At 42.5% G+C, this 72,089-nt stretch overlaps 1 protein-coding gene across 1 annotated transcript; it reads left to right on the top strand.

Moving 5' to 3' along the window:
* Nucleotides 1-49,502: 49,502 nt before the first annotated feature.
* CPLX2 (complexin 2) lies at nucleotides 49,503-66,757 on the top strand. The gene is made up of 4 exons (XM_027841696.1): nucleotides 49,503-49,584; nucleotides 53,991-54,108; nucleotides 60,140-60,315; nucleotides 61,084-66,757. The coding sequence occupies exons 2-4, from the start codon at nucleotides 54,078-54,080 to the stop codon at nucleotides 61,279-61,281; spliced, it is 405 nt and encodes a 134-aa protein (XP_027697497.1). The 5' UTR covers nucleotides 49,503-49,584; nucleotides 53,991-54,077; the 3' UTR covers nucleotides 61,282-66,757.
* The last annotated feature ends 5,332 nt before the right edge of the window (nucleotides 66,758-72,089 follow it).

The following is a 72,089-nucleotide window of genomic DNA, read 5'->3' as shown; positions in this document are numbered from 1 at the left end:
TATTTCTCCTTCTTCTTACCTTTTTATCTCTCATTATCTGCTCATTTTCTCCCCTCTGCTTAACTCTTCCCCTATCCTTCCTTCCTATACTCCTTTTCTTCTCCCCTTCTTCCTTCCTGTATTCTCTCCCTCCTCCTTCCATGCTTTTGTTCTTTCTCCTCTGCTCCTCCTACATTTTTCTCAACCCCTTCTCTTTTCTCTGCCTCCCTCTCCTTAGGAAAGGTCTTTCCCCCTACTTTTGTCCATCCTTTCTCACATTTTTCCTTCTTTCCTCCTTTCCTTATCTTATTTCCTCCCTTATTCCTCTTGTACTACTATTTCCTCCTTTCTTACTCTTCTTCTCTTTTCCCTCTTTTCCTCTCCTTTCCTCTCAGTTTCATCTAGCCTCTCTCCCATCTTTTGTGTCAGTGACCTCTAGGAGTGACTCCCAGAGAAGGTAAGAAAGGCAAGATGATAAGAAAAGGGATGAAGAAGGTTCTTTCAGCTTCCATAGCAGTATACTATCTAGTCCATACCACTATTCCACCAGAGCTCAGGGATTTCCCATAGTTTGGGGTATGGGAACAATCCTTCAGTAAAGGACTGAACAGAACATCACCATTCCTCCCAGCCCTTCCTAGGATTCTGGAGCAACAGAACCTACAAAAAGATGGAGTAAGACAATTTTCCAGCTTAAGATAACTCAGAAGGACTCCAGGAAAGGTATGTCTCTAACCTTCTCCAATACAACCACCCTGAAAGGGGATTAACCAATAGAACTGTGCTTTATGGGCTAGAGGAGGTGATCAGGTGTGGCAGAAAGAGCAATGGATTTGTGGTCAAACGACCTTGGTACTTACCTGCCACAAAACACTGCGTGACCTTTGACAAGTCCCTTCCCTCATCTGAACCTATTTTCTCCTCTGCAAAATGAGGAAATTGGACTAGATGTGGTCTAAGGTCCCTCCCAATTAAAATAGTCTATGTCTCTCCAAAGAGATTGTTGTCCATGTATTTAGGAGGAAGAAGAAAAATTTAACATTAGAGGGGAAATGGGAATGAAGGTAATAAGAAGTCTTAGGTTTTCCTCAAAGGGAAATAACCTCAGATGGCTCTCACTGAAGTCAAAGGAGGAATATGAACAGGAGAATAACAGAATAAGAAGCAAAGACCCAGCTGGTTATACGTCAGAGCCTGAGTCCTCATAAATGAATGAATGGCTTACTCCCTTCCCCCCTAGAATCTCAAAGCACTTCACATGTATTACATAAATGCAAAGTTGCTTCCTCTTCATAAAAAGAGAGAGAATACATGAAAATTGAACTGAGCAAATATTTATTTTCACCTGCTATGTGCCAGGCATTCTGCTTAGTGCTAAGGTTACAAAAATTAGAAATTATATAGGCCTTGCCCTCAAGGAGCTTACAGTCTAATGGGGAAGAGATACAGAAAACATATGTAAATATTTTACATTTTTTTCCATTCTTTTGATTTTGTTTGACTGATTCTTGATGTTTCATAGAGTCATTAGCTTCCACCTGCCCAATTCTAATTTTTAAGGACTTGTTTTCTTCAGTTAGCTTTTGTGCCTCCTTTTCTATTTGGCTAATTCTACTTTTTAAGGAGTTGTTTACTTCAGTGGATTTTTTTTTCCATTTGGCCAATTGTATTTTTTAAGGAATTGTTCTCTGCAGTCAATTTTTGCCATTCCTTTTCCAAGCTATTGACTCTCTTTTGCATACTTCTCATTTCTCTTCCCAATTCTTCTACCTCTCTTGCTTGACTTTTAAAATCCTTTTTGAGCTCTTCCTAAAAGGCTTTTGGGGCTTGAGAACAATTCATATTCCTCTTTGAGGTTTCAGATGTAGGTATATTGACAATGTTGTCCTCTTCTGAGTTTGTGTTTTGATCTTCCCTGTCACCATAGTAATTTTCTATGGTCAAGGTTCTTTTTTGCTTCTTGCTCATTTTTTTGCATATTTCATGGCTTTTAAAGTTGAGCTCTTTTCCTGGGGCACAGGGCACAGGGAGCACTGTCTCCAGCTTCTTGCACTGGCCAAGGGCCTAGTTATTGGCTTTCTGCAGGATCTCAGGTACTGCTGGCTTGCTCACTATGGTGGGGTGGCCTGGCCTAGTCACGTCTGCTGTTGCCTGGTTTCCAGAGCTGACAACTTGCCTTCTGTGCCTCACAGCTGGACTGCTGTGCCACTGGTCTGTGAAGCCAGGATGGAGGGGCCTTAGTTGCTGATATGTGCTATAGCTAAGAGCCTCCTGCTGGCTTGGCCAGACACCATTGGTGCTGGGCTGCACTCCCCTTTTACCCAAGTGAGATGGACCTTTCCTGGAGTCCTTCTAAGTTACTTGTCTTACTCCATCTTCTTGTAGGTTCTGTTGCTCCAGAATCCATCTAGAGGTTTGATTTAGCATTGCTTCTGAGGGAAACTGGGGAGAGATCAGGCAACTTCCTGACTTCTCTCCATCATCTTGGCTCTTGAGCCTCAGAACACATGTAAATAAATGATACAAAGGAAAATAAGGCAAAGTACTAGAAAAAAATTCAGCTAGATTGTGAACTCATTGAGGGTAAAGGCTGTCTTTTGCCTTTTTTTGTATCCCCAGTCCTTAGCATAGTGCCTGGCATATTCAGTGCCCAGTCATTTCAGTAGTGTACAATTCTTCATGACACCATTTGGGGTTTTCTTGGCAAAAATACTGGAATGATTTTCCATTTCCTTTTCCAGCCCATTTTACAAATGATGAAACTGAGACAAACAGGGTTAAGTGTCTTGTCCATGGTCATACAGCTAGTAAGTGTCTGAGGTCAGATTTGAACTCAGGTCCTTCTGACTCCAGGTCTGAAACTCTATCCACTGCACCACTTAGCTGTGTGGCACATAGTAGGCACTTAATAAATATTAATTGATTGATTGATTCAATCACTTTCATCTGGGGAGAGGGAGGGGAGGGAGGAATCAGGGAAGCCTTTGGGGGTGGGGAGGAGAGGAAGAAATCTAAGGAATCCATTCCAATCATTGATGGTATTGGGGCCTGAGCAAAGGCTCAGAAATGAGAGAGGAAAAGATGAGAGTGGGGAACAGAAAGCTGTCCAGTTTAGCTGGGTTGTAGAGTCCTGAAAGCGGAGTAAGTAGTATGAGATAAAGCTGTATGGGGAAGTTGGAGGCAGATCAAAGAGCACCTTGAATGACAGAGTCAGGATTTCCAGCTTCTTTATTAGGCCAGGAGGATCTGTTAAAAGATAGGAATGGATTTGCTAAGGAGCACCCGCCAGGGTGGTGGCCTGGCATGACTCTTACCCCGAGTGCTTGCTCTCCCTTCATTGACACAACCTCCTCCACATGGTGAGTTTTCCATTCCGCCCCCACCCTAAGGGAGCATAATCGAGGGGCACCGTTGTAAATTTGTTTCTTTAAATAAAAGGCCCTGAGTTTCCTACCAAATAGTCTTTTAGGAGATGAAACGAAGCCAGTCTTCTCCATGCCACCCAGTATTTAGCACACAGTGAGCCATGTATTTGTACAGAGAGAGCAGGCATGTATATAGAGATAGAGATAGATATAATCTCCTCTCCAGATGGGAGCTATTTCTGCAGGTGACTCACCAGCACCGAAATCCACTGAGGAATTCCATCCTGCATTCCAAGTACCCACGTTGTCATCTTTGCAGAGCTGCTTCTCCTTCGTGGTAGGGAATTTTATCTCTCCTCCTTGATGGAGTTTTGAAGGAGAAGTCCAGACCTCAGAAAATGCAGAACACCCCATAAGCCTATTCTACACCAAACTATCCCTCCCCCTCAGCATTACCACCACCTCCCTCTCCCCTGTCCTAGCACTGTAAATGGAAGGGCTGGGACGGGAAGCTTAGTTTGTAAAAGAGCTGAAAGAGATCTCGGAACACAGAACATTAAATGTCAGAGCTGGAAGGGTCCTCAGAGATTATCATCTAATCAAACCACTTCTACAGATGAGGAAACTGAGGCCCAGGAGATTTAGTGACTTACCCAGGGTGGCACAGCTAATGAGTGTCAAAGCTGGGACTGGCTCAGATTGTCTCTCTTCCCACTCTGCTACTATTCTTATTAAAAAGGATGATGTATTTATATAACACTTTGAAAGACAGCCTGGCTTAATGGACAGAGAGCTGGCCTCTGTGTCAGGAAGACTCAGGTTCAAGGCCCTTCTAGTGCCAATAAATGTTTAACAACCTGCTCTCTGAAAAGATGTACCCACACACTTTTAAATTTAATCTTCATTATTAAGATTTTCTCTATCACCTTCTTAAGTCTAGACAATCAACAAAACAATAATCAAGCCTTGATTTTTACAGCATTTGCCAATTCCTGAGGTACAAATGCCCACACTGAAAATTGAACATTCTGCACTTCTGAGCCAGTCTGAGCAGGGTCCAACATACCCTTCCCACTCCCCACACACCTCTACTGGATGCATCATCCTGGACAAGTCACTTAACCTCTCAGTGACTCGGTAATTCTCTAAGATCATGAGTGGTTTAGGAGATAGCAATCTGAATTGGCTGAAGGAAGAATCATAGATCCAGACCAAACACTTTATAATTAGAAAGTACTTTATATACATTCTCTAATTTGAGCCTCACAACCACCCCATATGTTAGGTAGGTCATAGGTTATCACCCCCATTATACTGATGAGGTCTATATCTAAGACCTAGAGTGAAGTGACTTTTCCAAGGTCACACAGAAAATAGTGGCAGAGCTCAGATTAATACCCAGACTTCTTAACTCATGCATACCATACTGCTTCTCTACTTAGTATTTGTTGTTGGGGAAGGGGAAGACAAGAATGTCCTGAAATCAGCTTATAAGAACTGTGGAGAACTGGTTGTTAAATTTTCAATGTGAGCATTTATACCTTGGAAATTGTTGAACATTACAAATCAGAGATTGATTTATTATTTTGTTTATTGTCTGGACTGAAGAAAGTGGTAGAGAAAATGTTAAAAATGCAGATTAAACTTAAAAGTGTGTTGTGAATACTTTTTTACACCTCCCACAAGAGCCAGTTGTTAAATATTTACCAGTACACCCCCATGGAGTTTCATTATGAAAACTCCCCTCACAGATGCAGATGGGTGATTCATCTGTAATTTATAGATTTAAAAAAAGAGATACCAAGGCACACTCAGAGGTTGCCACACATCCCCCACCACCACCAACCCAGTCAATCAATTAATCAACAAATGTTTATTAAACACCTACTATGAGCCAGGCACTATGCTAGGTGCTGGAGATACAGAAACAACAAATGAAACAAATCTTAATGTCAAGGAGCTTGCATCTAATGGGAGGGACAACAAGCACACATTTAAGTATATACAGAATAAATATAAAGAGAATAAATACAAAGATACTTGGGAGGGAGGGCACTAGCAGTTATATCAGAGGCAGGACTTGAACCCAAGGCTTCCTGACTCCAAGCCATCATCTATCCATTATATCAAGTCACCTTTTAGGTGGTGCTGGTGATGATAGTGGCCACAGCAGCAGCAGCAATGGCTATGTTGGTGGCAATGGTGGTGATCAATGGTAACTCACTTATATAGTGATTTCTGACTAGTATCACACAGGGACCTTAAAGATATCAAGTTTCCCTAGTCACCATGGGAAAAACATGGGTCATACAGCTAATAAGGGACAGAGCCAAGATTCAAACCCAGGTTCTCTGACTCCCAGTCCAGTGTTCTTTCTATTGTACCACAAAATGCTTTACATAAATTCTCTAATTTGATCCTCCTAATAATCCTGTGAGAAAGACAGGATAGAGATTATTGTTCCCATTTTACAGATCGGGAAAATAAAGCCAAGAAGAGAATTATGTTACCCAAATTCACATAGCTAGTAGGTGGTAAAACAGGATCTCCAAATCAGTTCTTCTGATTTTATTCTCTTTAACATCTTGCTAGGGCCTTTTACCCAGGGATTTCATTGCTGTCTTTTAGCTAATAATAGTTCTCTTTAAAATCAGGGTTCTTAACCTGGGGTTCATGGACCCTCATCATGGGTAGATTTCAGGGAATCCACCTGGATGGGGAAAAAACTACATCTTTATTTCCACTAACAGCTAACTGAAATTTAGCATTTCTTTCAATGGTGAATGTAGGCAACAAAGCATTATTCTGAGCAGGAATTCATAGGCTTCACTAGACTGCCAAAGGGGTTCATGACACAAGAATTCCTGCTCTAGACAGTTTGGGGTACAATGAGCCATTTAACAACCAGTGGAAGGTAGGCTCCTCGAAGGCAGAGAACTTCTTTTTCTTTTTTTGCTTTTGTGTCCCCAACAAGGTCTTAATAAACTCTGTTGAATTTAAATGAGCTTTATAGGTGAACAAAGGTAAGTTGAGATTTAAAGGTCAGTCTGCCCAGAGCCAAAACAGTCCTAAATTATTGTTCCTTCAGCCCTTTTCATTCCTGCTCTCTTTTCATGATTCAGAAGCTCGTTGATTCAGTTGTCCAGACTCTACACCTTCTGCCCCTATTTCCGCACCACTAAATCCCTTCCTTGACCTCCCATGTTCAGATTCCTTCCTTACTGTCACTGCGAGTTAATGTCTTATAGACTCAGAGTTCCAACAAAGAACTCTTCTTCAAGGATGGGCAAATTCAATTTGTGTGTGGTGGGGGAAAGGGCAAAAATTGCAAATTAAACATTTTCCAGGTCCATTCTCCATTAGAAAGATGTAAAGATATGGATCCAAAGAGTATGCTATTTAATTCCCTAACAAACCATTAGGAAAAGGAGCTAGTAGGGCCAGGTCAGCAAATCTAATCCTTGTAGTCCATAAAAAACCCTCAAATACTTGAAGACTCAACTCTCTTTCATCTTTTTTTCTCCAGACTAAATATCCCGACTTCTTTCAAAGTTGCTCTTTTTGCATGGTCCCCTCAACTTTGTGGTTACTCTCCCTCAGACATGTCACAGCTTGGGAATACATGGAATGCTAGATTAGGAATCAAGAAGATTTGGGTTTAAATCCTGCCTCTGACCCTAACTAGTTATGCGGCTATGGACAAATCATTTAACCTTTCTGACCCTCAGTTACCTCACCTGCAAAATGGAAATAATTCCACCTTCCCTGGATTGCCATGAGAATCAAATGAGACAATGTATGTAAAGTGCTTATCAAACTTCAAAGCACTATGTAAACAAATTGTTTTTAATGTCCTTCATAACATGTGGTATGCAAAACTGAAGAAAATGTTTTAAAATGGATTTGAGCAGTTCAGAGGGCAGTAGGCTTATCCCCTGCCTTATGCTGGACTCTATACTTCTGTCAGTGAGCTGAAGATGGCCACCAGCTTTTCCAGTAGCCACATCACATTGCTGACTCACATTGAATTTCTGGTCACTAAAGCCCCCAGATCTTTTTATGGAAACTATATCCCAGTTATTCCTCCCTGGTCCATAATAGCTATCTTCAAATATCTAAAGGCCAGCCCTTACACATCTTAGAAGGTGCTTGCTGGTTGGTTGATTGTGATGGGGAAGAGGAATTATATCTGTTCTTCTTGGCCCCAGAGGGAAGAATCAATAGTAAAGGAGCGTACATTAATTCACCTTAATATAAGTAAGGACATCTTAATAATAAGAGCTCTCCAAAAATGGAAAGGGACTTCTTCCAAAGGTACTGACTGAGTCTCCCATCACTGGAAGTGTCCAAATGACTAGATGACAGCTTGTCAGAGTTTCTTTAGAGAAGATTCTTGCACTGGAAAGGAGAATGGACCAGACAGTCTAATGTCACATCCAGTTTTAGGAATCTCAGATTCTAAATTGAGTTGGAGTTACCAACAAAATATCCAAATAGAAATGTTGAACCTCAGGCTTGAAAATACAGGAATGAAAGTCAGATAAGAAGCCATTTATGGAGATATGGATCTGGAAATCATCCCATAAGATATTAAAACCTTAGGACAGGATCATGGGGAGAGGACAGGTAGCGAAGAGGACAGGGCCAAAGGAAGAGCTTTGGAGAATCATCAATTAGGGAAAAGGAAACAAGAGCCAATAAAACAGACAAAGAGGAAGTTGTCAGAGAGGTAAGATGAAAATGAAGAGTATGGTCTCTCTAAAGTGGGGGCATAAGAAAGTATCCAATAGAAAGTGTTAGTCAACAGTGGCAGACACTACAGAGAGGTCAAGGAAGATGAAGACAGAGAAATGTCACTGGATCTCCCTATGGAGAAATTATTTGCTCTTCACCTCTACCCTTAAAGAGAACAGTTACTGACAGCCCCCACCTTCCAAACATTAGGATACATAACGACTGGGAGCAAGGGATCCCCATGCTGCCCTTTGACACCTACATGTTTCCAGGGAAGTTGCCATTCATTGTCATTCAACAAACATTGATTCATTCTTATTCAACAAACATTTCTTGAGCACCTACTATATATGCGAGGTAGCTGCAGAGGGTGGGCAAAGGCAAAAGTAAACACAATCCCTATCCTCACAAAGCTTAAGATCTAGTAGAGGGTATAACAACATGTGAACACAAACATCTATGGTACCAGTCAGAATGTGATGAGGGCCATAGGACATATGCAAAGTGCTTTAGGAGTTTGGAGAAGAGAGAAATCATTTTCTATAGGGAAGGCTTCACAGAAGAAGTAGCTGGGCCTACAAAGATAAGATTCTAACAGCTCTGACATTCTAAGTTCTACGTTCTAAGCTCCCAGTTCTGACATTCAGTGCTTTAAGATCTCTTCCAGCCCTGACATGTTGTGTTTTAAATTGCCTTTTAGCTATAACATTCTATATTCTAAGGTCCCTTCAAAGTGCTAATATCCTTTGTTTTATGTTGTAGGGTCTTTTCCAGCTCTGACATTCTACATTTTAAGTTCTGTTGCAGCTTAATCATTATATATTCTAAGGTCCCTTCCAATTCTGACATTCTGTATTCTAAGACTTGCCCCAATTCTGACATTTTGTGTTTTATGTTCCCTTCCAATTCTAACATTCTTAGTTCTGTATTCTAAGGTCCCCACCAGCCTTACTGTTCCGTGTTCTAAGGTTCCCACCATTCCTATGGTTCTGTGTCCTAAAGTCCCCACCAGCCCTACTGTTCTATGTTTCAAGGTCCCTACCAGCCCCACTATTCTTTGTTCTAAGGTTCCTTACAGCCCTACTATTCTGTGTTCTAAGATCCTGACAAGCTCTATTATACTAAAATCTGTTTCTGTAATTGGTCTTATTTAGTACTCAAGGTAGAGCCTCTAGTTCTCTCAAGGAAAGGTCAAGAAGCTTCCTGGCTGTGCCTCCACCCTCACAGCCTGTCCATTCTCATCCCATTCTGCTGAGCTCTTCAGATAATGAGTATCCCTCACCCCTGCCAGGAGCTGCCCTGGATGATATCCAGTAGGGACTTTATGGGTAAATTGAGCTCTGGAACAAAGCTGAAAGGAAGTTCAAATAGCATTGCTCTCCTTTGATTAGTATTTTATAATAAAAATATGAATAGCACACATTTCTATAGTGCCCTGTAGTTTACAAAGTACTTGACGTACTAATTATCTCATCAAAGTATCAAAATGTAATCCCACAATAGCCCTTTGAGGTAATAATGTATTATCTGCATTTTATAAATGAGGAAACTGAGGCTCAGAAAAGAGAAATAACTTGATCGAAGTCATACAGCTCACATCAAGCCTTCCTAGACCCATAATCCCTGAGGTTCTCTACCTCCACTCTCAGGCTTTAAAAGTAAAAGTTTAAAAAAAAAAAAAAAAAGCAAAAGTTAAATTTACAAGGTGAACTGTTTCGTCACTGCATTCAAGTTATGGTAACCCCAATCAGAGAGAGGATTCCTGCAGAAGCTGCTGTCACCACTGTAGGAGTTCAATGGGGGCAGAGAGGTAGTGGGATTAAGGAAGGACATTTTTGTCCTCCTGAGCCTGTATTGGCAGGAGGGGGGGGGGGGGGGGAAATACTGCCCTGTTCCTTAATTCTTTTCCTCCTCCTCTATAGTGAGTCATCTGACACTTCATACCGAGCCAGGCTTTGAGAGGACAAGGATCTATTTTACTGCAATGTGAGGAAGCCTCAGAACAGCTAGTGTCTTGGTCCTTTCCAGATCTGGTCTCACTCTACCTAGCTATCCCAGAACTCATTTTTCTTCTTAGTTCCAGTCTGTTTATCACAGACTCTTAGGATCTCGAAACCACAAACTCTTAGAATGTTGGAATCAAAGATTCTTAGAATCTTGTAGTTATGGCCTCTTAGAATTTGGGAATTTTAGAATCTTGGAATCATAGATTCACAAGTAATGGAGCTAGGACCCTGATCTAGGTCTCTGACCCAAGTCCAGGAAGTTTTCCAATAACAGAAATTCACATTTATAGAATGCTTTCAGGTTTGCAAAGCATTTTACATACGTCTCATCTGACCTACTCCATCTCCTTCTCTCCCTTACCCACAGTACCAGAAAAGGAGAAAGGACTCTCTGCACAGGAGACTGCTTCGCCATGAATTATCAGTGTCCCAGGAAAACGGGCCCCAGATAGAATAGGAATTTGACATACAAAAAAAGATGGGGGGTGGGGGGAGGAATCTAGCTTCCCCTGGGAACGGAAGGAAAGAGAAGGGAAGGAAAGGCAAAGCAAAGCAAGGCAAGGGGGAAAACAAGAATTTATTAAGCACCTACTATGTGCCAGACTATGCTAAGTGCTTTACAAATATTTCCTTCTATCTTCACAACAATCCTGTGAGGCAGATACTATTATTATTCCCATTTTAGTTGAGGAAACTGAGGCAAATAAAAGCTAAGTGACTTGCCCAGGGCCACACAGCTCATAAAATGTCTGAAGCTGGATTTGAACGCAGGTCTTCTTGACTTCAGATTCAGTACTCTACCACTGTTCTAGCTACATAGGGATAGGCTCATGGCAGAAGGGAGAGTTATGATTGATCCTTTAATCAGTCAATCAGTGGGGCCCCCAAGTTCCAGTTTACCTTGTGTCTAAAAATAGCCCTCATTTTCCCAGCATTTTACAGTTTATAAAACCCTCCCCTTATAACTACCCCAAGAGATGGGAAACGGGGGTATAATCCCCATTTTACAGATGAGTAAACTAAGATTCAAAGAAGGGATTTTGCTCAAGGTTGCTCATTTAGTAAGTGGCAGAGCCAAGACTCAGAGGCCTCCTGACTCTGTGGAACAGTGGGAAGAGCACTGGATTGGGAGTCAGAGGACCTGGGTAGGAATCTTGGCTCTGCTGCTGACTGGCTGTGTGAGCTTGAACTAGTCATTTACTTCTATGGGTCTCAGTTTGCTCATTTGTAAAATGGGAGTGTTGAACTAACTGACCTCTACGGTCTTCTCCAAGCCAAGGTCTGTCAAGGGTTACCTCCCTGTAATGTGCAAAGAACATTCAAATCCTTCCAAGAGCTCTCTCTCTCTGTCCCTCAGGAGGACTCACTTATCTACTGGGAGGGCAGCAAACTAGAAAGGGAAAGGCTCTAAGCTAGGAGTCAGAAGACCGGCTTGAAGCCCAGCTAGGACACTTGCTAGCTGTTTGTTTGACCGCAGGCTAGTCATTTCCCTAAGACTCGCTTTCCTGTCCTGTAAAATAGGACGCCAGAGGTCGTGTCTTATATGACTCCACGTTTTACTGTTAGTAAATGGCAGAGCCAAGATTCCAATGAGTGCTGAGCCCCAACTTGGCATTTTTTCTGCAGTGCCCACCTAATAATAATTCCTATCCTGTCTTCTGCTCCCGACCCTATCAATCTCTCTCCCTCTTCTCTGTGTCTCTGTCTCTGTCTGTCTGTCTCTTTGTCTCTCTCTGTATGTTTGTCTCTGTCTCTGTGTCTCTATTTCTGTCTTTGTGTCTCTGTCTCTCTTTGTCTCTACCTTTGTCTCTCTCTTGTCTGTTTCTCTCTGTCTTTATCTCTGTCTCTCTCTGTCTATCTCTTTCTCTGTCTCTCTCTCTCTCTCTGTCTCTCTCATTGCTGGGGATAAGGAATGAACCTGTGATTTCATTGATACTGGGAATTCCTTTGAGGAAGTTTCCTCTATCAATACCAGGCAGCACCACAGAGAACACTGAAGAGAAAGGAAGAAAACAAGCATTTATTAAGTACTTACTATGTACCAGGCACTGTGCTAAGCACTTTACAAATCTTATTTTCAATTTGACCCTCACAACTACCCTGGGAAGCAGGTACTATTATTATCCCCATTTTACAGATGAGGAGACCAAGGCAAGCAGCAGTTAAGCGACTTGCCCAGGGTCACACACCTGGATTTCAGCTCAGGTCTTTGTGACTCCAAATCTAGCTGTGCCCAACAAACCGGCTGAGGAAGTAAGTGATTTGCAAAGAATCATACATAAGGTTTGTGTGAGGGGTAGGATTTGAATACAGGTCTTACTGGCTCAGAGGCCAACTCTCTATCCACTATACCATACCGTCTTTGTGTTTTGTAAAACTTAAAATGTACATTGTAGAAATATGTGCAATCATTACAACTGGAAGTATGTCAGGAAAGGGTTAATCTTGCACCTAAGGGCCCCTCTTCTAGAAAAGTGCATCCGGCCCAGGAAAGGCCCAGGCTGTGACAGAGAAAGATTATGTAAACAAGAGCCAGCCAGAGATAAAAGTAAGTGATTGCCACCCACCAGTGGAGGAGCGTGAATAGGTATTGAAATTCACTTTCAATAATGCATGTCCTCCCCCGCACTAGCGGTAGGGCCTCGGGAGGGGGAGACAGAGGCTCTTTAAAGGGCCAGGCAGTACCTTTCCCTTATAGAATCACAGGCTTAGAGCAAGAAGCTCTTAGAAATCATTCTGTCCTATCCTCTCATCTTACAGAGGAAGGAACAGGCCTGTAGAGGTCAAGTGACTCGACCAAGGTCACTCAGTAAGCAGCTTTTTGGTCCAGAGCTATGGCAACTCCCAATGAGAAAACTCAGTGGAAAGAATACTGGACTCCAAGGACCTCCGTTCAAATCCCAGTTCTGTCACTACCTGTGTGGTATGGACAACTCACACCCTCCCTAGGCCTATAAAGTGAGGGGGTAGATGGTTTCTGAGGGCCCTCCCAGGATCTATGACCCTTCTACCAAGGCACATCAGTGAAGACCCAAGGTCACAAAAGCAGCAGGTGTCAGAGGTAAAACTAGACACCAAGGTCTTCCTGATTCTAAAGTTGGGTCTTTATCCACTTGCAAGACTGCCTCTACTAAGCAACAGCAGGATTAAATCTTACTCTTTCCACAAGTCTGCGGCTGCCCCTCAGACCCCCTTCATCAGCTAGGCTCACCACCATGGGGAAGGATCCCACAGTGAGGATCGTGCGAGCTCTAAGGTGCCGGGCAAAGATAAAACATGGCACCCACGGGTGACTTCATCCTACCACCATCAGGGCAGGCAAGCCAGGTTAGCTGAATCAGTAAGTCATTCTGAGGAAGGGACCTGGGGTGGCATGTGCCAGGAGAATAAAACCACTACCACCATATTGACCACCACCTCCTTTTAGACCACAATGGAGATAGCTCAGAACCCTGAGCCCAAAGCCTTGGGAGTAGCAGTGCCTCCCAGATCCCTCCATCACTGCTTTCAGCCAAGCCCCTACAGCCACCATCCAGAGAATCAACTCCAGTGGACATGAAATGTTGCAGTCCCAGACTCATGGACAGCAATGTCTGTCAAGATCCTGAAAAAAGAGTTCTTGACACAAAAGTCCTTGGCACTGTCAAATGGTCCAACGTCAGAAATGGATATGGTTTTATCTGTGGAAATGACATTACAGAAGAAGCATGACCATCTGCTTTACTGCTACACCCTAAGGACCATGGGACCTTTTCATCTGACTTGCAGCTGAAATCTCGTTTTTGTGTTGTTTCTCCCATTAGAATGTAAGCTCTTTAAGAAGAGGGGCGGTTCTGCTTTTATATTTGTGTCTCCAGTGGGTAGCATGATGCTTTGCCCAAAATAAGCACTTGATAAATACTTCTTTATCCATTCATTCACTCATTCATACTGAAACCTAGGTAACCATCTAAGGCTCTTTGAGGATGCTCCAACTTCCCCCCGCCCAGGTCAGCATTTCCCCCCCAGCGCTCTTCCCATCAGTCCTCTGACAAAAAGATTAACAGGGTAGGGGGATGTTGTGGCATAGGGGCAAAAGAACTGAGTCTTGGAAGCTAAGACTCTGGATTTGAATTCTAGCTCAGTTTTCACAGCTCTAAAATAAGGGGATTGGAACAGATTATCTCTAATTAAAGTATTTTCTAGCTCAGCTCAAAATCCTGTGATCCAAGGGACCCCGAAATTATTATTCCTATTCTAGGGTTGAGTGAGAGGTGGAGAGTTATGTCCAGGCCATAGGATCATATATTCCAAGCTGGAAGAGACCTCAGAAATCACCTCAGAAGTTTACAGGGAGGAAATCAAGGCCCAGAGATATCACAGGATCATAAATTCAGAGCCAGAAAGGACACTAAAGGCCATCTATTCTAACCCCCTCATTTTATAGACAAGGAAACAGAAACACAGAGGAGTTAAGTAATTTGCCCAAGGTCACATAGCAAATAAGCAAACAAGGTGAAATTTGAACCCAGGTCCTCCTACTCTCAATCTAGCACTCTTGTACCATGCTATCTTGGGCGCCAGATTTTAGGAAGGGCATGTATAAACTGGAATTGGTCCAGAAGAAGGCAACCAGGATAGTGAGGAAGTTTCAAATCCAGTCATGTGAGGATCAGGTAAGGAGCCTGGGAATGTATAACTTAGAGGAGGGAAGACTTAGGGGGAATGTAATAACTGTGTGGAAGCATTTTGAAGGATTGTCATGGCGAAGAGAGATCAAGCATCCTCCTGGGCCTTGGGGGATAAAATTAGGACCAATGCGAGGAAGATGTAGAGACATGTTTTGGCTGAATATCAAGAAGAACTTCCTACTAATTAGATCTATACAAGAGTTGGACTGAGCTCCCCAAGTGGAAGCTGGGTGATCATTTGTTAGAGATATCATAGATAGAGTTCCTATTCAAGTAGAGGTATCAGATAACTTCTGAGGCCCCCAGATGAGGATCTGGGACTCTATGGGTCCACCTTTTCCCTACCAACAACTCATCCTTCTTCCTGTCCTTCCTCTAGATACCTCAGCATGGGGAAATAGAATATCCCTTGGGATCAGGAGACATGGTTTGAGGGGAGATTCTGGATCTCTTGTCTCTGATTCAGGGGTCATTTGCTATGTCACATCATCTTTTAGGGCCTCAGTTTCCTTCTCTACAAATGAAGCAATTAGATCGGAAGAGTTCTGACATTCTAAATCCTAAGGTTCCTTCCAGAAAGGAAGGAAAGAAATAAGCATGTATTAAGTGCCTGGCACTGTGCTAAGCACTTTATAAATATTATCTTATGGGACAAATATTACTATTATGAGGCATTTAGGTGGCACTGTACTTAGACGGCTGGGCCTGTAGTCAGGAAGACCTGAGTTCAAATCCAGCCTCAGACATTTACTAGTTGCCACTTAACCTCCATTTGCCTCAGTTTCCTGCCTCACAGGGTTGTTATGAGAATCAAAAGAGATAATTGTGAAGTGCTCAGCACAGGGCTTGGAACATAGTGCTATATAAATGTCAGCTATTATTATTATTATTATCTCCAATGGGATAATAATTTTAAAATGCTCAGCACAGTGCCTGGAGCATAGTAAGAACTACGTAAAAGTTATTGTTGTTGTGGTGGTTGTTGTTATCCAATTTGATTCTCACAATAATCCTGGAAGGTAGGTACTATTATTACTCCCATTCATAGATGGGAAAACTGAGGCAAATGGAGGTTAAGCGACTTCCCAGGGTCCATCGTGCCACCGAGCTACTCCAGCTTACAGCTCTGACACCCTGTGCTCTAAGGTCCCACTTTAGCTCTGACCTTCTACGGCCTGTGTTCTAAAGTATTTTCTAGCTCAGGCATGCTAATGATTCTGTGTCTTTCATCACTTTCACTCCCCTGGTCATCTGAGGCCAAGTGAAGAGCAGCAAATGAGCTCACTTACTACCTTCTGGTTAGGAAACCCTACATATCAAAGGTCAGGCTAGGTGAATGAGATCAGAGCTGGTGGATCCAGCTGCCACAGAGCAGTTGACCCCAGGAGGCATTGTCTTCCAGGAGAAGCCTTGGGCTGGCCCCACCTCCTTCTCTTCCACTGTGGGCCAGACTCGTAGGTGACATCAATTGCCACCCTTCTTCCTTCTAGACAGAGTTCTTCTCACCTCCTAAAAGACAATGATGAGATTTAGAAATGGAAGGGACCTTAGACACAATCTAGTTTCACTCCCATATTTTACAGAGGAGGAAACTGAGGCTAGAGAAATTTAGTCATTTTCCTAAGGGAACACACCAAGTAAACAGGTGGAGTCACAAGGTCATGAAATTTAAGAGTTAGAAGTGCCCTAAGAGGCATTCACATTCAATCCATACTAAACAGGAATGCCCTCTATGTATAACATTACCAGAATCTTATTAGCAGTGTGAATCTAATAAGTGGCAAAAAACGATCAGATTTGGAGTCAGAGTAGCTGGGTTCAAGTCTTAGCTCTATGACTTTTAATATTTGTGTGACCCTGGGTAAATTACTTCTCCTCTGGGGAGACTTCAAAGTCCTCATTTTTAAAATGAAGGGGTTGGTCTAGATCAGGGGTTTTTAGACTGGGGTAAAGCACTGGATTTGGAATCAAGAAGGCTCATTTTCCTAAGTTCAAATCTGGCCTCAGACATTTACCAGCTGTGTGGCCCTGGGCAACTCACTTAACCCTGTTTGCCTCAGTTTCCTCATCTGTAAAATGGGCTAGAGAAGGAAATGGCAAACCATTCCAGCATCTTTGCCAAGAAAACCCCAAATGGGGGTCACAAAGAGTCAGACACAACTGATCAACCACAAAAATAAAAATAAACTATATTTCACAGTAACTGGTTCCCTTTGTAATTTCAGATATCTTATTTTACGCATTTAAAAATATTCTTTTCAGGGGCAGCTAGGTGGTGCAGAGCACTAGCCCTGAAGTCAGGAGGACCTGAGTTCAAATCTAGCCTCAGACCAAATGACTGACACTTACTAGCTGTGTGACCCTGGGCAACTCACTTAACCGCAATTGCCTTAAAAAAAAAAAGTAAATAAAAATATTCTTTTCTATAGAGGTCGATAGGTGTCACCAGACTACCCAAAAGATCCATGATACCACAGAGGTTAAAAACCTCTGGTTAAGATGACCTTTGAGTTCCTTTCCAACTCTAAATCTATGTTCTATTGACCTTGCACAAGACCCAGGCCAAGGGCTTCTCTGAGCCTTTTTCCTCATCTGTAGAAATAGATAATTGGATGAAATGACCTCCAAAGTCCCTTCCAGCTCCAGAGTTGTAGGATCCTAAGGCAGTCTGGTTGGCTCTTAGACAGCTTTGATTGGCAGGTAGCGTTTCCTCACTTCAAGCAGTTCTGCCCCTTTTGCACCTTTCCCTTCCATCTCTGAGTTCTTCCCTCTGGGGTCATGTGGAACAAGGTTGATGTCTCCAGGTCCCAGCTTTGTACACCGCCACCCACTGCTTCACTCCTCCTCCCCACGAGGGCCAGCTGCTTTTGTTTGACTGTCAGATTTCAAACAGGCTCCTGGAAAACCCAATTACCTCCCGAAGGCAGGCTGGCCACGACTAAATGGAAATCTCCCTCTCGCTCAGCCAGCTGTGGGGAGAGCCCAGCACAAAGCCAGATTTACAAACACAAGGACATTGGAGACTAAGTGGGAATGTTTTTCCCCAAGCTTGGCTACTTCCTTGTTGGGTGCCCTGGGCAAGTCACTTTTCTCCTCTGGGACTCTGTTTTCCCATCTGTCGAATGTAAGGGTTATGTAACATACCAGTTCTAAAATCTCTTCTAGATCTGCCATTCCATATTCTATGTTTTAAGCTCCTATGCAGCTCTGACAGTGTATGGCCTGTGTACTGAGATCTCCTTATAACTTGGACATGTCCAAGGATAGAATGGGCTGCTTTATCAGGTATTGAGCTCCCAATCACTGAAGGTGTGGAAACAGAGACTGGATAACCCCCTGTCAAAGGTGATAGAGAGAGTAAGAGTTGTGTCTAATGACCCCTGAGGTTGCTTCAAGGTCAAGGAGAGGGCATGATTCTGAGGTTCTATAAGTGGTGATTTAGGGTGAGTGAAAATCAACCACAGAAGAGCCAGCTAGAAATTCTTGCTAGTCTCGGGGAAAGGGAACTGATCTTATAGTCTTAGGTTCAAATGCCACTTATTAACCACATCAAGTCACTTCCCTTCTCTGGGGCTTAGCTTCCTCATCTGTAAAACAGGGGGGGTTAGATTAGGTGATCTTTAAAGGTGAGGGACCAGATCCCTAGATATGGTGAAGTGAGGAAGGAGATCCATCCTTAATAACCCAATCTGTGGAAGCATAGGTCCACATAGATGGGTAGCATTTTGACACAGAGAGCATGTAGCAGAGGCATCTCAGTCTAGGGAATGGGATGGGCAAATTCAGGAAGCTAGGAAAGCAGAGGTTGTAGGAGTCTGTAAAGAGAGAGGCCTTACCACCTCCAGGGAGATATGTTAGAGATAAGTTAGGCCAGATACAGAGGGTAAGCCAGTCTTTGGAAGGAAGACTTTGAATGCCATATCAAAGAGTTCAGCTTTGATCCTCACAAAGAACCAGCCAGAGCCACACCTACCTTTGAGCTCTCAGTTGAGTGAATTGAGGGTTTGCGGTCCTCAATGAGAGCCCTAGAACCTCAACATCATAGCCATCATAGGGACAGCTAGATGGCGCAGTGGGTAAAGCTCCAGCCTCAGAGTCAGGAGGACCTGAGTTCAAATCTGGCCTCAGACACTTGACACTTACTAGCTGTGTGACCCTGGGCAAGTCACTTAATTCCGATTGCCTCACCAAAAAATAAAAAACAACAATAATATAGTCATTATGGGAAGAGTTTTAGATTCTAAGTCAGACAATTGAGTCCTGATTGAGTGTGACATTGGCAAGTCACTTGCATGCCCTGGGCTTCAATTTCCTCATCTTTAAAATAAGGGGATTGAACCCATGGACCTCTAAGAACCAATGACCTTTTGACATAGAGATGTTCTTCCCAAAAAAGGTTGAAATCATATTTCCCTCCCCACTATCAGCCCTATCCAGGTATGGGATTGTATGTCTGGATGCCCCAATGCTGAAACTATTCTCAGTGAGAGAAAGGGGAGACTTCTCATTGGAGTTCTTTTCCCCCCTAATTCCAGGGATCCTTTTATCTTCTCCCTATTCCCCTATGCTACAAGTTGCCAATCAAAAGGTCCAGGAGATCCCATCCTTTTTGAGAGCATTTAGGGGTTCCCTGCATCTCCAAGATAATGGTTAAAATGGGCAGTTATCTGGAAGGACTGAGTGAAGGAAAGCGGTAGGTAAAAATCAAACTCCACAGCTTTATCCCACCTCCAAAGCTGCTCTAGCCAAGGAACCTATTTTCAAAAGTAATATCTGGAAGCCCAAAACCTGGGAGATGAATACCCCTCCAAATCCTTTTGGGCTTTGGATGGCAGAGTTCATACTGCTTGTAACAAGACCAAAAAGCAATCAGGAAGGACTCCTTACACTGCAGTGGCCCTCTGCCCAGGAGTGGGGGTAGGTGGGCAGAGAATGCAGAGTACTCAGAAAAAAATGAAAAATTTTAATATGTATAGATATCATAAAACCATTGAATTTCATAGATAGAAAGGACTTTAGAACATAGATTTTTAGTGTCAGGAGAGACCTAAGCAATCCTAGGATAATCCTTTTATTTTATAAATGAGGAAACTGAGACTTGCGGAGGAATAACAGCTTCCCAGAGGTCACACATCTAGCTTCAGCAGAGCTAGGACTGCATGACCATGGCCTGAGGTCAAGGGTGGCTTCAAAGGAAGTCTGGCAGGGTTAATTATGGGGGTAGGAGGTAGAACAAGGAGGAGGTGGCCTAGAAGAGAGATAGCTCCCATGCTGGTAAGGGCCCTTGAAGAAAGTACAATTCCAAGAGCACTAAGCTGTGTCTATTCCCCTCTAAGTTTGTCTGACTCAGCAACCCTGCTGGGATGTGCTCTCCAGGCCCTTCCAACCATGCCAGTTGAGTTCCTGCGCAAGGGCACTGTCCTTTGCTTCTTTGGCAACCAAACTCAAGACCTGGAGATGGCCAGCTGCCATGTCTCTGTACACTGGACAGAAGAATGACTAGGCCTCCTCAGCTCTGTTTCTTTCCTGGAAAGTTGAATACTTATGTGGGGTCCCCAAAAAGCCACCAGCTCCCCCCTTACTCCTTATCCCAACCCACAACACACACTCAAAGGGCAGGTGATGGCAACTATTTACTCTTTACCTGTTTGTTCATTTCTGCATATACATAGACATCCTTGCTCCTTCCCTAAGATAAACTGAGGAAAGTGAGGCCCAGACATTTTAAGTGATTTCCCTAAAGTCGCCAAGGTGGTATCAGAACAGAAGCAGGATTTGAATCAAGGTCCTCAAACTACAGAATCTACGTTCTTTCCATTTTGCTACACCTTCTCTCCTGCCCACTTCTGACAGTCTATACTCTATGGGTTCTAAGAACCCTTCCAGATCTGAAAAGTCTATGTTCTAGGGTACTTGCATTTGGTGTTCCAAGGCCCCTTCCCTCTTTGACATTCTAGGTCTAAGGTTCCTTCCAGATCTAACATTTTATGCTCAAAGTTCACTTCCAGCCCTAAGGAAGAAAGAGCTGAATGGAGAAGTTTTTCACTTCCCTGAAGTGATGAGATTTGGGGTATAGAAGGAAGAGGGGAGTTGTACCCATTTCAGGCTCTGAAATCAGGCAGGAGCTAATTGGAAACTGGAGAAATGGAAACCTCTAATTCCATGCTGTCCCCCCTCCTCCCTTCCCTTCCCTCCCCTCCCCCTCTCCACCTGGAAGAGAGGGCCATCTGTTCCCTTTGCTAGGGATACATATGAAGAGGAAGCTAAATTTAAAGACTAATATTACTTAACGTTCATCTTCAAAGTGCTTTGCACACTAATTACTAATTAATCCTCCCAACACCCCAGAGAACTCCAGATACCTTCCTGCCCCCATTTTACAGATGAAATGGACTTTATCTGTGCCAGAATCTGGCATATTAGATCTGGAAGTAACTTTAGAACATAGCAAATCACAGCTAGAAAGAACCTGAAAGCTCAACTAACCCAACCACCTCATTTTACAGATTTACATTGAGATTCAGTGACTTGCCCAAATACATTTAGTGGGTAAAGTAACAGAGTAAGAACTAGCTAGAAGGTCATCCAGTTTTCTTTCAGAGCTACCACATACTCTTAGTCCTGGCCAAAGCCCAATTATCTCTCTGTATTTAAACATCTGACAGGGAGAAATGTCTATACAAAATGGGTGCTATATATAATGTGTGAGCATTACAGTAAAGCTATATAGAAAGTGAATTTCTGTAAAGTGAGTTCTACTTGTGTGCTAACTTCCCTTATAAAATCACAGATACATTCCCAAGAAGAAAAAATATCCCAACAAATGGAAACGAAAGTTCATTATAGAAATGGCATACATGATGTCCTACATAAATCCTAGGTACTATAGTAAACCAATAACACTAAATCTGCTTCCATCTACCATCCCCACACAGTAATTCCCTTTCCTTTTGCAACACTCTGCTACCAGTTGCCCTTCTACTCAATTAATTAATCAATCAAGTGTTTATTAAATCCCTCTTAAACTTTAAGATTTTCTTTTTTTTTCTATTTCTTAATAGTATTTTATTTTTTCAATTACATGTGAAGGTAGTTTTCAACATTCATTTTTATAAGATTTTGAGTTCAAATTTTTTCTCCCTCTTTCCCCTTCCCCCTCCCCAAGATGACAAGCCATTAGATGTAAAACCTTAAGATTTTCTTCCATGCTTAAGAGATCTTTACTCATCACTACACTCACAATAATGTGCTATTGTCTAGATACTAATAGTATCTAATGGAGCTAAGCTGTGAACACATCTGATAAGCTCATATTAGACTAGATAATCTCCAAGGTCTTGTTTGGCTCTAAATGCTATGACATGCAGGATGCAGAGCAATATACTTAGCACCAGAGATCTCAAGTTCAGAGAAGACACTGTTCTTGCCCTCAGGAAGCTTCTAGTTGAGTATGAAGGACATGTGCACAGATACATAGAAAAGTTACTAATATGTGTTAATTAATATACATCAAAATTAATATATGTTCATGAGATTAGAAAGGTACAGGGCTCATAAGAGATCAAAGGCTGAAGATCTTTTGCTACTTGATTATCAGGGAAGGCTTCCTGGAGGAGGCTGTGTCTAAATTGGGCTTCAAAGGCTAGGCAGGAATTCAACAAAGAGAAAGGAGGAAATTTGAAGTATATGGAATAGGTTGAGCAAAGGCACTGACTGAGGTGAGAGAGGGAAGGTCATGTGATTAGTCCAGTTTGGCTGAAACTTTGAATATGTGTCAGGGAATAATATGAGAGAAGGCTAGGAAGATAGATTATGAAGGACATTTAAGCCCACACAAAAGAACTTGAACATTACTTTTTAATCCCAATTTGTATTTTTTAAAGTAATCATTTATTTTCTTTGCTTTCCACCTTCTTTCCTCCAGACTGAGGGGGGAAAATAAAAGGAAAAAAAAAACCTCATAAGCAAATATACATATCCAGGCAAAACAGATTCCTACATTGACCAAGTCCAAAAATGTATGTCTTACATACAACGTGTGTGTGTGTGTATATCTTGAGTCCATCACCTCTCGGTCAGGAGGTAGGTAGTATGCTTTATCATAGGTCCTCTGGAATCGTGGTTGGTCATTGTATTGATCGGAGTTCTAAGTCTTTCAAAGTTGTTTTTCTTTACATCGTTTTCATATAAATTGTTCTGGTTCTGCATTCTTTATCAGTTAATGCAAATTTTCTCAGCTTTCTTTGAAACCCTCTTTCATCACTTCTTATAGAGCAATAATATTCCATTACCCTCATATACGATAATTTGTTCATCTACGCCTCCAAATGATGGGTACCCCCCTCAGTTCTGAGTTCTTTGCCACTACAAAAAAAAGCTGCTAGAACTATTTTTGAATATGGGTCTTTTTCCTCTGTCTTTGATTTATTGCTGGGTCATAGTTTAGTGACTTTTAGGTCATAATTCCAAATTGCTTTCCAGAATGACTGGATCAATTCACAGCTCTACCAACAGTGTGTTAATGTACCTGTTTTCCTTCAGTCCCTCCAACACTTGTCGTTTTCCTTTTTTGTCATCTTTGCCAATCTGATGGTTATGAAATGGAACCTCAGAGTTGCTTTAATTTGCATTTCTTTAATTATTAGTAATTTGGAGCATTTTTTAAAAATATGGCTGTTGATAACTTGAATTTCTTTCTGTGAAAATTGCCTGCTCATATCCTTTGGCTGTTTATCAGGAATAGCTCGTGTTCTTAGACATTTGAATCAGTTCTTCATATATATCAGAAATGAGATCTTTATCAGAGAAATTTGCTGCAAGGATTTTTTTCCACTCAACTGTTGAATTTAGACACTATTCAGAAGCTAGTAGGTAACCACTAAAGACTCTGAGCAGAGGAACAGAATGACCAGACCTTCCTAACAAACAGAGTCATCTAACAATGAAATTGACTGTTTCTGTTGTAGTGAATTTCCCATCACTAGAAGTATTCGAGTAAAAGCTAGATAACTGCTCCTGAGGATGCTATAGATGGTATTCATGCATTAGGAAGGGTCTGACCTTCAAACGACCTCAGACATCCTTTCCTACCTAGATCCTCGGAATACAAAGACAAAAATGAAATTGTCTCTTTCTCCAGGATCTTACGTTCCACTGGGCAAAACAATATATACAGACATAAGTTAAGCTTGGGAATCATGAAATTTTCTAAAACATTTCTGACAGAGCCTGATTTCCTGTAAGAGAGAGTGGGGGAAAAAAGACAACCCAGACAATTCTCAGGCTAGTTCAAAAGAGCTGGGCTGTCCAGGAAGTAGCAAGCTTATCTTGCTCAGGTGTGAAGAAAATAGAATCTACAGATGGTCCTCACAAGAAGGCAAGGATGAAACAGAGTGGCTTGTCCAGACTCCCTTCTAGAATCCACTTAGTGGCAATGATAGGCTCACAGTACTTAGAGCTAGAAGGGGCCTCCAAGATCTTACAGCCTAACTCATTTGTTTTATAGATGATGAAACTGAGGCTAAGAAAAATTAAACATCTTGCTGAAGGTCACAGAGGTAGGTAGTAAGTAACATTGTCAGGGCTCACTCCACATCTTCTGACTCCAAATACAAATTCCACTGCACAATGTGACTAATTGCCTTCCTCACCCCTCCCCAATGGGGTCATCCCCTACAAACTGGATGACATTGGGTATGGGATAACAGAAAAAACATTGTACTTTTAATAAAAAAACATGGGTTCAAGTCCCAATTCCAACACTTTCCATAGACAGTCACTTCCCCTCACTGAGCCTCCATTTTCCCATCTATAAAATGGAAGTAATAATACCTGCATTACTGCTCTCATAGGGCTCTTGGTAAGGAAATCACTTTGTAAACCTGAGATATAGTGGGAAAAGTAATGGATTTCAAGGCAAAAGGCCTGGTCCTTTCCCTTCCCTTCCCTTTCCTTCTCTACTTATTCACTGCAGAACGGATCACTTCTTCTCGCTGGCCCACAGTTTCCTCATCTGTAAAATAAAGGGGTTGAACTACAGGCATATCTCAGAGATGTTGCAGGTTCAATTTCAGAACATGGCCATAAAGGGAATATTGTGATAAAGAGAGTCACGTGAATTTTTTGGTTTCTCAGTGCATATAAAAGTTATGTTTATACTATACTGTAGTCTATTAAGTGTGCAATAATATTATGTCTAAAAAAACAACGTACATGTCTTAATTTAAAATACTTTATGATGAAAATGCTAACCATCACCTGAACCTTCAGCAGGTTAATTAATTAATAATTACTTAATTAAAAATTTTAATTAATTTAGAAATACTTTATGATGAAAGTTCATCATCTGAACCTTGAGCAGATTGTAATCTTTTTGCTGGTGGAGGGTCTTCCCTTGATGTTAATGGCTGCTGACTGATCAGTTGCTGAAGGGGGTGGCTGTGGCAATTTCTTAAAATAAGACAATAATGAAGTTTGCCATATTGATTGACTCTTCCTTTCACTTGAACACTTAGAGGCCATTGTAGGGTTATTAACTGTCATAATTTCAATTAGGTAATAGGGAAATCCAAGAAGAGAGAGAGAGAAAGTAAACAGCCAGTCAGTGGAGCAGTCAGAAGACACACAACGTTTTTCTATAAGTTCATCATCTTATATGGGTTCATGGTGCCCCAAAACAATTACAATAGTAACATCTAAGATCACTGATCACAGATCATCATAACAGATGTAATAATAATGAAAAAGTTTAAAATATTGCAAGAATTACCAAAGTGTGATACAAAGACACAATGTGAATACATGCTGTTGGAAAATGGTGCTATTAAATTTGTTTAAAGTGGGGTTGCCACAAACCTTCCATTTGTTAAAAAAAAATGCAATATCTACGAAGTGCAATAAAGTAAAGCACAATAAAACAAAGTATTCCTGTCTCTCCAAGATATCTTCTAGCTCAGGATTCTTTGATCCCATAAACATAGGTTACATCCATACAATCTGTTCAATCCATTGTTCTAGAAGCTAGGGAAGATTCAAAGATGAAATGAAATATTTTCCCTGCTTTCAAGGTTACAGGCCAGTAGTTCTAAATGGTGTGATATAGTCAACCATATGAAAGCATAAATGGCACTCTTTTCAAGTTTATGTATGACATAAAGCTGGGAGATATAACTCCTATCAGACAACAGAATTTGTATCCAAAAAGTTCTTGATGGGCTAGGACAATCAGTCACACCTAAAGGGATGACATTTAATAGGGATGAATATAAAGTTCTACATTTGGGTTTTAAGAATTAACTCCTATACTAGTATAGGATGGGGGTGGGGAAGGGTGTAGCTAGGCAATTTATTTGGGGGACTTTAAGACTTGATGGTCTAGTGGAATGCAAATTCATCCTGGTTCAGGTCAAAAAAGCTAATATGACCTTAGATTGAAGTAATAATGATAAATCTAGATCTTCTTTGTCTTCAGATGCCATTTGACAGGTATGGGAGAAGGGGAGGAATTGTGTTGCATTCTGGAAATCATATCTTATGAAGAATATGGACAAGTTGGTGCATGCCAGAGAAGAGTGACCAGGATGGTGAGGGAATTGGAAAATCATTCCTTATATGGATTGGTTGAAGAAAGTGGGAATGCTTAGCCTGAAAAAAAGAAGAATTAGTTGAAATACAATAGCTGTCTTCAATTATTTGAAGGACCAGTGGAAAAGGGGGATTAGGTTTAGAGCAAGTAACAATGGGTGGAGGGCAAGGAGGAGAAGAAAAGGAAAATGTTGCAGAGAAGCCCATTTCAGCCGAATAACAGCTAAAACTTCCTAATAATTAGGACTGTCTCAAAATGGAATGGATTGGTCATTTCCCCATCATAAATAGACTTTTAACAAGGCCCTAAATTGCTATTTGTTGGGTCTGTTGCGGAGGGGATTCCAGCTTGAGTATAGGCTAGCTGATATTCTAGGATTCTGAAAGAGCTGTCTGAGTCTGAGAAAGGAGGGATCAGAAAGGGATGGAAAGTATGGAAAGGTTTTCTGAAGAAGGTGGATGCTGAACTAGGTGTTAAGATGGGGTAGGAGTTAGAGGAAGGGGGAGTTAAAGGGTATTTTAAGTCAGTGGAGTCAGGGGAACAGTGTAGGCAGACCAGCCTAACTAGAGATGTAGAGAGGAAAGAAGTACAAGATAAAAATAGAAAGGTAGGTTGAAGCCATATTATGAAGAGTCCTGAATGCCAGACTGAGAATTCTGAACTTTCTCCAGAGGGTAATGTGGAGCCATGGAAAGTTTGTGAGAAGAGGAAGATCATGTTGACAGCAATAGCTGAAGAAGGTGATGTGGAGAGCTCAAGCTGATTGGGCTCTGTTGGAAGAGAAGAGAGAGGAGCACACAGAGGGAATTCTCATATATAGTTCTGGAAAGCCTCTGTAAATAGTCCCTCCCTATGAAGGCCTAGAAATCCAAAGAGCTGGAGGATTACATGTTGGAGGGAACTCCAACTTTCCAGGTTGTGGTCATCACTACTCCAGGACATAAAAATCAAAAAATTTGGCTTGAGTGCTGCCTTCATCAGTTACTATTGCTGTGACCTTGGGCAAGTCACCTCCCTTCTCCACACCTCACTTTCCTCATTCATCAAATGAAAATGATAATACTTGTACTACATACCACACGGATTATTGTGAAGAAAGTGCTTTTGTAAACCATAAGGTGCTATAGAAATGTGAACTATTATTATTATATTTCCATCTTGATATATCAATATCATGCTGATTTTATAATGGCATTTCTTCACATGAATAGCACCCTTTCACAAATATTATCCCATCCAATTCTCACAACAGTCCCAGGAAAGAGACAGAACAGAGATTATTCTCCACATTTTCCTGAGGAGAAAATGAACAATCCATAGTGGGAAATAATAGTGACTTGCCCAAGGTCACACAGATAGTAAGTAGCAGAGGGCTTTTCACTAGACCTTGTTACCCTTCTCATACATTCTTGGATATAAAAAAAAGTAGCTTAGAGATCATTCGGTCCATTTCTTACAAAAGAAGAATCTGATGGCCAAAAAGGAGAAGTGATTTAACTAGGTTCACAGAAACCACTTCATGGCAGAGATAGGATTGGACCTCAGGTCTCCTGACTCTCAGTCCAGAGATTGTCTGAACTTCTGTTGTTTAGTCATTTTCAGTCATGTCCAACTCTTTATGACCCTTTGGGGGCAGGGCAGGGGTTGGCAGAGACAAGGAACCCGAAGCAAATAGGGTCAAGTGACTTGCCCAGGGACACACAGCTAGTAGGTGTGTGAGGCCATATTTGAACTCAGGTCTTCCTGACTCCAAGCCCAGCACTCTACCTACTGCACCATCTAGCTGCCCTATCTGTCTGGTCTATCACCACTCAAAGTCACCTTCCTTATTGAAAGCATTGGGAGGAATGTATTCTACTTCTCCCTCATAGCTTGTAGAGGAGAAAGCTGGATTGTTGTTGGCATACACATTGGGACCATTCTTAGCTCCTGGGGTAGAGTTCCAGATGTGCATGTCTGGCAGCAGCCCGGGTCCCCTTGTGAGTCTGAGAAATAAGTGGGCAAACCCCAGAAGTGACAGATGTGTTTTGACATACTTCCCCCTCCCCACGTGGCTTCAGTGATGTCATGAGTCAAAATAAGCCAGGCACACTCCCCGGTGGGATGTGTTTATTTAATACTCATTTGGGTGGGATCTGTACCGACAAGCAGCTAAAAACAGGAGCATCTCAGCTGTCACGCCCAACATCCCCTCCTCTAGAGAGCAGAAGATAGTCCCTCTCTGATGTGGCTCCAGGAAGAGCCGCTCTGGGGGTGGAGTAAGAGGAGGCAGAAAGAAAAAGGCTCACAAGCCCTCAGGGGATAGCTGCTTGGGAGCTGTTTGGTTCAACTTCTACTGCTGTAGGACTCTAAATGAGATGCCCTTGGAGAGGAACCCTGCTATGACCTGGCCCAATCACATCTAAAGTTACTTCTAGCTCTGATTCTCTATCTTCTGCAGTCAGTCTAAGGTTCCTTCCAAGCCTAGCCTTCCCAGGCTGGAAGAAGAGCTTACAACTAAACCACTTTCTTCAATCAATCAATGAACATTTATTAAGTGCCTACTATGTGCCAGGCACAAATTTTCTTTTATCCCAATGTTCCTACTTTCCATGTATACATACATATATAAACATAATATACAAGCATAGACATGGCTTCACTATACATCCCCCATTCACATTCCCCTATTCTTTAATGTTATCTCTGCACTCATAAGCAAATATCCTCCTAACAACTAACAAGCACAGGATCCTACAGCCTTCTTTTTGGAGCTCCCTATCAATTTTAGACCTAGGCTATCTTGATGCTTTGAAAGATCAGGACATCTGAGAGCCAGACTGAGTCAGCCAACTGAGTCAGTTCCCAGCTCCTTGGGATGAGGTAAGGCATTTGGAGATGGGAGGAGGGATGCTACTAAGCCTTTCCACCTAGAAGGTGGAACTGAATTAACTGAAGTGCCCTGTTAAAACCAGGCTCCAGTCTGTTTTCTTAGTAGCTTTGTGACCTTAGCAAACTAGACCGGTTGCTACATCTATAAAATGAGGAATCTGGACAAGATAATAATAATGATAATAATAATAATAATAAAAGTAAAATGCCATTTATAGAGTACCTACTATGTGCCAGACTTTTATAAGTATCTCATTCGATTCATCACTTACTATTATTATCCCCATTTTATAGTTGAGGAAACTGAGGCAAACAGCAGTCAAGTGACTTGCCCAGGTTCACATAGCTTTTAAGTAACTAAGGTCAAATTTGAACTCAGGTCTTCCTAACTCCAGGCCCATTGCTCTATCCACTACAACATATGTATGCTCAAATCTGCTCATTATCTTCAAAGTTTCTTTCAGCTCTGTCAATTTATGAAACTAATAAATTCTTCTGCCAAACCAACTTGGGACTTTTGTTGGAGAATCATTGAAAGAGCAAGTTAAAGAAGTAAATAGCATATAGAAAGTAAGGGAATTACTTAAAGACTCTTGCTTAGAATCCAAGAATAATTGTACTAAGAATCACAACTACCAATTGAAAATAAATCTGTTGTGGCAAAGGTTGAACCGTGGTTACTTATTAATTAATAGGTCTCATCATGCCCCTGACCTGCTCAAAAACCTTCAGTGGCTCCCTGTTGCTGATAGGATAAAACAGAAATGCTTTAGTCTGGCATCTGAAGCTATCTATAATCTGTCTCCAACCCATCTTTCCAGGCTTATTTCTCATTACCTCCCTTCATATTGCCCCACACTTCTGCCAAAAAAGACTATACTCTATTTCTCTTCTTTCTCCCTCCCATATCCATGAGTTCTGGAAGTCTGTCTCCCATCCCTAGAACATAGTCCATCTTCATTTTTGCCTGTTGAAATGGTTCTCTCCCTTCAAGGCTCAGCTCCTTGCCATCTCCTCCACTAAGCCTTCTCTGATTCCATGCCTCCCCCAGCTAACAGGGATCTCTCCTTCCTCCCTCTAAGCCGGTCCTTAAGCACTTCACCTGCCATCCTTTGTACCCAGCACAACCTACTTTGCATCACATTTCTCTATGGACTTGTTCTACTCCCTCTATTAGATTGTAATCTCCTTGAGGGCCAGAGCTATGTACTTCCTTTTTGGTTTTTGTATTTTTATCCACCATACCCAGCCCAGAGCCCTGCCTGCACGTTTATTTTTATCCAGTCCTACAGTTTCAATGCTATGGAGATGTCTTTGTGAAAATTGCCACCACTGATGCAAACTGGGGACTCATCATAATTTAAAGCAAAGGAAAGTTGTCTGGGGGCCTTGAAGAGCTAAGTGATTTATTCATGTTTATGCAGCTAGTCTGTGTCACAGGCACAACTTGAACTTAGAGCTTCCTAGTTCTGTCCACTATACCACACTGCCTTTCATTCTGCATATAGTAGATGTTTAATGAACATTTAGTTCATTGAACTGAATTAAATGTGAAGTATCAAAGGATTTAGAGATGAAATAAACATTAGGGTTCTAGCCCAGCTCCCACATTTTACATGAAAATTAACCAAGGCCCTAACAGAAGCTATTTTTCCAAAGTTACACAAGCAGTAAGTGACAAGGCTGGAATTTGGACCCAAGTCCTTTGACTCCACATCCACTGCTTTCTCCACTGTTGAAATGAATTGAATTTAAATATATATATGTATATATGTGTATGTATATATACATATAGATATATAGATAAGTACTGTGTGTATACATATTTCAACCAATGAGAACAGGAAAGCTCAAAAGTGGAGGCTGCTCAAGGGTGCCCTCAACATCTGGTGACCAAAAGACTTCGAGGAGTACCTTGCAAAGAACTCAAAACCAACACCAAGGGAATCTTTAAATCAACCAAAGAAAGGCCTCAGTCCAAGAGCCAGGGGGACCATCTGATCTTCAAGGCACAAGCAGAATAGTCAGGAACAGAAAGAGAAAGATCAAAGAAACCTAAGTAATCTTTTGCCTGAGGAAGAATTCTACCCCAAAAATATTTTTTGAAGCAGAGAAGTTGAACAAATCAGCTCAATGACAGAGGATGCTCAATGACAGACTGAATGCAGATAACTCAGCACTGGAGAGCATCCACCCCAGACTTTTGAAGGAACTCTGGCAGAATTGTGCATCATGGATCCAAATGTACTGGAGTTCTAACTGTCCAGAACCAGGAAGGACATGGCTCTGCTATCTTCTATCCTGGTCAGACCCTGTCAGAAGTATTATGTTCAGATGTGGGTGCCACATTTTAGGAAGGGCAGGAGCAAATCCAGGGAAGGACCACCAGCATGATGAGGGAACCAGAGCTCATGGAACTCTAGGGATGGTTGAAAGGAATGGGAATGTTTAGCTTCAAGAAGAAAAGACCTATTGGGATGTAACCATTATATTCAAGTATTTGAAGGCCTGTCAGTAGTCTTTCTCTGTTCAGTCCCAGAGGGCAGAGCTCAGAGCAATGAGGGGAAGTTACATGAAGTAAGATTTCAACTTGAGAGAAGGAAAAACTCTCTAACAAATACAATTGCCCCATGTTATAATGGTAACTCACTGGAAGTACCTAAGGTAATGAGCTTCTATCACAATGAGGTATTCAAGTGGAAACTGGATGGTCACTGGTAAAAAATATAGAGGGGATTTCTGTTCAGGTATGGATTGGGCTAAATTACCTCTGAGGTACTAAGAGTCCACTATTCTATAAACTCCATGAGGGCAAGAAACATACTATAGACCATGGAAAGAGCACTGACTCCTAATCTTACCTCTGACATTGCCCATGTGACCTGGAGAAAGTCATTTAATCTCTCTGAACCTCTGTTCCCTCATCTATAAAATGAGAAATCTGGACTAAATGGCCTTCTAAGTCCCTTCTAGCTCCAAATCTATGGTTCTGTTATTTGGTGAGTTATTGGGGGGGACAAATAAGGATGTGTATGAAGGGCAAGCTGTGCATACAACCTATTTATAACTTTTAACAAGCCATTCTTTGGCAAGGCCCCTCCACCAAAACCTATTTTTAGAAATTAGTGTCACTGAGAGATTAGGAAGATTTTGGTCATGGAAATAGAATTGGCTAAGAGACAAGAAATGATGAGTGGGGATAAGTAGGAATTTCTCTGGACTGAAAAGTATATTGATAACAGGGTATTCCTATGGCATCATCAAATTAACACTTTAATACCTGCTCTACTTCCACTAAAGTCCTATTCCAATCCTCACTGGAAGATGGAGGTAATTCTGGGTTCCCAAAAGCTGTGCTAGCAAAGCAAGGGACCTCGACAGGTGCTTTTCAGGCATGGGCCCAGCAAAAGACAACATGCCTGTCATTGGAGGACCAGCCTCACTAAGTGCCCAGGATCCTCCTCACCAAGAGTTTGCCACCAGGGCATGAATTTTTTTGATTGTAACAAAATGCAAAGACTATCTATTGAGGCATGGTGGGGGTGGAAGGTGTGTTGGGGGGAGAAAGCACCCGTACAAAGGGGATCACATATCCTTGAAAGATTGAAGTAAGTATAAATGATCTGAAGGAGGGTGCATACAGTGTGACATCTCTCAGTCTGCAGCTGCCACTAAAGCTTTCCCAGAGAGTGAAATGCCAAGATGAGAGGGAAAAATTGCAGGAAGATCTTGCTTGGGTGTGTGAGTGGGTGGAAAAGTGTGGGCAAGTGGAAGGTTCAGGGAAAAATCATCCAAACTATTTCCAAGATGTCAGGATCTGAGCTACTGTCCTGTTCTACAGCAGAACACTAGACCTGGGACCTCTTCCCTAATCGCTAAGATGAAGATCCAGTGGACAACATGGGCATGGAGCATAGAGCAAGAAAACCCAACAGGAATTATGATAGGACAAAGCCGGGAGGACTGAGACCTCAGAGGGTCAGAAGGGAGAGATGAGATGAGATGGGGGAGGCATGCTGGGACAGACAGTGGAAAGAGCCCTGTACTTGAATTCACAATCTTGAATCTCAGCTCTGCAGCTTACAGACTTAGCACAATGCCCAGCACATAGTAAGTGCTTAATAAGGGAAAAGAAGGGGATAAGCATTTATCAAGCAGCCGCTATATGCCAGGCACTGCACTAAGCACTTATAAATATCTCATTTGATTCATAAGTGCTCTTTGACTTGACTACTACTGCCTATATGACATTAGGCAAGTCACTCATCCATAGAATGATAGATTTGGACTAAAAGGCTTTGAAGATCCTTCCTGGTCTAGGTCTGATCCTACAAAATAGAGTGTGGAAGAGTGGAAAGGGAATTGGAGGAGAAGGCATGAGGCCTTGGTTCCATTCTGGGCCTTGCCATTAATTCTTCACAGGAGTTGTAAGAAAATCTTTTTTATAGATCTTCAAATACCATAATAATGTGCGCTGTTGTCATCATCAAACATGAAGGTGATCCTATGTTCTGGAAGGTTATGCCAATGGAACACAAACCCTGGTAGGTCCTAATAAACTGGAAGGATTTCTAGTATTGGCTCAGTGATGGACTGAGTGTTCATGGTCCAAAGACCAGTTTAACTGCACTGTGAGTGACTCAGCATCAGAAACCGAGAGGCTTCTGTTTGAGTTGAGTGTTTGTTTTTTTCATGAAGCATCTCATGAAAACTAAGACAAGTCACTTACCCCCTCTGAGTCTTCTTTTCCTCATTTGTAAAATGAGGAAGTTAGACTAGGTAATCTCTAAGGGTCTGTCTAGTTCTAAATTCAGTAAGAAATTATTAGGTATGGAAAGAGGGTTGAAATCTACGTTGGTGAAAAGAATGCTCACACTGATGAGATTCTGGGTCTTTGAAGTATTGAAGTCGAAATTATTTTTATTATTATGTCTATAGCCTTAACTCCCAACTTCTGACCCCAGGCTCCCCCGAACACCATGCAAGCCAGTAACACCAAGTTCCTCAAAAGATCACAAATTTAAAGCTAAAAGGGATCTCAGAAGTCATCTAGCCCAGCCTCTTCATTTACAGATATGCAAACTGAGGCGCTGAGAGGTCAAGTCTTAGACAAGACTTGACAAAGGTAATAATCACCGTAGCTGGGATCCAAATCCAGATCTTCTGACTTCAGCACTCTTTCTGTTACAGCACATTAGGACCCAGGGAGTAATGAAATTCATAGTTACAATTCCCTCTGCATCATCCATTGGGTATGTTAGCTAACGGTTCTCTGCCCAAGGACTCTGCACCCTGAACATTGGGCCAATCACCGTGGAGCTATTGGCTTGTGCTTGACTTTCATAGATTCTCCCTAAATGTAGGCAATATAAAAAGAAAATACATAGTTAAAAAGTATTTTAAAAAATAATAAACAGAGACTCTCCCAAACTCAGTTCCAGGATCATTATAACAATAACAGTAGTTCCCATTTCTGTAGGACTTTAAGGTTTACAAAGTGCTTACCTAGCAACAGCCCTAGGATGTAGGTAGTATAACTATCCCCACATTACGATTGAGCAAACTGAGTCTCAGAGAGGTGAAACAATTTGCCCAAAGTCATACAGCTAATAATTGGCAGAGACAAGATTCAAATCTCAGGGTCCTGACACACAGCCACATTCTGCCTCTCATCAACCTTAGCTTTACAACCTGCCCTTGAGTTCTTTCCCCTCCTCCCCCACTGCTCTGATCCCCTCTTGATTCACCTCAGAAAGATCTCCTGAGGTTCCTGGCATGTTTGCAAAATGAAGTTTCCTCAACACCACCCACCCCTCCTCAAGAGAGAAACAGCTGGCGGGTGAGTGGCAGGGAGCAGGCATTTTTAGATTTGTGGGTGGCAAATTCCTCCCACCCTTTGGCAGAAAATTCAGGCCAGGGCCACCTCCCAGCTTCCCTGAGGCAGTTCCCATTGCAGGAGAAGAGGTCAGGGCCACTTGTTCCTATGATCCAGAGAGGAAGAAAAGGAAGAGCAAGAAAAGTGATGGTAATAATAGCACACATTCTTGCATTTTCCCAAGCTTGCCTCACAACTCTCAACTAGTACAGGTTCTTGAGAAAACTGACGTTGAGCTAGGGGAAGGCCCTTGTAGCTAGCAAGAGGCAGATCTAGGATTCAAATCCAGGTCTCTTAACCCCAGTGCTCTTTTCACCATGCACCACCTCCCTTTACTTTTAACTCCTCCAGTGAGTACTTTCATTCCCCATTCCCGTTCAGAGCATTCCCTGGGAATCTTGGAAAACGCATCTCTCTGAATGGGATGAAAGAAAGAAAATAATTACAGTTTTTCATGTGGTGATAACCCGTGAGATGGGACCTGGGTTCCATTAAATAAGAAATAGTTGGACAAGCACCACCCAACTATGCCTTACAGCCGGATTTGAATAAAGCAGAATCTCTTCCCGCTCTACTTAGGTTACTTGGGTTAACCTGGTAAGGAGACAGGAGGTGTGGGTTCTAGTCCTGGGTTCTGACAATAATTTGCTGAATAACAGTTAGGCAAGTCACTTCTCTGAGACTCAGCTTTCTCCTCTTTGTAACAAGGGCATTAGACTAGATCAGGAGTTCTTCACCTGGGGTGTCCTTGAACTTGTTTTTTAAAAAAAAATTTTGATAACTCAATATATTTGGTTTCCTTGTAATCTTACATATTTAGAAACATGATCCTGAGAAAGGGTCCATAGGCTTCATCACACTGCTCAAGGAGTCCATGAGACTGAAAGAGGTTAAGAACCCTTGGACTGGATGGTGTCTAAGGTCCCCTCCAGCTCTAGTGGTCAACATCCACAGTCTAGGGTCTCCTTCAGTTCTGACATTTGATGTTCTGCATTCCAAGGGCACTTCCAGCTCTAATTTTTTGCAGCTATGACTTGGCAGTAAGAGGCAAAGAGAAACGGCAGGGGGAAATCACAGTTTCAAGACTACCCAGAAAAGTAAACTAGAAAGTTAAAGGTATGGAAATGCTAGGACTGTCCAGGGACTGTGGGCTAGAAGTCCAAGCTCCTGAGTTCATTTTCATTGCTGCTCACATTCCCTACCTCTGGACAGAAAATGTGATTCCTTTCCCTTTCCTAGACCTTGCCCTACAGAAGATGACTGGCACATCCCTCTCCCACACTCCCTTTTACCTTAGAGAATAAGTGACTCATATCAGGGACAAAGGGACAGTAGAAGATTTAGTTCCATGGGGGGACCCTCCCCATCCTGCAGGGGCAGAGCTCTGGGCTCTCCTAATGCCTGTTCTCTGCCTTTTCCTCAGTTGTTTCTGCTTTTCTCCTTTCTCCTCTCATTTCCTCAAGTCACAGCCCCTCAGCCAACTCAGCTCCAGGAGCACAACTGAGCCAAAATTCACCATCCTAAGTATGAAAAGATTATAATCTTGGGACTGTCACTGGTGTTAATTCAATTCCTTTCAATTCAACAAGCATCTACTTGCATATGAACCAAAATCCAAAAAGGATCAGATCAAAGAACCATAAAATGTCAGATCTGGAAGGGACCTCAGAACATAAAATGCCAGAGATGGAAGGGAGCTTAAAACAGAGAATGTCAAAGCTAAAAAGTTCCTTAGAAAATAGAATGCTTAAATCTAATTCAGCAAACTTCTATTAAGGGCTTCCTTTTGTTGTTGTTGTTCAGTCATGTCCAGCTCTTCGTGACCCCATTTGGGGTTTTCTTGGAAAAGTGGTTTGGTCTGGAGTGGTTTGCCATCCCCTTCTCTAGTTTATTTTACAGATGAGGAAACAGAAGCAAACAGGATTGAGTTACTTGCCCAGGGTTCACACAACTATTAAGTGTCTGAGGCCAGATTTTAACTAAGGAAGATGAGTCTTGCTGACTCCAGACCTGGCACTCTATCCACTACACCACCTAGCTACCCCTAGTTTTAAACTACACTAAACTATTTTGTATAGGTGTATATACAAAATAGATTAAAGGTGATTTGGAGGGGAAGACACTAGCAGCTAGGGCATCAGGAAAGGCCTCATTCGGTGACAGATGAGCTGAACCTTGAAGGATGAGAGGTGAAGGTGAGGAGAGAATTAATTCCAGGCATGGAAACAACTAATACAAATGACACAGATTAGGGAGATGAAACAATATATAAGAAGACTAGAAAGAAGGCTTGTTTGTCCAGACCACAGTGTGTGAGGAGGAGTAATATATAATAATGTTAGAAGGGTAGGTTGAAGCCAGGTTGTGAAGGCCTTTAAATGTCAAACAGAGGCATTAATATTTAATCCTAAAAGTAATTGGTAACCACTAAGATTTATTGAGTTGGGGAGTACTATGATCAGATTTCTGTGTATGTGTATATCTATATACATAAATACATACATATCTATATGTATCCATATGTACATATGTATATGAAGCATATACAACATAAAATGGAATCTCAGCATAATTTTTAAATATTCTTTAAGTCAGAGTTGGGCAATAAACTGAAGACCTTAGGGACCACAGGTGGTGTTTTCATCACTGTTTCCAACTGAAGACAAGGGTTTGAAAAGAGAAGGGTGTATTTGGGGAGTGAACAGCTGGTTAAGATGATGGTGTCTAAGCACAGGATGTGGATTGGAGATGATGGTTTAAAATATAGGAATGACTCTTTTGACCAGAGAAGGAATATACCTAACAAGGGCTCATTAAAAAAAAAAATGTGTATGTGCCTGGAGTCTTGAAAATCTAACCAAAAGGGCTTTAAAGTAAAAGGGAAAGACAGAGAGAAGGAACTGCCTGTATATATGTACCAAACTAGAGATCATAGAAAGTAGCTGAAGTGCAGGAAGGAGAACAGAACTAGGGAAGCCTAGAAATTTTCAGGAGGCAAAATACAAAAAAAGGACACAAAACTATGGCCTTAGATGTCTACATACAAAGGCACAAGTTATGTATAACTAGCAAGGTGAACTAGAGATCTTAATGCAAATCGGAAAGTCCATCTTGTAGGTATCACTAAGACTTGGTGGAATAGGAGCCAAGTTTGGAATATGGCACTGGCAGAGCATACCTTATTAAAAAGAATGAGATAGGTAACAGGTGGAATTGGAAGTAGAGTAGTATCATTTTATATGTGTATATATACATATATATATTTTTTTTAAATACTCAAGAGAAAATCCAGAAAATAGAGGTGGGAAACATGGTGGAGAACATTTGTGTAAAGATCAACAGTTAGAAACAAAAATAATACTATCATCAGGATATACAAGAGACCATTTTCAAAGAAAGAAGAAATAGATGAAGAATTTGGAACATTAATCACAAGTCTGATGCAGATACCCGATAGAGAATTGATAGGGAATTTCATTTATGCAGTCATCTACCATAGCTCTTCTCTGCCAAAAGGAAAGGAGCAAATAGTTTGTTGAATTGCATTAATCCGAACTGTTGTCAACTCTACCTTCAAAATATCTTTTATATCTGTTCCCTTCTCATGTGGCCACCACCCTGCTCTTACCCTAACTGCCTCATGCCTGTACTAGTTATTTACATATTATCTCCCCATTAAAATGTGAGCTCCTTGAGGGAAGGGCCCATGTTTTGACCTTACTTTGTATTCCCAGTGCCTAGCATAGGGCCTGGCATATAGGAAGTGCTTAATAAATGCTTGTTGACTTACTGACTGACTGACTTAATGAAAATAATTTCATTCTTCAAAAGGTACAAGGACAAATGAGAGGAATTACTATTATGGATCTGATTCTCACCAACAAGAAAGTGCTTATTGGGTTAAAAATGATGGGAGTCTTGTGAACATTCAATCTTAAAATCTATGATGAAGAAAGAGAAGAAATGGGGTGAATTCTAGACTTCTAGAAAACAAATTTCAAAGGGTTAAGGAAAAGGATAAGTAATATCTTTTGACCTAAAATTCTACAGAGGAACTTAGCTCACAAGGGATGAGAAACTCCCAAGGATGAAATTCTGAAGACACAAAGGAAAACAATTACAATAAAGGAAAAAGAAGATATTAAGGAGAATGATATGATAGCCCAATGAACTCATCAACCAAGTTAGATTTATAAAAGATATGAACAGAAGAAGAAAGTAAGGGAAGGTAAAAAGAGTCAGATACAAATGTATAGTCCTATAAGAATAGTGCTAAAAACCAGAATAAGTTGAGGCCAGTAAAGAAAACTACAAACAACAAAAAGACCAAAAATCAGGTAATTATATTGGGAAAAGAGAAGGACCATAGTAAGGATAAAACAGCTACATGGGGTGATTGACAAAAAATAACGGACAATGGAGTGAAGGTGGAACTTCTCAATTCTTGCTTTGTTTCTTTTTTCTCTTTCAAGAATGATTCAACTGGAAAGGATAAAATTTTTAAAAATGGATAATAAGGAGTTAGGATCCAAAATAAGCAGAGAAATGATGAAAACACCTATCTGCCCATGTGGGTGCAGGTAGGTGGCATGGTGAATAGGGTGCTGGAATTGGAGTCAAGAAAGACCTGAGTTCAAATAGAGCCTCATATATTTACTAGTCGTATGACGCTGTCACTAACCTCTGTTTACTTCAGTTTCCTCCTATGTAAAATGAAGGTAATAGCACCTACTCTCCAGGTTGTTGTGAAGATAAAATGAGACAACATTTGTAAAGTGCTTTTCCACTTTAAAGTGCTTTATAAATTATAGCAATGATGATGATGATGATGACGATGATGATGATGATGATTAAGGAGTGACCAGAATGAACTACCAAAGCTTTACCAAGGACAAGTCACATCAGATTAATGTCATTTTTTTTAACATGGTCATTAAACTGGCAAATCAGAAGGGTATTAGATAGTTTAGCTAGATTTTGGCAAATCATTTTTACCTAATCTGTTATATTATTCTCATGGGTGAGATGGAGAAATGTGGGCTACATGATAACATAATTATGGGACTCAGAATTAGTCAAATGACTGAATCCAAAGAGTAGTCATTAATGGTTTAATGTCAACTTGGAAGGTCTCTAACAAAGCACCCCAGGGATCTGTGCTATACGAGATTTTTCTCAATGACTTGAATAAAAGCATAGATTCCATGTTTTCCAAATTTGTAAATTTCTCAAAACTAAGAGGTATAATTAACATGACAGATGACAGGGACAGGATCCAAAAAAATCTCAATAGGCTAAAACTTTGGGCTCAATCTTTTTTGTTGTTCTTTTTTTTTTAACGTTTCATTGCATTGTTGTTTTTTTGTTTTTATATTGCCTTTATTTCCCAAAATATCCCACTTTCCTTTTCCACCCACAGAGTCATGCCTTGTAACAAAGAAATTGAAAAAAAAAAAGCCATACAGAAAAAGTAACCAACACATCAACCAAACATGACAGCATACACTGTGTTCCATACCCATAGGCTGCTCCACCTATTGCAAACAAGGACCAGAGGTGGGTTTTCTCTGGAGACAGTCTTAGTCACAATTATACATCATTCAGTTTTCCTTTGTTATTATTGTTTTCATTCCACATACATTGTGGTGATGTAATGGATAGAGTACAGGGTATGGAGTCAGTAAGACTTGAGTTCAAATTCTGCCTCAAACACTACCTGGACGAATCACTTGACCTTTCTTTGCCTCAGTTTCCTCTTCTGTAAAATGGGGATAATAACAGCACCTCCTTTGTGGGATTGTTAAAAGAATTAAATGAGTTATAACTGCAAAGCATTTTGCAAACCTCAAAGGTTTACTACATAAATACTAGTAATTATTATTATTGTTATTATCCCTAGTTCTGCTTGCTTCACTTTGCATCAGTTCATATGTCTTCCCATAGTTCTCTGTATTCTGCATATTTATAATTTCTTAGAATATTCCATTGCATTCATGTACCATGTTTAGTTTAGAATGTTTAGTCATTCTCCAGTCAGTGGACACACACTAAGTTTCCAATACTTTTTTATTTAAAAAAAAACCTTCTACAAATATTTTGTTGCTTATGGGATCTTTCTTTTTATCTTTGACCTTCTTGGGGTATATATAGAGCAGCAGGATCTCTGGGTCAAAGGGAATGGACATTTTAGTCACCTTAGCATAGTCCCAAATTGCATTCTATCATGGTTATACCAATTCACACTTCCACCAACAACAGTGTATTAGTGTGTCAGTCTTTCCACAAAGATCTGAATATAATAAGATGAAATTCAATAGAAATAAATGTGAAATCTTATACTTGGTTTCAAAAAATTAATTTGGCAAGTTTAAGATGGGGGAAATATATAGTTATTCAGCTATTTACCTGAAAAATATGGGAATCTTAGTGGACTAAAATCTCAATATGAGTTAATTGTATGATACAGTAGCCAAAAGATTAATGATACAATACTAAGGTGACTTAAGAGAATCATAGTGCCCAGGTCTATGTAAGTGAAAGCCCAGCTGAACTCTGCCCTAGCTAGAGCACACCTGGAGAACTGCATGCATGCAGTTACAGGCACATTTTATGAAAGACATTGATAAACTGGAGAGCAAGCAGAGAAGACGAATCAGGATCATGAAGGGCCATGAAATAGTGCCATATAAAACCAGTTGAAGAAAATGGTCATGCTGAACTGGAGGATGGGGGAAGGAGGAGGGGAAGGAGGTGCAGAATATTTAAAGGGAACATAATTATCTTCAAGTATTTGGAAAGTTATAATGAAGAAGAAAGATTATACTTCCCCTGCTTGGTCCCAGAGGATAGAACTCTTGGGAGCACTGGGTGGACATTGCAGAAAGGCAAATTTAGGTTTGAAAGGGCAGAAAATAAATCTAGATCTGTCCCAAAGGGCCATGGCCTGCTTCAGGAGAGAAATCTTCAAGAAAAAGTTGGATAACCGTTCGTCCAATATATTATAGCAGAGATTCTTGTTTAGGGGCAGGTTGAATTAGATGGCCTCTGAGCTTCTTTACAACTCTGAGATCAATTTTTTTCTGTCACAGCTAGAAAAGTCTTTAGCACAGACAACCTAGAATATCAAAGTTGGGAGGAACCTTAGAACATTGAATGTCAGAATTGAAAGAGTCTTTAGATCATAAAATATTAGAACATAGAACATAGATTGCTAGAGTTGGAAGAATTTTTAGAACATAGAATGTTAGGACATAAAATCAGTTGGGACTTTGGAACACAGAACATAGAAAGTTAACACTAGAAGAGACCTTGAAATTGCCTATCTAGTTCATCCTCTTCATTTTCACAAATGTAGAAATTGACGCCCAATGAAAGGTAATGGCTTGTGCACAGTAACCTATAGACTTAAGAATGGAACTGGTATTAAGACCCAGATCTTCTGCCACTCTAGTCAAGGGCTCTTTCCACCAGACTAATTCTATCACAACACTGCCTAGAATTAAAATAGAGACAAAAAGCAAGACCTTATTGATACCAAAATGTTTATAGCAACCTTTTTGTGGTAACAAAAAACTGGAAACAAAAATAGATGCTAATTGAGAAATGACTAAACAAATTGTGGCAATGTAATGAACTAATGGCATATGAAATAATGTGCACAAAGAATACGTACAAGTGTATGAAGACTTATATGAACCGATGCAAAGTGAGGTAAGCAAAAACAGTAAGGCTACATACACAACGACTATTACGATGTAAGAGGAAAAATGAACAGCAAAACAATCAAAACCAAATGCTCTGAAATTATAACAATTGTGGCATCAAGGAATACATATGAGAAGATACCTCCCCATGCTCCTTTGTATAGATGGGGGACTATAAGTGTTGAATATTATATGCAATATCAGACTTTTTTGATAATATTGGTTAGTTTTGTGGAAGTTTTTTTTCTTCTTCCTCTTTTTTATTCTATGTTATAAGAGATGACTCCCTGAGAAGGAGTTATAGGAGAAATACAGTAATACATATGAATGATATAAAAATATATCAATAAAATTTGTTTTAAAAAATAATTTATAAATAAATCATGTTTTTCAAACACAATGATCAAGTAGTATTTTAAAATATTAGAACTAGAAGATATCTTAATATATAAAATTTAAGAGTATAAAACATAGAATGCCAGAATCAGGAAGGAACTTTCAGATCTTCTAGGCCAACCCCCCTAATTTTACAGATAAGGAAAATGAGGCCCAGAGAAAAGAAAGTTTTTTTCTCTGCCCAAGGTCTTCTGAATCTGAGCCCCTGCCAAATCAGGCTGACATACATATATTATGGCAATTTCACATTGTCCTTCAGATCAAATCAATCCAGTTACAATGGCTCTGGGTAACGTTTTCTATCACTCAGATTTGTCAGAGCTCTCCCCGTTAGCATCTGAACATTGCCCAAGTGTATTACCATCACTCAGATATCTGAAAGGTGCCTTCTCTTGTAAAACCAAAGGCTCACAAGCAATAAATCCTCAGTTCCTAACAATAATAATAATGATGATGATAATAAATCACTTCCACATAGTACTTCCAAGTTTGCCAAATGCTTCTGTCACACCAACCCTATAAGTTAGGCAACATCACTATTGTTATCACTATTTTACAGATATAGGAACCAGGGAGAAGAGAGAAAGGAAGTGGCTTGCTTAATGATTATCAAAGCCAGGATTCAGACATAGGGGCCCTGAATGCAGCATTCTTTCCACCACACCAGCAGGTCTCTCATTCAGGGAGGCAGCTAGTGTGGTGAGGAAAAAGCTGCATGGGTAGTCAAGCAGCAGGCAGCAGGATTCTTGGGGGAGGGAGAGGGATGGAGTAAGGGAAGGATGGTAGATTTCCAAAGCATAAAATTACCTCTGGGCCTATTTCATTTCCTTGGCCAGAGGCACTGGGGCAGATTAGTCTCCTTTGTTCCTGTTCCTCAGATGCAGACTGCTTCAGAGATGAGAACAGCAATAAGGCCCTTTTCATTCACTGGCTTTATCTAAGATCAATATCTGCCTTGCAGGAAAGGAGGGGGGTGGTCCGTTATGAAATGGAATGGAGGAGTTCCCTCCAGCTCAAGCATCCATAACTGGCCTCTCTGATGGCTGCCTATAGGACAATATGTAAATATCACGTTAACATATGCAGGGTTGGCCTTGTGCCAGATTGGATGGAGAAGTGTGATTTCAGCGACACCCTGAAAGCTACTACCTGGCACCCCAATCCTGTCCTCTCTTGCTTCCTCATTCTTGAAAGCCCAGTTCACCGAGGACAGAGCCTTTCAATCAACACAAAGATAAGGCTTAGTCATACTTAGAATTTAAATAGTCCTGAGAAATGGAACACCGGGACAAATTCCCCCCCCATCTGTTTTAACTCTTTTGTGACCCATTCACCTAAGATTCTAAGATTCTGCTCTTCTGATTGCAGAATTCTTAAAGTTCTTTGATACACTGATCCTAAAAGTTTACGAGTTTATAACTCTAAGATTCTGCAGTATACTGAACCGAAGATTCTGTGATTCTAAGGTTCTATGATTCTAAGTTTCAATTATTCAACAGCTGTCATGTGGAAGAAGGATTAAGCCTCTTCTCTTCAGCCCCAGAGGGCAGAACTGTTGTAGGAGCAATATGTGGAGGTTGCAAAAAAACTGATTTTTGGCTCAAAAACCTTCATAACAATTAGAATTGTTCTAAGGTGGAATGTTTTGCCTCAGAAAATAGTGATGGGAAACTTCAAATGGCAACTAGATGACCAGTTGTACTGGGGACTCTTGCTGGACCACATGGACTTTAAGTTCCCTTTCAGCTCTGAAATTTTGTGATTCATGGTATATGAATGACTGTTATGTCATCCTTTCTTAACAGAAGGCTTTGATAGCAGGAAGAGAAAAAGAACACAAGGCTTTGGGTTTCTAAAAACAGAGGAAGATTATCTCCCCAGTGCCTAAAAACCCTAGGCAAGCAGAGGTGAAAAAAAAAATACAGGGCTTGTTTAGGGGGGGAGAGAATATGCTTGTTTGGCTGGTATGTAGTATATGATAGATACGGTAAATTCACATTAAGGTAGAGTGGTCTTAGACCTAGAGTGTCACGCAAATGAGTTTGAACTTTACTTACTAAGTAATAGGGAGTAATTGTAGGGCAAATGAGGGTGAGATGGGGGGTGGGTGGGTCCAAGTTTGGGCTTCCGGTCCACTTTCTCTTGCCTTTTGCTCCTTATTGAAGCGGCACTCTCTACCTACTGTCTCCCTTCTATCAATTGTGATCCAAAATCCAAACTCCTCATAATCACTTGCCATTCTGCCTCCATTCCTTTACTTCCCATGTTATAGGACAGACCTGGAAGTTCTTAAAATTTGTCTCCAGAGCCTCAACCTCTGCTTGCCTAGGCTAGTGTCTGTTATTTAGCACCTGTTGTATTACAAATCTCCTTCACAAATGTCCATCATTTCACTAAAGATTCATGAAATAAAGTGTATTATTGCCCCCATTTTACAGACAAGTAAACTGATGCTCAGAGAAGTAAAGCAACTCATCCAAGTTCACCCATCGAGTTAATGGAAGAGCCTGAGTCTGCAACCCCAGGTCTTCCAACTCCGAGGAGTCTACTCTTTCCACTAAAAGCCACAATTCCAAAAAAAAATTCCCTAGAGAAGGGTAGTCATAGGGCAGTGACTAAGCAATGCCAAAATATGTCTGAAAGAACAGCAGCTTGCCCCAGTTTGTCTTCATTGACAGATTACTGTTAAGAGGGGAGACAAGAGTAAAGTTAAAAGGATGAAACGACGGGAATAGGAAAGGGAGCCTCACAGGATCAATGCATTGCTATGGAATCTTAAAAAAAACCTTCCTGGCAAGACAGAAATCACTCCCAACTTCAAGTTAGAAGGCCAGGTTTAGCTCCCAACTTGCTGCATGACCCTGGGCAAGTCCCTAGCCCTCTAAGGACTGCAATTAACTCTTTTGCAAAATGAAGAGATTGAACTAGATGGTCCCCAAGAGCCCGCCAGCTCTGACACTCCATGGTTCAGTGATTCTGGGATCCAACTGGATTGGCACTTGGGCCAGTAAGCCCATCCTCCCTTATCAACATATTTGTTGTATCTGACAGTCTTAATTCTCTCCACATTGTTCCCAGAGCTTCTTGCAAAGTACTATCATTAGCTTCAGGGATTAGCTTTGCCTGAGCATTCAAGCCATATATCATTAAAATCTGTTCAAAGATGGGCTTCCTGGGGTGCACTGACTCTGCTGGTAAATAGAAATTAAAGGCAGACACAGACCTTCTAGAATAGCATGAGGGGAGCAGTATCTATATTTCACCAGGTGACTCTAAGCAGCTGTCAGAGATGACTCTGTGGGGCTGCCAGCAGAAATTGGGCTGGCTCTTGCTCCCACTTGGATAGATGAGGAATTTGAAAGTTCTAGACAAATTCAGACAACCTGTGTGACAGTAGGATGCTGCTCGGGGTGTGAATTCCCATTTCTTCGATGAGAAGCTGGGGGACAGGCAAGAATGTAAATGTCACTGTAAAAATATCTGTAGAGCAAAAGTCACATTTCCATAAGTCTGCAGTCAGTACATCTCAGTGGAGATGTTGGTACCACCCTGCTTTCTAAGGATCTCCAGGCACCCTTCAGCCTTGGCACTAGAATTATAGATGTGGCAGATCTAAGATTATAGGCGGTATGTTGTAATGGAAATAGCATCAAATGGAGTCAAAGGACCTGAGATCCTGTTTCTGTGACTTATTTGCTCTATGGCTCTGGGCAAGTTACTTTTCATCTCTTAGTCTCAATGTACTGATCTGTAAAATCACAGGGCTGGACTAGATGATCTCTCAGGCCCCTTCCAAGCTCTAAATCCTGTGATTTAGATCCTAGGTCCCCTCTCACCAGCAGAATACCAATCAATCAGATGAATTTAATCATAGAAAGTGAGTTAGAAGATACTACAAATGTTCTAGGATCATAGGATTTAGCTAACTCAACTTCCTCATTTTACAGATGAAGAAACTGAGATCTAAAGAAATAAAATGGCATGTGTCCAGTGTCACAGAGTGAACAATAAAGCTGGGATTCAATTCCAGGGCCTCTAACTCGATGTCTTATGGTCTTTCCAGTATACTACACTGTCAGTTGGCCCAACTTCCAAGAGACTGCAGAAATACTCTATACTTTCCCTCATGGTTGGGCATCTAGCCTCTGGTTGTACACCTCCAGTGACAAAGAATTCAGTGCCTCCCAAGATAGCCCATTCTACTATTGGACAGCACTGACTAGTAGATAGTTCTTTATATTGAACTGAAATCTGCCTAATGCTCCTAGTTCTATATTCTAGGGCCAAGCAGAACAAGATTAATTCCTCTTCTCTAATACAGCCCTTCAGATACTAGAAAACAGGGATCCTTCAAGTTATCCCTTCTTATCTCTACACTAAGTATCACTAGTCATTGATGCTTTAATGACATAGTTTTGAATCTTTCTCCTATATTGGTCTTATTTGCTCCAGCTTTTCAATGTCCCTCCTAAAATGAGATACCTAGAACTGAACACACTATTTTCTTTAAGGCCAAGCTAAGTAGTTATTTCAGCTTGGCCCATGTCCCTCTCATTGGGGATCCCACCAAGACCAGAGTAATGCTGATCAATCTCTGTGTCTTGGGGGAAAAGGAGGAATAGACATGAGTTTCATAATATACATAAAATGAGGCTTCTTCCCCATCTGAACTGAACCCTCGGGGTAGCCATCAGTGACAGACCTAACACACTGCAATTAAACCGCAGTCTCTATTTTCCCATTCTAGAATCACTGAACTTTAGAGCTAGAAGGAGCCTCACAACAGAGACTTTTAGACCATAGAATATGAAAGGTGGAAGGGACCTTGGAACATAAAATGTCAGAACTGAAAGGAATCTATTTGAGTACATAGAATTTCAGAGTTGTAAGAGAACTAAGAACATAGAATGTCAGAGCTACACATAAAAGAACTTAGAACGTAGAATGTCAAAACTGAGAGGAACTTTAGGATATAAAATGTCAGAGTTTGATGAGACCTTAGAATTATAGAAGTCAGAACTGAAAAGGACCTCAAAGAACACCTAATTCAACACCTTCATTGTAGAGAGAAGGAATCTGAGGTCCAGATAGGGCCCTAAAGGCAACATGGTGAGGTCATGGCACCACTAGAGCTAAAACCCAGATCTTTTAAGTCTGAATCCAAAGCTCTTTCCATTACATTACTCTATTTCTCCTGCTTCAGTAATACAGGACTGAGGCAATGCTGAAGAAGGGATGTAACTTAAGACATTGCAGTTTTGCTGTGGCTATAACTTATTTATGAACTGCTGCAACTCTCAGGCCCCAGTGCAGGACCACAGCTTGGGGGCTGTTACCCCTCAGCCAGGCATGATTAATATATGCAAGCTAGAAGCAGAGAGGATAGGCAAAATGCAATCACTCTCTGGAGGGGGGAAGGAAGGAAAGACAGTAATAAGTGTTTTTAGATTCATAGGAGACTTGAGGAGGAAATTTTTCTCACTTGCTCCTGTGGTCTTCTCAGATTCCATCCCTGAGGGTTGTGAGGGAAGAATTCCTGGTTTGAAGAATATGAAGGAGTGGGGTCAGAGGATGAGCTACTTGAAGAAATAAGGCCAAAATTATTTCAGTTCTACACAAAGAGTTTGTATGGCCTTACATAGGCAGTGGGGAAGAGGCAGAAGGTTAATATTTTGAGATCTCCAAAAAGCCAATGCTGAATATAATAGACATCCCCCAAAATGTACAATTGGTCCTCTTGTCCTCCCTTTCCCCACACAAGTGTAGAACTCTCCTCCGCAAAAGGCACTGCCATCCATTTATCCAGTGGTCACCATAATGGTAGCCATAATGGGAAAGAGTAGGTTTAAGAGTATGGATAGAGGTAGAGAAGATGCTTACCCTGCATTTGGGAGCTGGGGTAAGGAGGAAAGGTGAGAAGAAAATACAGGAAGGGGAAGTTAGAGAAAGAAAGATGAAAATCATAGAGAGAAAAAAGGAAAGGTATAGAAGGGGGTTAGAGGAATGAGAGAGAATAGACATTAGAGAGGGGAGGGGTGAAGAGAATGAAAAAGAAGTGACAGAGAGAGAAGAGGGAAAGGAGGGTAATGAAGTAGAGAGAAGGGGGAGGGGAGGAAGGAGAGAAGGGGAAGGAGGGGAGAGAGAGAGAGAGAGAGAGAGAGAGAGAGAGAGAGGTTTGAATTTCCCATCTGGAAGGGGAGAGGCAACGCGTCAGGGCAGAGTGATGGGAGGGATTGGAGGAGGGCGTGTTTAGCCGCGGCGGCGGCGGGCTGGGCTCGGGGAGCAGAGTTGCACTTGGCCGGGACCGGAGCCGGAACGGGAGGAGGGAAGTGGAGGCGGCGGCGGCGTCTGTGGGCCAGGCGGAATCGCTGCAGTGACTGGCGGGCGTCAGGGGCAGCCAGGTCAGTGTGAGCGCCGCTGGCGGGACTGGGCCAAAAAGAGAAAAGAGGGTCTCGGCTTAGGGGGTGCTGACGGGACAGCTCCGGCAAGGGTTCAGAGCACTGACTGGCAGAGGACCTAGGAAAAAGAGCGAGAGGCCATCGGATTGTGAGGCCGAGTCAGGGGCCCAGAAGGGGAATCTCTCTCTAAGCAACCTCTGCCCTCGAAAGAAAAGCTGTCCCCCCCAACTCCAACCCCAATAGACCTAAGGTGGCGGAGACTAAGACAGCATCCTTGGCCCTTAGCCGGAGCTCCGAAAAGCTGAAGGGGAGGGTCTCGCTATGAGCCACCCCCTCTCGAGGAGGGAAAAGTCACACACACACACACACACACACACACACACACACACACGCACACACGCACACACGCGCACACACACACACACACACACACACACACACACACACACACACTCCAGACTGAAGACCGCAAGACCGCGGGAACCTGCAACCGGGGAGGGGATGGGGAGAGAGAAAGGAGGAGGAGGAGGAAAAGGGAAGTGGGAGCAGCCGAGAAACTGAGTTTGGGCCCCCATAGGGGAGGGGCTTGCCCCAGCTACTGCAAAGTTTCCTACCGACTTTGCTGCTGGACCTAAGCAGGAGTCCTGCAGTGGCAGGAGAACCTCAGCTCTGGGTTTGGCGCGGCTGTCTCCGGGGAGATTTGTCTCTCAACCACCTTTCAGCCAGATATATTTATCACATTATCCCAATTCCCCCTCCCCTCCCCCCGCCCCTGACACACAGAGTACATTCTGCCTGCCTTCATAATGGCTCCCTGCATGCTCAGGATACCCCCTGCAATCCATCCCAACCACCTTCAGAAGACACACCCTCTCTTCCTCCATCCTACCCCCTCCAAAATTCCTCCCTCATTCCCCAGTACAATATACCTCTGCCTTCCTTCTCTCCAACCCCACCACCATTCCCCCTTACCATAAAACAGCCCCTCCTTACATTTCCCTCCAAAGACACTCCATTCCTCTCAGCCCCCAGAAGACTTCCCTCTTTCCCGTTCCATTGGGACACTTGATTTCAATCTGGATATACTAGACAGGAGAAGAGAAAATCTTGAGCAGGAAAATGTACCTGTCCCTTAGAGCCTAGATGGGTACTAGAATCCAGGCAGTAAAGATATATCCTCCAGCCCTGAAGGTATACTCTACCTCCAGAGTAAATTTCACTTTCCCCTCCCCTCTTCTCCCCATCTTCACCATGGAACCCCACCCTCAGTCCTGACTGAGTCCAGAGGTGACCTAGAGTGGGAGAGGAGGGCATTCAGGGATAGATACACCTCTTGGTGGCTTTGCTCCTTGCCTTTGGATTAGGATCTTCTGGGCGATGAACTAGTGTAGTAGAAAGCCTGCTTGGAATCTGGAAGACCTAGGTTCAAATCCCAACTCCAACACTGGCTAGCTGTGTAACCCTAGGCAAGCAATTTCATTTCTTTGAGCCTCATTTTCCACATCTGAAAAAATGGAGATAACACTTGCACTCCTTACTTCATAGGGTCATCAACATTGAGATGCTATAGAAATTGAAGCTATTATTTTTATGAATATCTGAAGGGCCCCCTAGCACAAAGATATCAATGAAGCACTTGGTGATCCTGGATTGCAAAAAGCATTTGTGTGGTTGATTTTGGCATGTATAAAATCTCATCCCAGAGCATTGCAAGTCACATAACCTTTCCAGGCCTTGGCTTCCTCATCAGTAAACTCCTCATTTTATAGAATGGAGTGTTGGACAATATAATTTCTAAGATCACTTCCAATTCCCAATCCTATGATTTAACCTAAGGTTGTAAAATTTAGAGCTAAAAACAACCGAAATATCTTCTAGGCCAATCATTTTACAGATGAGGAAGCTGAGTCCCAAGAGGACAAGTGATTTACCCAAAGTCACAAAGATAGTGACAGAGGGAGGGACACCCCCTAACCCTACTGCCATCACCATCACTAGCTCCCTTAGCTCCTGGGCTCTACCTAAAGAAATAATGGGGTAGGGACTCTACATAAGGGGATAATAGGGTGAGAGACCTAGTGCAGAGGCCTTGTATTGCCCAAATTGAAAGAATCAAGTTCAGACTTTGACCCTGACAGGCTCACAAAAACTCAGAAGAGCCAGCTAGAGGGGCCCCCTGGTGGCATCAGATATAAATGTAAATATATGTGTGTTTATGTGTATGTGTGTGTGTGTGTGTATTCCCCTATGAAAACACATGTATACACACACTCAGACGCAAACATATCCAAAGATACGCAGGGATTCATACACAGATTCACATATAATATATGCACTCAAACACATAGACACACAAATATAAATACATGTTTATACATATAGATACTGAGATTTACACATTCAAAGACCCATCAATACATGCAAACACACGTATCTATTGTTATAGTCATTGGGCTGGGTCTTTGCTATCATTTGCTTAGCCTCAAAGTGAGTTTGACCATCAAGGATGTTCATGTTCTGGTCCAGTTCCCACCCCCTTCCTGCTGCTGCTGCCACCAGCCCTTCAGGACTCACTCCTTCAATGCTGCTGCACCCCAACTTAGGATTAATGCAGAACTTCCTATCTTCCCTCCATATCCATCAGAGCCCCAGACCTCATTTTTCTGTATATGCCTATGCCTTTTTGTTTATACACACATCTGTGTGAGTACATATGTATATGTCTGCATGAGCATGTGTGCATGACTGGGTATCTGTGGGAGAAGATATCTACACAGACATGTTTACATGACTCTGTGTGTATACATGTGTGTGTAGGTGGGAGTCTAAGGCTGGGTCTATATTTTTGCTGAGCCCTGAGCTCCTATCCCTGATCAGGGGATAGTACTCAGTGTGGCCAGCAGTTACTAAGGTGACAGTAAGAGCCTAGTGTCAGGATCCAGGGTGTCACTCATCAGTGCTTTCCAAGATGTCTCTCCTTCAGAACTCAGACCTCAACTCAAACTCTGGCAGCTTCCTCTCTCCCTTCCCACCTGTGCAGTGACTCTGCCCCCATAAGAGCGTAATATCATAGGACTTTAGAGTCAGAAGAGACCTCAGAGATCATCTAGTCCAATTCCCTTACTTTATAGATGGGGAAACTGAGGTCCAGAGAGGGAAACTGAACTGCCCAAGGTCACAAGATGAGCTCATGGCAGAGCACAGGTCTCCTGACTCCCAGCCCATGGCTCTTTCCCCTGCCCTACTTCTAGAAAGTGAACAAGACTTGTGAAGACCCAGAAAAGAGAAGAAAGGTTTGGGCACCTAATTTCATATTTTCAGAACATGAAGAGACCTCAAAAGTCATATTGGAGACCTCCCACCTCTTGTAGGAATCCTACAGTTGCCCAGACAGGAGTTATCCAGCCTCTTAGAAACCTCCAAGAGCAGTCAGTCCACTGACTCTCCAAGATCCCATTCCACCATGAGACATCAATTGCTAAGAAATTCTTTATATCCTTAAATATAGCTTAGATCTGTCTCCTTGTAGCTTTTCCCAATTTCTCTTCTTTATGCCTTCTGGATCTAAGTAGAATGAATAGAATCTCTCCTATGAGGTAGCTCTTCAGCTAGGGAGAAGATGGTATGTGCAACTGGAATGGCATATATCATGCAGAAGAAATGTATATCTGGGAGGATTCTGGTAATAAATCAAATTTCTGTAGCATCTAACACTTTGCAAAGTGCTTTCCCTTTATCACAGCCCTCAAAGTTAGGGAGGACAAGCAATATTACCCCTATTTCGCAGATGAGGAAATTGAGAAGCAACACAGGTAGTAAATGGCAGTCAGGATTAGAAGCCAGGCCTTCTGACTCCAAGTCCAGGGTCTTTTCTACTACACAGCTGTTGCCATGAACCCCAAGGAAAATTATGTACTCTGAGGTAGGAAGCATCATTTGGGAGCCTTAGGTGCTAAATTGAGGATCTGAATCCCTCAGTTGCTAATACAATATTAAAAAGCACAGAACTTGAATGCCAGAGACCTGGTTTTGGATCCCAGGTCTGACACCCACTGTCAGACCAGGGTGTGGATCCCAGATCTGATATCCACTGTCAGACCTGGGATTTGGATCCCAGGTCTGACACCCAATGTCAGACTTAATCTTTGGTAAGTCATTTTACTTCCTTGCGGACAAGTTAACTCGTCTATGAAATGAAAACAATAATCCTTACATTATCTACCTCACAGAGTCATTGTTTGAAGAAAGCACTTTGTTAAATCTTAAATTACTACAGAAATGGAGATGGAAGTGATTATTATTTATGAGCTAAGTATATTTCTGTGGAAACTCTGTCTTTTGCTACTCTGTCTGTCCCTCCTGCCCAGAAAGGACATTTGTACCTAATCAGCATCATTTTTCCTTTCTAGGTGGCATTTTTCCTCTCAGCAGTCCTACTACAAGCCCTGGATGCAAATTCTGCTGCTGGTTAGAGCACATTAATTGGAGTAACAACTATGGACTTTGTTATGAAGCAAGCCCTTGGGGGTGAGTCATACAGTCATAGAACATAAAATGCCAATGTTGTAAAAGACTTTAGAATATAGATCATAAGAGCTAAAAGGGGGCTTCCAACATATTTAGTTGAAGCTTCAAGGAATCTAGAAGTTGTCTGGGTCCCATTTGGAACCTCCCACTTTACAGAGGGGAACTGAGGCCCAAAGAATTGATGTGACTTGACCAAGTTAATAGCAAAGCTAGACTAGAACTCACCTTATCTGATTTCCAGTCCTCCTAATCTACTCATATATGCAACCCCTATTATAAAACAAAAAATTATATCCAACAAACACGTATTAAACACATATCATGTCCAAGACATTATCCAGGGTGCTGGAGTTGAATGGATGACAAACAATACCATCCCTGCCTCAAGAAGTTTATGGGGCCAGGGAGGAAGGGAATACAGCATATAAATGAGGATAGTTTGGCATGACTTATTCTTAGTAAATCCATGTTGGCCCTTTGTGATTACTGAATGCTTTTCTAAATGTTCACAAACCCTCTATTTAATAATCCAGACCTTAATTTTTCCTGAAATGACCATCTGGTTTATTGTTCTGCGCCACTAAAATCCACCATTTTCCCCAATTATTAAAAAGCAAGACCACATTTGCCCATCTCTACTGGCACCTCTCGCATTTACCATGATAGCTCAAAGGTCCCAAATAATGTTATCTTACACCTAGAAACTCCTTCAGCCCCCTAGGAGGTAACCCACCTGGTCTGGAGGCTGCAATGCATTCCAGCTAGATTCTCTCTTCTTATCTCCTCCTCTATCTTGGGCTACAATTTCCTCTTTAGAATGTTTTGTTCAGGCTCTTATCAACTCCAGCCTGAAATATTTGAGTAGTCTCTTAACTGTTCTCCCTTCTTCGAGCCTCATCTCTCCTCATCCTCCACATAGTTACCAAAATAATTTTCCTCCACTGCTCAATCATTTTCAGTGGCTCCCTTTTGCTTTGAGGATGAAATGTAAACTCCTTTAATTAAATTTAAAGCTTTCTACAATCTGGTTCCAGCTACCTTTCCAAGTATTTCATTATACTGCTTTTAATGCATTCTACATTCATTTAATCAACAATTAACAAGTATTTATTAAACTCCTATTATTTGATGGGAATACAAAGACAAAAATGAAAGAGTCTCTGCCCTTACATAGCCTAATATCTAGCTAGGGAGACAACACATACATATATAGGTATATACAAAATAGATACCAGGCAATTTTTTTCGGTGGACAAAGATCTAGCTTGGGGGAAGGGAGATGAGGAAAGGTTTCAAGTAGAATGTGGTAATGTCATTTGAGTTTTGAATGAAACTGGGGATTCTATGAGGCAGAGGAAAAGAGAGAGTGAATTCCAGGTATGGGGACAGCCAGTGTAAAGGGAAAGATGCCTCCCCTCCAAGGTGGCCACCTTACTGCTTTACAAACTCAACATTCTATCTCCTATCACCAAGTCTTCCAACAGATTGTCCCGTACTTGAAACGCGCTGCTTCCTCTTCTCCTCCTCCTCTGAGTATCTTTAGTTTCTTTCAAGGTTCAGCTAAAGTACCAACCCCTATGTAAAGACTTTTTTGGAAATGATAATGCTTCTTGAACTACCTATGTCTAGATCTGTGGGGAGTTCCATATAGAGGCGAAGAGGCAAGGATGGCTATCATTATTAATAACAGGTATGGCACCCACATTCATTGACTCTGCCATACTAAAAGTGTCCTAAGTCCACATCTTATAAAAAGTGATATTCAAGGACCCCGTATATTATAGGCTTGCAATTCTCATTAGTATTTCAAAGATGGGGAATAGCTGCCTATTCATAAGATCTTTCATCCATGACCTATAAGTTTATATATAAATGGTTTTCTTCTGTGAATTCCAGGGGACCAACAGAAATGCCCACAGTCAACAGAGCATACCTATTGAATAGAACTTGTAAATTCTGAGATACAGGAGTGTGTGTGTGTGTGTGTGTGTGTGTGTGTGTGTGTGTGTGGCTCTAAGATGTCATACTTTTGGTACTGGTTCCAAATTGGACAATTTGGTTTGTCACAGATTTTGATAATTGGAAAGGACCTCAGTGGTCATCTAGTCCATCTCATACCCACAAAGGACTCCCCACTAAAATATATATTCAACAGGTGGTTGTCCAGCCTTTACTTAAAGACCTTCAAGGAAGAAGACACCTACCAACTTTCTAGGCAATTCATTCCATTCCTGGACAGCTTTCATTATTAGGAAGTGTTTTTGTTTTCTGACATCAAGGCAAAATTTGCCTCTTTGCAACTTCCATCATATGCTTCTGGTTCTGCCCTCTGGGATCAACAGAACAAGTCTAGTTCCTTAAAATACTTGAAGACAGCTATCATGCCCCACCCCACCCCCAAGTCTTCTCTTCTCCATGCTCAACAAGCCTAGTTCTTTCAAGTGATTCCCATATGGCTTGTTCTCAAGGCCCTTCACCATTCTGGTTGCCCTCCTCTGAACACTCCAGCTTATCAACACCCTAAAACCACAGCTCCTAGAATTGAACACAATACTCCAGATGAGGTTTGATGAGAACAGAGTACAGGGTAACTATCTCCTACCTATTCCTAGAAGCTGTGCCCCTTCTACAGCCCAAGTCACATTAGCTTTTCTGGTTGCCATGTCATATTGCTAACTCATATTGAGCTTGCAGTCCACTAAACCCCTCAGATCTTTTTCAGAATATCTGTTGTCTATCCATATTTCCCTCATCTTAAACCTGTGAAATTGGGAGGTTTCCCTGGTGCAAAACCTTACTTTTATCCTTATTGATTTTCATCTTAACTAGATTGAGCCCAATGCTCTAGCCCTTCAAGATAGCTTTGGATCCTGATTCTGCCATCCACTGTGTTAACTATCCCTCCCAGCTCAGCTTGGTGTCTTTTGCAAATTTGATGAGCATAACATCAATGCTTTTATTCAAATCACTGATAAAAATGTTAAACAGCAGAAGAACAAGCATGGATCCTCAGTGGGTAGCCACTTTGTTTATAAATCCAAGCTGGGAATCAGCATTGTGTTGGAGATTTGAGTCAGGAATTTTGGGCTTGAATCTTGGCTCTGCCACTTACTACCTATGTGACCTGGTAAGTCACATCTCTTTACTGGATCTCAATTTCTTCAACTATAAAATGAAGAGGTTAGGGGCAGCTAGGTGGTGCAGTGGATAGAGCCTTGCCACTTACAAGCTCTGTGGAGTCAGGAGGACCTGAGTTCAAATCTGGCTCAGATACTTGATACTTACTAGCTGTGTGACCTTGGGCAAGTTACTTAATCCCAATTGCTTCACAAAAATAAAATAAAATTAAGAGGTCCCTTCCAGTTTTTTATCCCATGATCCCCCTGATTGTTAATGCTCTCTATCATCTGGATTTTCATATTTACTTGTCCATGTATATGTTGTATTCCTCCTCTACTCCAACTGGAACATAAGCTTCTTGAGGACAGGAGATGTTTCATTTTTGGCTTTCTATCCACAGCACCTAGCATAGTACTTTGCATATAATAGATACTTAATAAATGTTTGTTGAATTGAGTTAAATTGTTTTCTCTCCTTCCCAATTTGAAGACCATCCTTCTTGCTGAAAAAGATGATAGAATTGAAGCCAATTAGTTCAACTTCCTCATCATCTATTAGCATTATGCAATCTTCTATAAACAACTCTAAATATAGCTTCAAAAATCTTAGCATTTTTTTGAGGGGCTTCAGCATTTTCTGGGCTTGAGCCTTCCTAACCCTATTTTGATCAATCCCTGTGCAATCATGTAAACCTGGGCAAGAAAAGGGACCAAGCCCTTTGTGGTGCAATCACAGAAAGATTCAAGTCAGGAGAATTGGGCTCAATCCCATTTACGAGCTCTGTGACACTGGGCAGGTCAGCCCCTTTCTCTGTGCCTTAATTTCTTCATGAGAGGGTTGGTGTGGATAGTGTCTAAGGGCCTTAACTGACTGACTCATGAAGCTGTTAATTGTGGGCCCCTTCTCTCATTTTCTCTTCTCCTGCCCCCAAAGATTGCCTGATTTGGCCTGGCCTGGCCTGAATGCCTCCTCAACTCACCCAAAGGCAGAAATTTGATGGTTTTTTTTTCCTTTAAAAACAAGAAAGTGAAATACAACAAATATGCAGAGCAGAGAACAGCCATTTTACTGAGCTCAGGACCCACAGCATCACAGCATTTCAGAACTTCAAGGGACCTTAGAACATAAAATGTCAGAAGCTGAAGGTCTCTCAGAGATCACCTAATTTAACACTTCACAGATGATGAAACTGAGGACCATGGAGGTTAAGTTATTATATTATAATACTACTATATAATATTATACAGTATTATAAAAGTAGTAATGGTAGTAATTGAACCCAGGTTTTCTGACAAGCTGAATGTTCTCTCTGCTATACTGGGCTGCCATTCCCCACCCCACCCCCAGTTCCATAATCTCACTACACTGGAAGATGCCACTTTGAGGATACAATTTCTATCCACTCCAAATTTGGAGCTGTCCCTGATGCATGGCCATCTGCCATCTTATTTTAAGGGAATCCCTACCTCCCACCCTCACCACACTCTTTCCCTGATCCCAGTGATCATCCAACATTCAGGTTGTATTTACCATTCAAAGCTAATACCTTCCTGGTCATTCTCATTTCTTTCAAGAGCCAGATCTACTAATTACCATAATCCAGTCCTCCAAAGCTGATTTGTCATGATTTACCTCACTCTACTTGGGAATTTAAATAAATAAACAAAATTAAAGATTAAATAAAATAAATATTAAATTAAATCCAACACATACACATACATGCACACACAGTCATATTCATATTCAGTTCCTATTGGTTACATGCCTTTTGTCCAAAAATGGAATGAGCTGCCTTAGAAAGTGGTAAAGGATAGAACAATGATTGGAAGGTCTTCAGATGAAGTCTTGATGGTAAATTTTCAGGGATAGAGATAGCATTCCTGTTCAGATGGAAATTGAATTAGACAACTATTAGATTGATTCCAATGCTTAGGTTCTATGATTCTATTTTTGTGCTTGTGTTTAATAAATTTAAGTTTGTCTGAGATTGAGAGTTCTTTGGGTGGTTGCATCAGACTCTTAAGAAAGCTCCCTCTTTTTTTCCTCATTAGAATCATTCATGATTATTCTTTCATAATCTAGTTATTGAAAGCCTCTAATCCTTCTTTATACAGCCTCAGTGAAGGCCTCATAGCCACCATTTCTCTGAATTTTTCACAATGTTGTGCATCTATGAAGAATATGCTCTTTCCTCACTTTTACAAACTCCAAGATGACAGGGTCATTCCCTTCCAAATTTCTATCATTCCCACTTCACCAACCAATTCCTCTTTGTTGGTCAGAATTTTTTTCTACAGTAGCTGTTTCTCTCCTTGTCTCCTCTACCCTCTGAGTCTACTACGATAGCCTTTAAATGGCTGGGCAGTCTATAATACGTGTTCACAAGGATATCACTTCTGTTTTTCCTCTCCTTTGATCCTCAGATAAGCTCCTTTGTCCCTTCAGATTCAATAATCTTCTTCATATAGGTGTATGATCTTTTCTAACACATGCAGTATACTGTCTCTCCCCTTCTATTAGGTCTGCCTTACCAAACTTCTCTCTGTTCCACCATCCTTTCCTCCACCTGTCCCTCCCTTAGTGTTCTGACTATCCTTCCATCTATTCCTCATTGGACCCTTTCCTTTCTCCTTACCTTCCTTCTTTCATTCTTCCATTCCCCCATTCCTTCCTCTATCCATCCTTCCTTTTAGCTATTTTTCCGTACCTTCCTTCATGCTTCTTTCTAGTCTTTTCTCCTTCCATTCCTCATTGAATTCCTCCTTCTAGCTATCTTTTCCATTGCCCCTCTGTCCCTCTCTTTATCCATCTGTTGTCTCTCAGTTCCTTCTTCCCTTCTCCCCTCCTATGTTCACTCCTGCCCCCCCCTTCCCTCAGAATGATTCTAGTCTTCTCTCCTACTGTTCCATAGGGGCCACCAAAGACATGGGGAAGATGTTGGGGGGTGAGGAGGAGAAGGACCCAGATGCCCAGAAGAAGGAGGAGGAGAGGCAGGAGGCCCTACGGCAGCAGGAGGAAGAACGCAAAGCCAAGCATGCTCGCATGGAGGCAGAACGGGAAAAAGTCCGGCAGCAAATTCGAGACAAGGTCAGTCTGCCCTTCCCACTTCCTTTCCCTTCCCTTTCCCAAGTATTGTCCGTAATAACAATCATATCTGCTATAGAACTTCATAGTTTACAAAATACTCATTTGATCTTCACAAAAAAAAAAACAACAAGAGAGACAGGGTCAATATTAGTATTCCCATTTTATAGATATGGAAACTGAGGTTCAAAGAGAGATTAAATTTTTTTAAGGTCACACAGTAACCTAAAATCCTGTTCCAATGCTCTTTCACATAAACTGAGCTGGTTCCATGATATTTGGGAATAGAACATTCCATATGCTCCCAGTACAGCCCACTCCCTTCTCACCCCTGCGCCTAATCATCCCTAGGGCAGCATGGATTCCTATGGGAGGTCCTTGGAGAACAGGTTCCTGGACAAGGGAACCCTGTAGTCACCTCTTAGGATGGAAGACCCCTCACCCCTTCCCCAACCCAGTGAGGCCTCCCCTTAATCATGAGAAACAGGATTGGATTGGAAGTCAGAGAACCTGAGTTTGAATCCTGCCCCTGCCACTTACCACCCATGCCACTGACCTTGTCTGGGCCTCAGTTTCCTCCTTGGTAAAATAAAAGGATCAAATTAAATGATCTCTAAGTTCCCTTCCAACTCCTGTTATCTTAATAAATAAGCCAGGTCTCAAATGACAAAGACACAGGCGGTTGGAAGAGTTGAAGATGGCCTGGCAGGGGGGAATGGAGAGGGCCTCACAGCTGGGCACCCCCTTAGCCCCTTCTTCCTCCCTATACAGTATGGCCTGAAGAAGAAGGAGGAGAAGGAGGCTGAAGAGAAGGCCGCCCTGGAGCAGCCATGTGAGGGCAGCCTGACCCGCCCCAAGAAAGCCATTCCAGCTGGTTGTGGGGATGAGGAGGAGGAGGAGGAAGAGAGCATCCTGGACACCGTTCTCAAGTACCTACCTGGGCCTCTCCAGGACATGTTCAAGAAGTAACCCTGGCCCAACTCCACCCATTCTCAACAGTCCCATTTTTGTTTTTATCTTTTTTTTCCACTTTCCATTCAGTATGAATTTTGAAGGGCAAACCTCATTTGGCCTCGTCCTCCACACACACCTCCACCCCTCACATGGACTGTGGGACCCAAGCCCCTCACCTTTGGCCGGAAACTCCCAGGGCTCCCTCCCTATTCAGTACTGTCCCCTGACCCCACAGTGCCCTGGGCCTCTTGAGGAGCCCTAGGGAAAGAAGGCTGCTGGCCTGGGCTGAGGGCCAGAAACTAGGACCAAACCATTGATGACCTCAGGAGAGGCCCGGGATGTGCCGAAGTGGGAGGAGAGGCCTGACCACTGAGTCCCACATGCACACACTCCTCCCGAACCTCTTCCCACCAGGAACATTCCTCATGCCTTGAGCATGATTTCCACTGCCAGAAAGGGGAGAGAGGGCCAGGACGGTGGGCCCTAGGGGAAGGAAGTCAGAGGAGAAGAGGGTCGGATTGCCTATTCTTTCTCCTCTACTCCCCTAGAGATCACTGAAGCTCTAAGCCCTGCTGCCCAGCCCCAATGGGTCAAAACACCCAACACATTCCAGCCCTGCCCAACATAGCCCAAGGAGGAGGGGGCAAGGGCCAGTGCTGGACCCTTCATTAGGCAGCCCATCAGCCAATCCCAGAGGAAAGTGGAGCAGATCTCTGTTCCTTCACATCTCCCTAGGCCTCCTCAATCTCACTTCAGTTCCACGGACTCAGCCCACCATGGTAAGAACAGCCCCTCCCAGCCTAGTCCCTCCCTGTTCCTGGCCAGACCTGGGAGTCGCAAGGAAGATCAATCGACTGTGGGAGGTATCATTAGAGTCTCTTAGTTCCCAACCCTGGCCTTATTCCCTTTTCATCAATGACCTAGATAGGACCAGTAGTATAGGGAGGGTCAGAGAAGGGCCTGTGCCCTAACCAAAGGAGTATTCTGGAGTTTTGAGGGGCCACTGGGTAGAGATCAGGCAGGGTACTACCAGGAAGGTTGACTCCCATTGCCACAAATATGGCAGCCTGGCCTTTCCCTTGTCAGTGGAGCAGATCCTTCCCACAGGGCAATAAAAGGTTGTCCCTGGGATACCACTGTACCCTAGGAAGCTTCCACCCTCTACTCATATCTTTGTGGCCGCTGTGGAGCCTAATCTATAAAGGGGGTAGCGTGAGTCCTTCTCTCCTGAAAAGGCACGCTAGGCCCTCCCTCCCCCAGCCTGGGGTCCTCACCTTAATAGGGTAGCCCCTTCCAAATACACACTAACAGTTGGAGCCATCGGGCAGCATCAGTCCTCGACCAGAAAACATCTAGTGGAGAGGATATGCTGCTCCTCTCCCCACCCCCCAGCCCATCCAGGCGCTTCCAGGGCCCTGAGTGGACAACATGTTCAGGAGGTTCCACTGGCCCCCAAGAGGGCTCCCCATAAGCAGGGCTCAGGCTGAGGCACTTAAGGCAGACTCACCTACAATTTAGCCCTGATCCCATGGGAAAAGACAGCCCCAGCTGAGCTGCTGCCCTCTCATTCTGGCTGAGGATCTGTCTGCCCATATGCTAAGCCCCAAAGCAGGCATCTGTCCTTCCATCTATTGGTCTGTCTTGTGGCTAGGAAAAAATTCTCCTCTCAGATGTGCCAAGGAAAGCCCTACCCACCTGACTCAAGCCTAACCTACCCTACCCTCCCATACCCAATACTCTGCCTCTCCTCCATTCTGAGAATTCCTGGGGCAGGGAGGATTGTGAACGTGAAAGTATGTATGAATGTGGGTGGAATGAGAGTGGCAGTGGCAGAATGGGTATGTCTATAGTTGGGATGGTGTGAATGTATGTGTTATAAATATGCATGTGTGTATGGATGTGTCAAAGATTGTATGTGTATCTTTTAGAGATTGTTCTTATATGTGTGTGTATCAGAGATTGTGTTAGAGACTACAAGAAGGCTAGGGATTCAAATATGTACGTATAAAGATTGTGTGGGTGTGTGTTTTAGAAAGTGTGTATGTGTGCTAGAGATTGTGTGTCCATATCATAGATTGTCTATATTAGAGAGGATGTATGTGTGTGTATGTGTTGAAGATTATGTGTTAAAAATGACATGTGTTAGAGAATGTTTATGTGTATGGGGAGGGATGTTATTACAGGGTTATGTTTCTGGGTGTGTGTGTGTATGTATGTGTGTGTGTGTGTGTGTGTGTGTGTGTGCGAGTGAAAATGCATGTATAACACTTCAGGCTGGCTGGATGACTGAGAATGGTAGCAGGAACTGGGAAATATCTTTTCTTCTCCCTTAGACCAATCAATTCCTACCTATCACCACTCCTGGAGCAGAGGTGAGAGGAGAAGTTTTTCCTACAAGTCCAAGACTTTCCCTCTTCCCCTGGGCTCCCTGAGCCAAGCCTTTGCCATCCTCCTCCCTCCTTGGATGTGATGGGGAGAATCCTGTTTGGGTCCTGGGAAGCACTTGGCAGCTCAGACTGGTCTGAGTGGCCATGGGAGGAACAGGACTGTCCTTTGTCCCTATAACAGAGAAGCCATGCTGGATATGGGGTGGAAGAGGGAGATGCCTCAAAGAGGGTTGCTATGCCTGCCCCTCGCCGCCCCACCACCACCACCATTTTTCACCATCACCCCAGTTTGCATACTGGGGTGTTTCATTTTAGAGAATTTTTCCTTTAATTTCAAAAGAGAAAGCAGCTCACGTCGTATCTTCTCTGTCCGTTTCCAATAGTTAAAGCCATATCAGTTAGACTGCAATACTTTAAAGATGAGGGGGAAAAAAACCATAGATTTAAGAAAACCAGAAAGGGAGTTTTGTTCATCCCCTCTGTCCTGGGGTGATCTGTTTCTCCAGCCCCCAGGTCTTCCCTTTCCCCCAACTCCCAATTCCTTCCCCTGCCTCTTTGTGCCCTAGTCTCTGGCCCCCAGGGTCATGTATTTGTGAGTGTGTCCATGTATGTCTCTGTAACGGGGAAAATTTAACCTCCTCAACTGCTGTATCACCCCATTGTTGTCTCTGCTTGTCCATGGTCGCTGGAGTAAGATGGTCACTCTGCAAGGTCTTGTGGAGCCAGAAGTGAAGGGTAAACTGGGGCTAAGGGCGTGCTGAGCAGAAACTGAATAGTCCTTTAGCCATTTGCCTCTCTTAAGAGAATGTTAGTGGTTCTTGTCATCTGTCATCATCATGAGCTCCAGGGAGAAATATCAGAGGTTCCTTTGACTTCCAGGGACCAACCCCAATGTGTGTATCTTCAGGAAAAGAAAGAGGTCTGGTAATTCTCAGCCAAACATAGGGTCTGTAGACATGCAAGGGGATGCCCAATTATAAGAGGTCCAAAGATCCGCAAAGGAATTCCCAGACATATGGGGGGGGGGGTCCTGCAGAAATACAAGGGGATTTCCAGTGGTACATACAGAGAGAATCCAAGTCACACAAGGAGTCTACTGACATATAAGGGGATTCCCAGGAGTACAAATGAGTTTGAAATCAGGGGAAAAAAAAAACCTTTGACAGAAAAAGAAAAGGTCTGCAAACATATATAAAGAATTTCCGGGTGTAGAAAGAGTAATATACCTACTTAGTGGAAGGGATCCCTGGGGCCTTCAGCTGCCTAGGGCCTTCTCCTTCAAAAGAGCCTGTTTAGACTCCCAAAGTACACCCTTCCTCTCCCCCAGGGCCCAGGACTGCTGCTCCTGCTGCTGCCACAGGCCAAGCAGAGGCGGGCCCTTGAGGGTAGCTAGTTCTCCACTAAGACCTTTCCACACACATACCAGACCTCCTACAAGTTCAGGACTTAACCACTAGCTTCCCCGGAAAGCCCCACCACCCCCAAGGTGCTGGCTTCCTTGGGGACCACTCCTAAGAAACAGGAGAAGGAGAAAGATACACTCCAGGGGACTGTGACTCTAATCCCAGTCAGGCTTTGCCCAATCCAGGCATCCCCAGGCAGCAGGTCAAGGAGGGATCTGGAGATGACATAATGTGTGTATGGCACATTGGCCATTGGGAAAGGGGTACCGTGTAGGTAGTACATTGTTAGGGGGATATAAGTATGGCACATGAATTAAGAAATGTGATAGACGTGTATGTCACCCACACTGACTACAATAGCTGATTGTAAGACACTACCTAGAGAAGGTATGTGTGTGTGTGGTACACAGGAAGGGGGAAGGGGTGATGTATGGAGCACAATCTGAGAGGTTACGAATATTTGCATTCAGTGCACAGACTGGGGGATTTATGTGTGTGTGTGTGTGTATGTGTTTCTGTGTGAGAGAGAGAGGGAGAGAGAGAGAGAGAAAGAGAGAGAAAGAGAGGCTAGCAGTAGGGGGTGGCGGTAGTTAGGGCATGGCATACTACTTGGGGGCAGGGACTAGCTTAAGACAAACTGATTCTAGCTTCTCTGCCCAGATAAGCAATGAGATAAAATCTGCTGACAGGGCATAGTGTAGGTAAATGGGAAAAGAGAAGGAGAATATGTGCTGCCATCCATGGAAATCTGTTGGCACTTGATAATAGAGAATGTGACGTATGCAGGATCCCCACCCGGGAAAACTCATTGGTGATTCAAGAAACCAAGTGCATGTAGCAGAAAGGAAGGTGCAGTTAGCATATGTGTGCATGAAGTGAATGTGTTCAGAGCAGTGCAAAGGGCAGAGTTTGAGGGAAAGCCCTCTCCCACCCTTCTTCCCTGGCCAAGAACAGTCAGCTAGGAAGGAGAAATAAAGGCCAGCTTTGCTCTAGACCCCCAGACCTCCCATTTGGGTTCTTATCTGAAAGGCTGGTGGATGCCATATCTAAAACATGGGGTATCTGACAGATGCAGGACTCCAATGCCATACTTCTTTAGGCAATAAGTCTGCCCCTGGCAGCCTGGTTCCTGAGATCCATACAGAGAGACAAGAGACAGAATAGCCAGGCTGATAGCCATACCCTGCCCTTAATCCAAGATGTAGACTCACTTCTCCAGGACTAAGTCACTTGTGAGTGGCTCTGGCTCCATGAACCTGAGAAGAAGAAAAGGGATCTCAGGAGATAGTTTTAAAGGCAGGGAGTAGCCTCCCTATTCACTGGATCCATCTGGAAGCTGGGGGCAGGACCCTATCCCCCCATTTCTGGACCCTCTACCTCCACCTTCCCCAGAGGCCCTTAGCCCTGGTCCCAGGGGGAAGAAGTGTGTGGTGTGGGGCCCTTAGGCCTGGCTGAGTGACCATCTTGCTTTCCATCAACCTCAGAGACAATCCAATCCCCAACCCTCCTGTGTGTAACTGTGTCCTTGTGGCCCCCCATCCCCTGAATGTGTCAGTGCCTGGGGGGAGGGGGGCTCTCTCCCACCCCCTTGAATCTGACCTAAAGCCATGGCTGCCGCTCCCCCCATCCCCAATCCCAACTTTGTATGACGCAAAAAGCTAACTACGGATGTACAAAATCAACTGTGACCAAGAAAAGACATTGTACAGCTCTCCATGTGTCTGTCTCTGTCTATCCAGTGATTGTGGGAAATGGGGCGGGGGGGGGGGGGGCGGCGTGCAAGGGGTTGGGGGGGGGGGGGGGGGGGGGGCCGGGGCCCCTAAGAAAAGAGGGAGGGGGGGGGGGGGAGGAGGGCAGACCTTCTCCAGATCTAGAAGGAACCTCAGGAAGTAATTTTACAGTTACAAAGAAATGCCCCCAGGACAGCAAGGAGTAACAGACCATCAAAACTGAAAAGTATCTGAGATCATTTAGTCATGAATGTGATTCACAGAGCTATTAGAGCTATTCAGTCCAACCCATATCTCAATAAGGATCTGCTCTACACATACAATATAGCCAAATTTCTTCATTGTTATCATAGTCCTACTACTACTACTACTACTACTAGTCTCTCTATATAAAGCTCCCTCCCTTTTTATAAGGTTTGCAAAGTACTTTACATCTATTATCTCATTTAGTCCAGATAATTACTTCTGTTGTGTGCTATTATTGTTTCCATTTTACAGACAGGGAAACTGAGGACCAGAGAGGTTAAATAATTTGTGTCAAGTCATACAGTTAGTAAGTATCTTAGGTAGGATTTGATCTTGGGTCTTTCTGATTCTAAGTCCAATGCTCCATCCACTACAGCCTTATACAAAGAAGGAAACTAAGGTTCAGAGGAGGAGGAGAAAGGACTTGGCAAAGGTCACACAGTTTACTTAGTGGTAGAGCTCAGATTGAAATCCAGCTCTTCTAATTCCAAATTCAGGGTTCTTTCCACTACACCACATTGCCTGCCTCTTCTGGAATTTGTGAGAGTTACCTCCCTATGCCCCACAACTTTGATAGATGTATGTTGTTATGGAAGGAGCACAGATGTGGGAGCAAAAACCATGGGCTGGAATCCTAACTACCTGGGTGACTTTGGGTCTATGAAATGCTCCCTAAGGTTCCCTTCAGGTCTAGGCCCTAGAATCCCATGATCCTCTGGTAGCAAATGCCTGGGGGCTTCTGGGCTTCCAGACTCTAACTCAGACACCTTCTTTTCTCTCTTATCTATAGAGGCAAAGCAGAGTTGAAAGATAATTTTGGCCTGATTATCCAGGGAGGAAGTAACAGAAAATAAAAGAACTAGAAGAATTATAAAAGGCATAAAGTAGCCATTTCAAGATAACCCTGTTCCAAGGGCAGTTAAGTGGTTCAGTGGATAGAGTGCTGGGCATGAAATCAGGAAGGTTCAGATCTGGTCTCAGACACTGGTTAGCTGTGTGACCCTGGGCAAGTCATTTTGCCCTGTTTGCCTCAGTTTCCTCATCTATAAAATGAGCTGGAAAATGAAATGGCAAACCACTCCTCTATCTTTGCCAAGAAAACCCCAAATGGTGTCACAAAGAGTCAAAATACAACTGAAAAAATGACTTAACAACAAAAATCATCCCCAGAATCACAGAATGATAGATTTAGGAGTGGAAGGGGGACCTTAGAGGCTTAGAGGTGCTCAATTCCAACCTCTCATTTTACAAAGGAAGAAACTAAGAATCAGAGAGGTTAAATGACCAGAGTCCACACATCTATAAATGTTGGAAGTAGGAGGTGAACAGCAATCTTCTGACAGCTGCTAGGTTAAAAGCTATTAACAAAAGGGCTAGTAACGTGAAGAAAAGAACCCTCCTGGGATAAGAGATCAGAGTCCAATTTGTGATCCAAAAGATGAAGCAGGGGGCTTCTCAGGGCAAGCCAGAGCCACGTAGGGCAACCAAAGCCAGGGAGCCAGGAAAGGGTTGGAAAAGGTTTTCCCAAAGCTTGAAGGAAGGGAGAGTTGGCAAAGAGTAATACAGAACAGCTGCAACACAGTAAATGGTGACATCACAGACTGTATGTCTCATGCAACAATGAAGTTGTTTTATGGCCATAGGGCCTAGCTCAGCTACAGCCCTTGACCAGGAAGATTTCTTTCAGTATCGTGTTGAGCTACCCTATCCCCATTGAATTGCTTTCTCTCTCTCTTCTGAAGTAAAAGGGGTAAAATCTTAAAGCAAGTCACCAAACTGTCTGTGGTTAAACAACAATGGGTCACTAATTGCTAAAGACTCTAATGCCTTTTTCTAAAACACTTTACAGATCCAGAAAGGCTTATCCTCAGCTCTGTAAAAACAAGAAAAGAAGGTAATTTCCATCTAAATTCACAAAATCCCTAAAGAGCCATTTCCTCTAAGCCTTTCAAGCCATTAAGAACAGTGGGTTCTTAAAAAAAAGTGGGTTCTATTTCTGTACCACCTTAAAATTTTCCAAGTACTGTCCTCTCAACAATCCTCAGAAGGACTATTATTATGCCCATTTTATAGATAGGAAACCTGAGACTCAGGGAATCTAAGGGACTTTCCCAGGGTGAAAGAATTCAAACCCAGGTCTCCAAACCAAGTCCAGTGGTCTTTCTACTCTCTAATTCTCATCCCAGGAGTCCATGGAATCCATCTGTCACCCCAGGGAGAGGGGAGGCGAAGGGGAGAAAGTCAAAGAACTGCTTCCATGCTCCAGGGCTCTACCTCCATGTTCTCTGGACTATGCCTATCTGTGCAAATCCAGGGTTCTCAAGGTACAGATACTGGATCTCTCCAGGCTGACCCAAGCCCATACTAGCAATGGAGAAACCAGGTATGACTCCCCACCTGATTTCAGGTAAATGTCCCCCCTCCTGAGATCTGGTAACACAGAGAGCCTGTATGGAGAATCTGTTCAGGACATGGAGCCCTTGGACTCCAAATCTATTCCTCTTTCCATTCCACCACAATGTTTACTCTAGAATAGGGAATCTGTCCTCACTGGTCCCTTGGTCAATGAAGCTTACCCAGGACAGGACATTCTTGAACCAATATATATTCAATAAATTGGGCACATGTCTTATAAGGAATCTAGAGGCAGAAGTTTCTAGTGACAGCATTCAGGAGAGATTCCAATTACCCCCAGACCTGAACCTGAGAAATTCAACCCAGAGCAGCATCCTGAGAACCTGTATGAACCCTGGCCAGGACAGCCTGACCCAGTGCACCTCTCAACAACACAGAGGTCTAAACCATGGAGCAGTAAAACACCTGGGAGCCTGGAAACCTAGCTAGGTAGCTTCACAATCAAATTCCTATAGGAATCTTAGGATTCTTTTTCATTCACCAGACCAAAAACCACATCTTGGATTCTTCCATTTATTTCTTCTCCAGTAATGCCCTTTAGTGCCACCTTGATGAACTCACATAGTTCAATTGCACACATAATTTGTCATAAGAGAATTAGTTGAAGATACTTGAAGGGTTTAACCTGGAGAAGAGAAGACCCAAGGAGGACATGATATATTTCAAAGTATTTGAAGGGCAATCATATGAAAGAGGGATGAGCCTTGTTCTGCTTGGGCCCAAAGGGCTGAACCAGAAATAATGGGTAAAAGTTGAAAAAAAGGCCAACTTGGCTCATCTCCAGAGGTCTCTCTCCTTAGAGGTCTTCAAGCAGATACTGGATGACCAATTATTGGGAATGTAGTATCAGGGATTCCTTTCATATATGAGTTTGACTTGGTAGCTGCTGAGGTCCCTTCCAACTTTCAAATTTCAAATTTTCAAATTTCATATTTGGTGATTCTGTGATTCTTACTGCAATAGGAGGGAATTTCCTAGTATGTAGAATCATAGATTGGTAGAACATTGAATATCTGAGCTGGAAGAGACCTGAGAACATACAGCAGAAAACAAAGACCAGCATAGATAGAAGGAATCTTGGAACACATTCTGTACCTCATCATCTCTCACCTGGCCCGTGGCAGTTCCTCCTGATTGGTCTCCATGCTTCCTGTCTCTCTCCTTTCCGATTTATCACCCACACAGCTTCCTAAATAAACTTCCCTCAGCTGAGATGTGATCTTGCCTCCCTATTACCTCTAGGATAAAATATGAACCCCTTAGCCTGACATTTAGGACCTTCTACAATCTGTTGGCAATCCACCTTCCTAGCTCAGAGTACAGAATATGAGAAATGGAAGGGCCTGATAACAAAGAACTTTGTTAGAATTTCAAGGGCCCCTAGAATATCAAATGTAGATTGTCCCAGTTAAAAAGGACCTTAGGATATAATATCAGAGTCAGAAATCTTAGAACAAAGAAATTGGAATGTCAGAGCTGGAAGTACCTTAGGATCTAAAATATAACATGTCAGAACTGGAAGGGCACCTTAGAATGTAGACAGGGAATGTCATATCTATAGGGTACATTATAACATATAATGCCGGAGTTGGAAAAGACATAAAAACGTGGAATAGGGAGTGGTAGGAAGTAGTGTGGTGAGTTCTGGTCCAAACATCTAGAAAATGCATCAGAATGAATCCTGGTGCATAAATCCAGGAAAGGTCACAGCCTTTGTCTAGCCTAGTTTGGCATAAGTAAACAGACAGGGAAATCTTTGGACTAGGGCAAGGAGGGGCCAGGAGCACATGGCAAGTAGATCACTCTAATGTCCAGGGTGAGGCTGTGCACCAGGACAAGAGGAGGTCCCAAATCCAAACCAAGTGACTGTAATAGAATCTGATGTGAAAAAGCAGGTCCAGATCCAGGGCAGAGTGAGAAGTGGACCTGTGCCTGACAGCTGTGGTGTTCCTAGGTAGGGAAGCTTTGAGTGATATATGGAGAAAGAGGGACATTCAGAAGCAAACAACAGTGATTTGGTTCAGACCACAAGAGCACTGCAGTGCCTCAGTTCCGGCATCTAGCCCAGGCTGCAGAGGAATAATCAAGCCAGGAATCCCAGACCAAAGGAGAACATATAATTTAATTACTCTGAACCAACAAAACTTTTCTGGCTGATGGGGCTGACTCTAGCAGCCATCTAATCTTGCTCAGACCCAAACCTAGGTCAAAAATTTGCAGAGGTCAGAACAAGAGGGCAACAAACAGACTTTGCCCTGGATCAGACCACTTTGGGAGCACTGAAAGCTTGCAGGTCCACAATCTCTCTGAGATCCTGGAACTGCACCACACTCAATAACCACCCATCCCCGTCCCCAAGAAAGCATCAACAGGAACAGCCCAGGCCTTTCCTCCAGAAATATGGAAAAGCCCAGTCCTAACACCAAGTCTGAAGTCAGGCAGTATAACGGAATAATGAACAAACAAAAAAAGAACCCCACAATAATGAGCTATTGAGGTGGTAGGGTGCTCAAAACACAATGCAGAAGAAAATCACTCTAAAACATCTCAATCAAAGCCTCAGAGAAAACATAGCTTGGGTGCGAATCTGATAGAAATGAAACAAGAGGGAAAAAAGAGTTAAAGGATGTTTTTGTAAGTGG

The sequence above is a fragment of the Vombatus ursinus genome, unplaced genomic scaffold, assembly GCF_900497805.2.
Source record: "Vombatus ursinus unplaced genomic scaffold, bare-nosed wombat genome assembly UNPS02014863.1, whole genome shotgun sequence".
NCBI classification, from domain to species: domain Eukaryota; kingdom Metazoa; phylum Chordata; class Mammalia; order Diprotodontia; family Vombatidae; genus Vombatus; species Vombatus ursinus.
The sequence above is the reverse complement of the archived record's forward strand: the minus strand, read 5'-3'. Positions and strand labels throughout refer to the sequence as shown.

What these genes read in the sequence shown, in the direction of transcription:
- CPLX2 (XM_027841696.1), top strand. Translation starts at nt 54,078, where the DNA reads ATGGACTTTGTTATGAAGCAAGCCCTTGGGG. An exon ending in TATGAAGCAAGCCCTTGGGG is followed by an intron (nt 54,109 to 60,139) that starts GTGAGTCATACA and finishes ACTGTTCCATAG; the next exon opens with GGGCCACCAAAGACATGGGG. An exon ending in GGCAGCAAATTCGAGACAAG is followed by an intron (nt 60,316 to 61,083) that starts GTCAGTCTGCCC and finishes CTCCCTATACAG; the next exon opens with TATGGCCTGAAGAAGAAGGA.